At 43.0% G+C, this 72,089-nt stretch overlaps 1 protein-coding gene across 4 annotated transcripts; it reads left to right on the forward strand.

Moving 5' to 3' along the window:
* The first annotated feature begins 12,735 nt into the window (after window positions 1-12,735).
* Window positions 12,736-54,975, forward strand: TMEM74 (transmembrane protein 74). 4 transcript variants are annotated; one of them, XM_038393494.2, is made up of 2 exons: window positions 12,736-13,260; window positions 53,570-54,975. In XM_038393494.2, exon 2 carries the CDS (start codon window positions 53,775-53,777, stop codon window positions 54,732-54,734), a length of 960 nt encoding a protein of 319 aa, XP_038249422.1. In that variant the 5' UTR covers window positions 12,736-13,260; window positions 53,570-53,774; the 3' UTR covers window positions 54,735-54,975. The 4 variants fall into 4 exon arrangements, with proteins under 4 accessions (XP_038249422.1, XP_038249421.1, XP_038249424.1 ...); XM_038393493.2 differs by lacking the exon at window positions 12,736-13,260 and adding an exon at window positions 52,450-52,631; XM_038393496.2 differs by lacking the exon at window positions 12,736-13,260 and adding an exon at window positions 52,463-52,738.
* Window positions 54,976-72,089: the final 17,114 nt, after the last annotated feature.

Here is a 72,089-nt window from a genome sequence, read left to right on the forward strand (position 1 = left end):
ACAGCGTTGAAACTTGCATCGCTCAGGGGGGTATTTTTTCACACCCCTGAGCGAGAAAGTTTCAGCTCTGTAAAGTGCCAGTGTAGACAAGGCCGAAGTCATCTCCTCTAACTGATCATTCATTGGACAGAATGTCTGATCTAGAGGACATTAATGCTTAAACCCAAGAATGTAAAATTATTTTTTAATTGAGAGAAACAATTCTATTGCTCCAATACAGTAGCTAGCAAGCACCTCTGTTTTCCTGCATTGTAATTATGTATTCAAAGAAACTAAGATCAAGAATCAAAATGAAGGGTAAAATATTCAAAAGAAAATAAATCTTTATTTAGAATTATGACTGTGTATATTTAAGGTTCTTTCTACAGTTCTGCGAAAGTTCTGTCTCCTGCACAGATGAGCTGTACCCTTATGGGAGAAAGTTCTCTCGTGCTTGAGGAGCACGGTTTTTGACCACAGTTGCTTTCCTAGAGCTTTAATCAATCTTTTAGATACCCTGGACCCAGGCCATTGTGTGCTTTGAGGGTAAGGACTGAGACCTTGAACTTGATTTGAAATTCTATGGGAAGCCAGTGTAGAATGTGGAGGACAGGTGTGATGTGCTCCTGGTAGCCTGTGGTGGAAAAGTTCTACACTAGTTGGAGTTTTCAAGAGCTCATGGCTTCATGCCCAGTATGTAATAATGAGGTGACTAGTTTAACATAAGAAAAATTAACCCTACTGCAGTCTTAGCTCTCTGTGAAATATCACTTGGTATTAAAGAAGCTGAAGGTGCACTTCCTAGCATGAAAAAGCATCTTTCTTCTGCTTGGAATGAAATGAAAGTTTTTAATCCCATGCCCTGGCCTTTGTCGTGAAGCATATATCATACATACACTGTGGATTGGGTCATAACTCTAGCCCAAATGTACTATTCATGTCCTACACACACACACACACACACACACACACACAATGTCTACAGTACAAAATTAGGTCGAATTTACAGAAGTCGGTTTTGTAGAAAGCATTTTTATGCAGTCGAGTGTGTGTGTCCCCACATAAATGCTCTAAGTGCATGTAGTCGGCAGACTGTGTCCACAGTACCGAGGCAACCGTCAACTTCCAGAACTTTGCACTGTGGGTAGTTATCCCACAGCTCCTGCAGTCTCCACTGCCCATTTGAATTCTGGGTAGAAATCCCAGTGTCTGATGGGGCTAAAACATTGTCGCGGGTGGTTCTGGGTGCATATCGTCAAGCTCCCGTTCCCTCCCTCCCTCCATAAAATGAAGGGCAGACAATCGTTTTGTGCCTTTTTTCTTGAGTTACCTGTGCAGACGCCATACCACGGCAAGCATGGAGCCCGCTCAGCTAACCGTCACCATATGTCTCCTGGGTGCTGGTAGACATGGTACTGCATTGCTACACAGCAGCAGTTTATTGCCTTTTGGCAGCAGACTGTGCAGTATGACTGGTAGCTGTCGTCGACATAGCCCTGGGTGCTCTTTTAACCGGGCACCTGGGCAAACATGGGAGTGACTCAGCCAGGTCATTTCCCTTGTTTTGTCTCATGGTGATTGAGTCCTACCAGCAGTGCACGGTCTTTTAATCTGCAGCCAGCGGAAGATGATGGCCAGCAGTCATACTGCACCGTCTTCTGCTGAGCACCTAGGAGGTGACGATGGCTAGTGATCGTACTGCACAGTCTGCTGCCAGCAAGATGTATAAAGATAGATGAAGTGGCTCAAAACAAGAAATAGACCAGATTTGTTTTGTATTCATTTTCTCCTCCCTCCCTCTGTGAAATCAACAGCCTGCTAAACCCAGTTTTGAGTTCTATCCTTGAGGTTTTGAGTTCTATCCTTGAGGCAGGCCATTCAGTTTCTCGCAAAGCCACCCCCTTTGTTGATTTTAATTCCCTGTAAGCCATGTCGTCAGTCGCCCCTCCCTCTGTCAGGGCAACAGCAGACAATCGTTCCGCGCCTTTTTTCTGTGCAGATGCCATACCATGGCAAGCATGGAGCCCGCTCAGATCACTTTGGCAATTAGGAGCACATTAAACACCACACGCATTATCCAGCAGCATATGCAGCACCAGAACATGGCAAAGCGAAAGCGGGCGAGTAGGCAACGTCAGTACGGTTAAAAGAGTGAAGAGGACATGGACACAGACTTCTCTCAAAGCACGTGCCCTGGCAATGTGGGCATCATGGTGCTAATGGGGCAGGCTCATGTGGTGGAACGCTGATTCTGGGCCCGGGAAACAAGCACAGACTGGTGGGACTGCATAGTGTTGCAAGTCTGGGATGATTCCCAGTGGCTACCAAACTTTCGCATGCGTAAGGGCACTTTCATGGAACTTTGTGACTTGCTTTCCCCTGCCCTGAGGCACAAGAATACCAAGATGAGAGCAGCCCTCACAGTTGAGAAGCTAGTGGCAATAGCCCTGTGGAAGCTTGCAATGCCAGACAGCTACTGGTCAGTCGGGAATCAATTTGGAGTGGGCAAATCTACTGTGGGGGCTGCTGTGATGCAAGTAGCCAATGCAATCAAAGATCTGCTGATATCAAGGGTAGTGATCCTGGGAAATGTGCAGGTCATAGTGGATGGCTTTGCTGCAATGGGATTCCCTAACTGTGATGGGGCCATAGACGGAACCCATATCCCTATCTTGGCACCGGAGCACCAAGCCCACGAGTACATAAACCTCAAGTGGTACTTTTCAATAATGCTGCAAGCACTGGTGGATCACAAGGGACATTTCACCAACATCATCGTGGGATGGTCAGGAAAGGTACATGATGCTAGCATCTTCAGGAACTCTGGTCTGTTTCAAAAGCTGCAGGAAGGGACTTTCTTCCCAGACCAGAAAATAACCGTTGGGGATGTTGAAATGCCTATAGTTATCCTTGGGGACCCAGCCTACCCCTTAATGCCATGGCTCATGAAGCCATACATAGGCAGCCTGGAGAATAGTCAGGAGCTGTTCAGCTACTGGCTGAGCAAGTGCAGAATGATGGTAGAATGTGCATTGGATGTTTAAAAGCATGCTGGTGCAGTTTACTGACTCGGTTAGACTTCGGTGAAACCAATATTCCCACTGTTATTACTGCTTGCTGTGCGCTCCACAATATCTTTGAGAATAAGGGGTAGATGTTTATGGTGGGGTGGGAGGTTGAGGCAAATCGCCTGGCTGCTGGTTACACACAGCCAGACACCAGGGTGGTTAGAAGAGCACAGGAGGGTGCGGTGTGCATCAGAGAAGCTTTGAAAACCAGTTTCATGACTGGCCAGGCTACGGTGTGAAAGTTGTTTGTTTCTCCTTGATGAAACCCCCCACCCCTTGGTTCACTCTACTTCCCTGTAAGCTAACCACCCTCCCCTCCTCCCTTCAATCACTGCTTGCAGAGGCAATAAAGTCATTGTTGCTTCACATTCATGCATTCTTTATTAATTCATCACACAAATAGAGGGATAATTACCAAGGTAGCCCAGGAGGGATGGTGGAGGAGGCAAGAACAAGGCCACACAACACTTTAAAACTTATTGAATGCCAGCCTTCTGTTACTTGGGCAATCCTCTGGGGTGGCATGGCTGGGTGGCCGGAGGCCCCTGCACCGCGTTCTTGGGCGTCTGGGTGAGGAGGCTATGGAACTTGGGGAGGAGGGCGGTTGGTTACACAGGGGCTGTAGCGGCGGTCTGTGCTCCTGCTGCCTTTCCTGCAGCTCAACCATACGCTGGAGCACATTAGTTTGATCCACCAGCAGCCTCAGCATTGAATCCTGCCTCCTCTCATCATGCTGCTGCCACCTTTCAGCTTCAGCCCTCTCTTCAGCCTGCCACCTCTCCTCCCAGTCATTTTGTGCTTTCCTGCACTCTGACATTGTCTGCCTCCACGCATTCGTCTGTGCTCTGTCAGTGTGGGAGGACAGCATGAGCTCGGAGAACATTTCATCGTGAGTGCATTTTTTTTCGCCTTCTAATCTTCACTAGCCTCTGGGAAGGAGAAAATCCTGTGATCCTTGAAACACATGCAGCTGGTGGAGAGGAAAAAAAAAAAGGACAGTGGTATTTAAAAAGACACATTTTATAGAACAATGGGTACACTCTTTCACAGTAAACCTTGCTGTTAACATTACATACATAGTACATGTGCTTTGGTTACAAGGTCGCATTTTGCCTCCCTCCACCGCATGGCTAACAACGGGGAACATTTCTGTTCAGCCACAGGCAAACAGCCCTGCAGGAACGGGCACCTCTGAATGTCCCCTTAAGAAAAGCACCCTATTTCAACTAAAAAGAAAAGGAGTACTTGTGGCACCTTAGAGACTAACAAATTTATTAGAGCGTAAGCTTTCGTGAGCTACAGCTCACTTCGAGCATAAGCTTTCGTGAGCTACAGCTCACTTCGAAAGCTTATGCTCTAATAAATTTGTTAGTCTCTAAGGTGCCACAAGTACTCCTTTTCTTTTTGCGAATACAGACTAACACGGCTGCTACTCTGAAACCTATTTCAACTAGGTGACCATGAATGATATCTCTCTCCTGAGGATAACACAGAGAGATAAAGAAGGGATGTTGTTTGAACGCCAGCAAACATACACTGCAATGCTTCGCTCTACAATGATTCCCGAGTACGTGCTACTGGCCTGGAATGGTAAAGTGTCCTACGATGGTGGATGGAATAAGGCTGCCCTCCCCAGAAATCTTTTGCAAAGGCTTTGGGAGTATATCCAGGAGAGCCATGAATGCCAGGGCAAATTAATCATTAAACATGCTGGCTTTTAAACCTTTTACAGTATTTTAAAAGGTACACTCACCAGAGGTTCCGTCTCCCCCTGGCGGGTCCGGGAGGCAGCCTTGGGTGGGTTCGGGGGGTACTGGCTCCAGGTCCAGGGTGAGAAACAGTTCCTGGCTGTTGGGAAAACCGGTTTCTCCGCTTGTTTGCTGTGAGCTATCTACAACCTCATCATCATAGTCTTCCTTGTCCCCAAAACCTGCTTCCATATTGCCTCCATCTCCATTGAAGGAGTCAAACAACACGGCTGGGGTAGTGGTGGCTGAACCCCCTAAAATGGCTTGCAGCTCATCATAGAAGCGGCATGTTTGGGGCTCTGACCCAGAGTGGCCGTTCACCTCTCTGGTTTTCTGGTAGGCTTGCCTCAGCTCCTTAAGTTTCATGCGGCACTGCTTCGGGTCCCTGTTATGGCCTCTGTCCTTCATGCCCTGGGAGATTTTCACAAATGTTTTGGCATTTTGAAAACTGGAACGTAGTTCTGATAGCACAGATTCCTCTCCCCACACAGCGATCAGATCCTATACCTCCTGTTCAGTCCATGCTGGAGCTCTTTTGCGATTCTGGGACTCCATCATGGTCACCTCTGCTGATGAGCTCTGCATGGTCACCTGCAGCTTGCCACACTGGCCAAACAGGAAATTGAAATTCAAAAGTTCACGGACGTTTTCCTGTCTACCTAGTCAGTGCATCTGAGTTGAGAGTGCTGTCCAGAGTGGTCACAATGGAGCACTCTGGGATAGCTCCCAGAGGCCAATACCGTCTAATTGCATCCACAGTACCCCAAATTCAACCCAGCAAACCAATTTCAGCACTAATTCCCTTGTCGGAGGTGGAGTAAGGAAATCGATTTTAAGAGTTGGAAAAAAAGGGCTTCATGTGGATGGGAGCAGGGTTAAATCAATTTAATGCTGCTAAATTCGACCTCAACGCCGAGTGTAAACCAGGGCTGTGTCTCTCTGTGTGTGTGTGGGTGGGGTGTACACACACACACACACACACACACACACACACAAAAAAGCTCCTTTAGTGCTTTAAGCACCGAGTGCAGGAGAGTCAAAGCCCATGTATCCTTTTAAAGTGTTTGCTGAAAGTGGAAACATTTGCTCTTGCAGCCTGTTGCTCCTCCCCTTCTTTGAGTGAAAACAATTTGCATGAGGGCAGTGGTGGCGTGATTGTGTGAGACAGAACAAACATGGAGGAATACAACAGAATAAATTCTGGAAAGAGGAAGTGAGCTGAGCTCTCTGCAGCTCATTGTCCCATCCTCCTTGGCCAGCACTTGTTCCCAGGGGTCGGGAGAACAAAGCAGGCATAAAGTATGAATAGCTCTACAGCCCAGAGGGCATGCTGTGCTGTGTTTCTCCTACTCTGGCTTGGTCTACACTACAAAGTTAAATTGATGCAAGTTGCCTTGCGCCAACCAATTTGTGTATACATCTATACACAAATCTGTCTCTTGCTGACATGAGCGCTCCATTGCAGTGACGTAGTAAAACCACCTTCCCAAGCAATGTGGAGCCCTGGTCAAACTACTGAGGTTGACACAGTGCAAGTGTAGACACTGTAACCTATGTCAAATTTTACAGTCCTCCAGTTGCTGTCCACAACACCCCCTGTGCCTGGGGGTCACAGAGACATGCAGCCATCTCACTGCCCTTTAAAGTCCCCAACGTGTTTCTGAAATGCCTTTTCCTGATTGCCCACCTTAGCAAGCATGCCTAGCAGTTCACTCTTGTTGTGTGCAACTGTCCAACACTGTGCCAGCTCCACATACTAGATGTGCTGCTCTCTGGAGTAGACATGGAGGTATGGGATCTCCTGGGCTTGTGGGGAGAAGAGGCTGTGCACACAGAGCTACGGAGCAGCCATGGATATCTATGAACAGATTGCAGAAGGGTATGACCGGTAGCAGCGGGAGTGCTGTATGAAAGCAAATGAACATCACCAGGGATACCACAAGGCCAGGGAGGCCAACAGTAGAACTGGTGGTGCCCTAAAGAAATGCCATTTTTAACAAGCTAGATACACATGGGGATGTCCCTTTTATCCTCCTGAGAGGTCTTGATCAAAGGTTTCTAATGATGGCTACCTTATTTCTTCCTCTGTGGTAGGAAATTTTCCCACACCACTTCCCAGTGAGTTTGATTGGCACCATTGCAGTAAAGAGGCTAGCAGCATGCAGGCCCAGGTGACTTTGGGACACTGTAGCAGTTGTGTTTTCTCTGCCTTTGTAATCCTCAGAAGTGAGATATCTGCTAAAATCACCACTGCCTGTGGAAGATAGTGACAATATTCAGTGCCATTGACTTATACCCCTACCCACGGAACAGAGACCAAAATGTTATTACTTCATGCAACAGAAAATCTTTACCCCAGTGGGTCATACTCACCATGCCTGGTGCTGGAGAGTGGTGCTGTGCCACGGCATTCTGCACTGAAGTGTTAGGTGTTTATGGACGTAAGGGAAGGGAGCTTTGAAACTTATCATTCCCTTTCCCTTGTGACTGTAAATGAACCTGTACATCTGTCTTTTTATCAACAGCTTCTGGAGTGGCAGCGATGAGAGGTGCCCCCTCAACACATTCAGAACACCTGACCCTGATGAGGAGGAGAAGGAAGAGGACTATATGGAGGACATGTACTGCAAGATCCAGCAAATCAGTGCTGCATTGGGCCATGAACAAAGGGCTTGGAGGGCCAATATGATTGCCATCATGGAGAAGGAAAGAGAACACAGGAGAGAGACCCAGGCATCCCCCCTCACTCTTCTCTTCTGCAGACTAAATAAGCCCAGTTCCCTCAGCCTCTCCTCATAAGTCATGTGCCCCAGCCTCCTAATCATTTTCATTGCCCTCTGCTGGACTCTCTCCAATTTGTATACATCCTTTCTGTATTGGGGGGCCCCAAACTGAATGCAGTACCCCAGACACCGCCTCACTAGTGCCAAATAGAGGGGAATAATCACATCCCTCAATCTGCTGGCAATGCTCCTACTAATGCAGCCCAATATGCCGCTTAGTCTTCTTGGCAACAAACGCACAATGTTGACTCATATCCAGGTTCTCGTCCACTGTAATCCCCAGGTCCTTTTCTGCAGAATTGTCGCTTAGCCACTCGGTCCCCAGCCTGTAGCAGTGCATGGGATTCTTCCATCCTAAGTGCAGGACTCTGCACTTGTCCTTGTTGAACCTCATCAGATTTCTTTTGGCCCAATTCTCTAATTTGTCTAGGTCACTCTGGATTCTATCTCAACCCTCCAGCATATCTATCTTTCCCTCCTGTTTAGTGTCATCCACAAACTTGCTGAGGGTGCAATCTATCTCCTCATCCAGATAATTAATTAAGATGTTGAACAAAACCAGCCCCAGGACCGACCCCTGGGGCATTCCACTTGATACCGTCTGCCAACTGGACATGAAGACATTGATCACTATCCGTTGAGCCCAACGATCTAGCCAGCTTTCTATCCACCTTATAGTCCATTCATCCAATCCATACTTTTTTAATTTGCTGGCAAAAATACTGTGGGAAACCATATCAAAAGCTTTGCTAAAGTCAAGGTATATCCTGTCCACTGCTTTTCCCCACAGAGCCAGTTATTGCATCATAGAAGGCAATCAGGTTTGTCAGGCATGACTTGCTCTCGGTGAATTCATGTTGACTGTTCCTGATTACCTTCCTCTCCTCCTTCCCCTATTACAGCTTCATTTAGCCATAGGGTCACCAAAAGCTGTTGAGAGGTGTTAATAGAAATAAAACCTGGAGAAGAAGCCAAGTAGTTAAGATGTGCTTATTAAGGCTCCAGTAGACAGGCACCTTAGAAGTCATCAGACAGTTGGGATCAAGAACCTACATGAATCAAACAGGACTTGTAGGGAGGGAGAGAACACAATTAAAATCCCCACCAGAATACAATTATTTTTTCCAGACCAAAACTATGAAACTAACTTTTATTATAATTTGGCCTCAGGACAACTATTTCCTACATGGAGGAAAGCCATGAAAAACAGTTGGGAGCAGCCTCAACAACACAGTTGTATGCAGAGCGGGGATCCCTGCATTATGGAATTCTAGGATCTTCCAAGGTAGCGTGGAGTACTATAGCAACAGAGTGTCCAGTGAAGTAAAGTCAATGGGTAGTCAGAAGAATTTGTGTAAAGCATTTTCTCCACATGCTGGTTTTAAATATGTATGTAAACAATGCTGTGGCCCCTAGCTTCCATGAAATTTATGGCAGCTGTTTTCACTGGAAGGTTTCTTTTCATTTGAGAGAAAACCAATTCTTGCCAATAGACTGGCCTTATGACATCAGGTGACACAAATGGATGCATTGTCTGGTGTTCAGAGCAGCAAAGGGATAATTCTGAAGGCAGCACTGAAAAAAATTAAATAGAACTTCACTCTCAACAGATATTTTGATTCATTGACCATCTGCTTCTCCACTGTAGCTGTGATGTTTCTTATGCAATTCTGCCCTTAACATAAGTCATTGAAGAAATCATGTGGTGTTTAGCTACAAGAGTTGTTTCTATTAAACCATCAAAAATAAACATTACATATATATTTTATGAGATTAAGTGTGTAAATTCTGTCTGTGCATCTTAAAGCTGAACCCCTCACAATTAATTGTTAGTATCCATTAGTAACTTAAACTGAAGTAAATGCTCTTCTGGGCTAGAATGTATTAAATATTTGTTTGTTTAGGTGGGCAATGTTTATCAAAAGAGACGCAAAACATATATAATGGAAAATGTTAGCAGAAAATGAGTTGCATAGACATTATAGAACATTGTACACTTGCTCTGCTTTCTTCCAAAAACAGAACTGAGAGAATCCATTAAGACCTTTATTACAATCCACTAAGGGTCTCATTTCTATAGGGCATTACAATTCCATTAGTCTTATTATCTGACAATCTAACCAAGTCCGGATATGAAGGGCAAGCACCAAATTAGATGCTCTCACTAGAAAAAAAAAATTTGATTTCAGCACTGGAGAAGCTGTGTATCTGCAGGACCAACAAAAGTAACTCTTTGGTGAGGCTCAAAGAGAACTCAGAATGGGCTTAATGCATGTTTCAGGCTAATTTGAAACACACTGTATAGGATGTTTCAAACTAATAGCTCATCTGAAGATGGATGCATCATTGTTTAAAGGTAATTTATCTACATAGCTTACAGCTTCATAGTTAGCATAAGGAAGCGGTGAATATCTAAAATATAAGGGAGAGAAATGAATGTTATTTTCTTATATGAAGAATTAAAATGATTCTATCCCGGTCTCTGAGATAAATAAAAACAATAATAATTGGTCCAGTGACTACTTTATCAAAATAAAAGACCAGCACAACTGGCAGAGAGGCAAAAGTTTGAGGTCTCTCTCCAAAAGAGCACATAACTACATGCTTAAACTTAAGTGTGTGAGTAGTCCCATTTAAGTTTTTCTCATTGTATAATTAGACTGTAGAAACTCACTGCCACAGGATGTCATTGAAGCCAAGTACTTAGTGGGATTCAAAAAGGGATTTGAAATATATATATGCATAACATGAATATAAGGAGTTGTAATAGTTAATGCTAAATTTTTTTTGGAACAGCTATAAAATATCATGCTTCAGGACTGAGCCAATCCCTAAGTATTAGGGTAAGGATGAGATCTTCAGTGGGAATTGGGGGGAGGCAGATTACCCAGCATCTGCTACTATGAGGTCTAGCACCTGGTACTGGCACTGTCAGACAGGATACTAGATTAAATGGTCCACAGTGTGATCCCGTTGGACAATTCCTATGTTCCTAAGCATGTGCTTAAGTGTTGTGCTGGATGGGGCTCTGAATGGGCATGGACACCGAATGATGCTCGCTCTTTATAGATAGTGGAAAGCTATCTGGGGAAGTGTGAAGCAGAGTAGGTGGAAAGGACAGGTCAGCCTGCTATGTATCACTGGGAGGTGAAATGAGCTCCATGTATGTAATATTAAAGAGGATAATGCAGGCAGATCACTGACAAATTCCATACACTGATTAATGCTTTTGGAGAAAACCAATATTTTTTTTCAGCACCAGGAATAAAAAGGTTTTGCAATTACAAGGCTTTAAAAACATCAATAAAACCATTTAAAATCCTATATTAATGCAATGAGGTAGCTATAACCAACTGGTTACATGTTTTTATTTTTACCCTATGGGTCTAAAATATAAATATTACTTTGCTGCCTGCAGTGACATTTCAGAGTTGTGGTAAAACTTAAGTGCTGACCCCATCTGAGATATTATGTTATAACTATATCTAATAGCACACCAGGTATTGGAAGAAACTTTAAAAAAAAAACAACCAGACACACACAAGCAGGAGTGCTATATTCATTTCAAGATGTTTCAAATGCTTTAGAAACACAACATGTACCTCTTGACATCTTGTGGTTTTTTTATGTAACTGCAGGGCTGATTTTTAAAAATGTGCATGGAATTATATATATATTTAACACCGATTTTAAAGAACAGAAGTTTTACTAGAAACTGTAAAATGGCAAGAATAAAATGTGAAAAAGAACTATACATACAGGTGGATTTCATTATGGCACAGAGGTCTTTATGCAAGTCTTTCTACATCACTTAAGGGTTGCTGTAAAATATACATCATATTTACTACCTTGTCATAAGTTATCACACTTAGTTTTCAGATTTCCTAAGTCTGTAACCAAGAGTTTGATAACAGAGACTCCAACCTATACCTGGGATTCAATATAATCTTTTCTTATATCATGTTCAGGGTGGTTAAAGAGCACTGTATTTTATTCATCCATATTTCCTGAATGCAAACATGTTTCATTCTGATCGCATGGCTTTACTGAACCTTTCCTGTCTTTGTCCATAGTTACCAAGTCTGTGATTCAGGACAGCACATAGGCATGTGCTCAACTTCAAGCCTGTGGTTAAGTACTATCCTGAATTGGGACAGATAGAATAGAATAGTCTGCTGATACTGAAAATCATCATTAATGGAACCATAAGTGGCTATTACTCTTAGCACCTTCTACACATATTTGTTCACGATGCCTTTAATTTCTAAGAGTTTTCAGCTTTTATCGATCTTTTCATCTTTATTAGGAATCCATAATTCAGTTCATTATCACTGTTACTTTATGAAATCAACACATTGTTTCCTCTGTGTTAGTTACCGCTCCTCAGAAATTCAAGCCTTTGATAAGTTTGATTTGCTCTTATTTTCCCCCAATTATTCTTCTTTCAAAGTCATTTTTTCTATAGATGTTTGTGGATATTTTTGTAAGAACCATAATTTTAATTTATTACATTTCTGGTTCCAAATAGATTAACTGTTCATAAAAATGCATTAGCATAAGGTAGTTTTTTCATTATTTTTACACTGCACTTTTTATCAGTGATGGATTTACCCTCTCAATTGCTTTGAGCAGAGATTAAGAACATTTGTCCTCTGGTCTGCCCTAAGGAAGGGCAAGATGTATTTTTAAAAAATACATGTCCATACTCCTCTTGATTTCCTAGCTTAATGAAGTCAAATTTGGAAAACAGGCAAAACTTCAAGTATACATGAGAATGCATTGGACACTGTGTCCAAGTGATCAAGGACTCCATTGGGTCAAATCAGGGAGAACCCCCCACCCCCCATTTTCTTAATGCTAGAATGTTGCCCTTCACTTCCCCAGACTTTGTTGCATCCAGTCCATAGGTAGTTTTTGGTGACCAGTTATCTCCCCACTAATTACAGCCTGTAATATTTTAACATTTCTCCTTGTGATAGGGTGTTCTCCCCACACTTGCCCTGAAAGGGTTAAGGGTGACCAGAAGGGCCAGTTAGCCTATTAGGTGGCAGGCTGGGGGTAATTAAAATGGCTAGGGAAGCCTTAGTTAGAGAAAGCTCACCTTTGCAGAAACAGGTGGGGCTTATATAAGCCAGGAAGCTGGCACCAGAAAGGGCTGTTGGAAAAACTGCAGTCACAACCTGGGAAGAGGGAGGAGTGTTTGGAGGCTGCAAAGATGTGGAGGCTGCAGCTGCTCCCTGGGAGGAGGAAGTGGTGAAGCTGGTAGATCCAGAGAAGGAAAGGATAGCTGGAAGGTTAGGAAAGGGTTCAGGAAAATGCAGCAAGGTATGGGGTGGAACAGACTGAGTACTGACTAGAGAGTTCCCTAAATTGGAACCTAGAGTAAAGGGTGGGTCTGGTTTCCACCACCCAGTCACTGGGGAAGTGGCATCAGTGGAGCAGTGTGTAGGAAGACTGCCTGAGCCTGTTTGGCAGAAAAAATCCCTCCCATCCCGAGAAGGGGAAACCATGGCATTGGCCTAGCCAGAGGACTGAGTCATAAAGAGGCCTCAGGAGCTCCTGGAGTAAGGGAGGGGCTGCAGACAAAGACTGAGGGTGGAGGGACAGCTTGCACCTGTGGGGAGAGCCGTTGACCTGATGAGCTATTCCCCACAATCTCCAGGAGGAGGCACCATACCTGTGGTGAGTAGAGCGTGCAGTCATGCTCCTGCTTTATGCCCAACAAATATTCGGGCTAACACGTCCATACTGATGCATCACTGCATACCACTGATCTCTACTAACAGTATTGCCTTGCATGTTGATAGTTCCATAACTTGAAATTAATTTACCTAATACATCAGTTTCTGACCATACCACTGTACTGGGGATGGAATTGGCTTTTATTGGCTGTAAAATCTGGAAACATTGCAGTTCTCTTGACTGGAAGTCTATTGCTGTAAAGAGCTGCTGACACCATAAAGTTTTTTTTTTTTTTTTTTACACAAGCATAACTTTCCATTTCTTCTCTAAGGGAAGTGGGATCTATCTTTGGGGGTTTAAGTATGTGACTCACCAGCTAGTGCACTCCCTAGTGACTGGGCATGGCATGGCAGCCCATACTCCTGTAGCTCCCCCTACTAACAACTGGTCCAACCCTGTCGTGGTTGGGTGTGACTTGGTCCTCCCATTGGGTCACACATAGTCCAACAATTAATAGTCCTTCATCTTTATTTTGGACACCCAGTCCCAGTGTGGACCCACTAGCCCATACCCCTGCTATCAGGGAGGAGGGCGGGTTTCAGCAGTGCTGATCCCTGGTTGTGGGGAGTCAGGAGGAGGTTTGCACCACATTGTCAGTGGGCTGATAGAGGAGCTTAGACCCTCCCCCTCCATTTGGTTCCACTCCAGGAACCCCTGCATAGGTCCTCAGGACCTGACTATACAGAACCATTCCTGCCTCCCTGGACAGTGTATCAACTCTCCTCTTTAAGCCTGTTCCCCAACCTCATTGCAGAGCTTCTTAGCTATGCAGCAAGTTCTGCTGCAGGAGACTTTTTTCTTCCACTCCTCAGTGGCAAGGCAGTCCCTGGTTCAGCTGGCCATTTCCTGCTCGCTGCAGGCTCCTCAACTGTTCAGACTCCTGAGCAGACTCACTTCCTGCTACATTTTTCCTACCTGTCTTGGGCTCCCTGTTGCAGGCAGGCAGGCTTTGTCTGCCAGCAATCCCAGTTGGCTCCCTGACTCCTCTGGCTCTCACTCTGTGAGAGAAGCCTAGCTGATCTGCTCTCTTTCCTAGTCAGGCCCTCACTGAGGCAGGTTCTGCCCTTTTAACTCCTTCCTCCAGGTTTGACATTTACTGCAGGTGTAGCAGGGTGAGGCTAATTGCATCCATAGGTTCTCATTAACGCCTCCAGGCCCAGCATGGGGTTGGTGCACCCCATCACAGTGACACATAGTGGCTGGCAGTTTTAGAATGATAACAAAATAGAGAGGACATGATTGAAGAGCCTTCCCCACATGTGCCTCATTCCCACTCTCATAAAGAAGCTAGGCACAGTTGCAGTCCCTGCACTTTCTTGGATGTAGGATTGCTCCTTCCTACTGTCCCTTGGGGTGCAGTAAGTAATTGAAAGAGGTTGAAGAAGGGAAAAGAAGATGAAGAGGCAGGACCCTGCCCAGCCCTGACCCTCACTCCCTTGCTGAGCTGGCCAGCCATGGAAATGACCACACACAACTCCCTACTAAGGGGTGCTGCAGTGGACACACTGCCCCTACACACAGAAGAGTCCCAGGAGGAAAGATGCTCCCCAGATTATCCCTGGCGTGGGGCATGTTTACATTGTCTCCAATATATGTTTAGGTCTTACTAGCACAATGTGGGTTTAAAGACTTCTCCTGCCCATTTTGTTTATTATCCCTCACCACTGAAGTTGCAACCCTCTACTTGTGAACCATCATTCCCAGTGCAACCAGTTAGGGGTTCCCAAGCTTTTTTTTCCCCTGAGGCCCACTCATGCAGCTGCAATAGGGACTGTGGCCCACTATTAACATGTGTCGATCAGGGAGAGGGGTCCCACAGGGCGTGCAAGCCCCTTGCCTCCCCAGGGACGAGGGCCAGTGAGAGGGCTAGGGTCCAGGCAAGTGCCACAGCCAGCCCCCGCCGAGACCTACAGCAGCCCGCTGAGTACCTTGAGCTGGTCACATGGCAGTCCTGTTCCAGTCATCCACCCAGCACCCTGGTGTGCCTCACAGGCACCCGTTGCCCAGTAATGAGGGAAGGACTTGGGGCAATCGGTGCTGGGCTGAGGCAAATGCTTGGGTTGGGTTGGGCCAGGCCCGGCCAATAACTGGATGGTCCCAATCACCCACCCACTGAGCTCCAATCCCTGGGGTGATCACAAGGCTGATACTCTAGGGGGCCTGACAGCCATGGATCGTGGGGTGTGGCAGCTTGGAGCAGGATTGGCTGTGAACTCTCCAGCCTCCTCCATCCATCCTTGGAGTCGACGCCTCTTGAGGCCAACCCCTTCTCCTCACCCACCTCCCAGCGGCTCTTCTTTGCCCTCTGCTGCCTGCCAGGGATGCTGGGCTCTTCTGGCAGTCATTGCTGGCCACAACTCCTCCAATATATACCATTTTGGGGAGAAACTGTGCCCTATGCCACCCATGGTGAACCACCCCAGACTGTGTTGTGGCCCACCTTTGGGCCGTGACCCACAGTTTGGGAACCTCTGAGTTAGGAGACTAATGTAGGCATCAAAACAAAATTAGGTCAGTGCATGGGACTTCCACCACAAGCCAGGGCCCAATGCAGAAATACAGGCCAGCTTTCAGGAAGAGTTCACTTTATTGGTACGGACAAAGAAATGCTGTAGACAATGATATGGGAGAATTCCTGATGATGATGGAAACGTAATTTGTGGGGGACTTTTTTATATATGTAAGTAACAGATAAACTGACAAGGTGAGCAAAATTTCTAAAGCTGTGATCAAACTCAGCTATACATAGTGGTTTTTAATTGTCCAGATACTATGGAAGTAAAAACAATTACAAATATGGACTCTTGCAGAATTTTAAGGAAAAAAAAGTTATACTAGAGTATCATTAGAAGGAGAGACTTGTATGTGACAGATGAAATGGAGTGAGTCTGATGTTGGAACATGTTTGTGTGTCCATACTTTGCTGCTGTAAAGATACAGACATTTTAGGTTTCATATAAATTCCATCTGTGAACGTGAGTTTAAAAAACAGCCCCTGTCCTGAAGATTTACAGTCTGAAGTGTAGGAGACAAAGATTCAGAATGTAAGCAGAGTATTTGGAGCTGAGCCACAGAGATGCCCAAGATCCACAAAAGAGGTCTGGGGCTTTCTGGACTTCATTACACAGGGTGTTGGGGGAATTAAGAACTTTAGGGCTGTCTAACTTACTGCAGGGCTCACAACTGCCCCTGGAGCAGCTCAGAAATGGGAGGGTGCAAGAGTGGCTAAAAACCAATTAGCCCCCGTCCCTTGGATTGTGAGCATATCTCACCCAGTAAGCATTGTAGAATGACAAAAGCAGCAGTACCCCTGTTAGTGTAACCCATGGGCACTGGTGACATTATCCTACGCTGCTCGCATTATCTTGAAAACAGTAGCAGACTTGTGCTTTTAGCTTCAGAGGTGGCAGGTTCAATCCCTCCGATGACCTGATCAAGACAATTGCCACTTTTTTGATGTTGAAAATGTTACCTTTGTGTTTAAATACACTACCCCTTATTAGTGTGTCTGGGCATGACACATCCTCTCAGTGATCCCTGGTACTCTGAAATTAGCAAATTGCATTATGTGAAGTAGTGCACTTGTCTGTCTAAGCTCTTCCCGTCATCCTCCTAATGGAGAGCTGGAATTCACAGCTGCAACAGAAAAAACATTTTATCTCTACTAACTCATTTAGAAATTATACCATTCATGTCACTTATGTCCTTTCCTCTGATTTTTCCATGAAGCAGTCTCAGTAATTTTAAAAAGTCATTTGCTCATTCATATGTAAATACAGGTAAATACAAACTACTTCAGCTGGCTATGGTCATAACTAACCAGGAGGTTACCATCTGCCACACAGATTTTTTTTCACACTCAGTATGGTAAATCAGTGAGCTAATGTAACCCTCATCTCTCTTTTGGTTCTTATTAGTGCATTGTACTTAAAGAGTCATTTTTTATTTAGGGGGATTTCAAAGCATGCAATAATTTTAATTTTGCCCTCATTACACAATGGTGTCTGCACACAAGTGCTAGCAGATGGAGAAGACAGAGATGTATTTTTGAGATGGCCCTAATTATTAGGAAAAATTAAGAAGATAATGACACTTTATTTGTAACCTTTTCACTCTTAATTATAAATTTGAATGCTCCTCCCTCCCTTAAACAATGTAAAATATCAAATGCCAGATTCTTATAGACTTTAAGGTCAGAAGGGACAATCATGATCATTTAGTCTGATCTCCTGCACATTGCAGACCACAGATGTTCCCTTCCCCCCTGCATCTCCCCCCCCCCCCCAAAAAATGTGTAAGAACAGGAAACTGCAAGTTGTGTCAGTAGAGGTATTTGTCCACCTTCTTCTTTGCCCTCCCATTCCTGCCGCCAGGTTGTTCTGCCCTCTAAGACCACGTTCATCCCAAGAGCTGCAGAGAACTTGAGACTTGTGGGAAAACAAGTCCCCAGGTCATCCCATGGCATCATTCCTCTGGAGCTGTGCTTCCCAGTTGTCACTACTGGTCACAGCCCCAACCCCTTCCCTGAATGGAGGGACAACCAGCGTAAGCAGGTGGAATGGGTCAGAATTATTTTATGCTTTATGGTCCTTGTGAAGCTAAGAGGAGACAATACTCTGGAGAGAAGTCCCAATCTCTCCTAATCTCAGTGCACCCTTAAGGGTGTGATCTGTAGGTCAGGAGAAGTAGGGATCTTGCCACATAGGTACTATAGCTCCCCTATTCACATCAGATCCACCCAGTCTGGGTCTCTTTCATAAGCAACAATGTAGAGGATGACCTGGCCCTTAAAGTTCTAAAGACATTTTTTTCATCAGATTGTCATGATTCTAAAAGAGGATAAACTTTGGGGCTTAAACAAGTCATTCTTCATCAAAGCTTTTAAACTATTTGAATGTCTCCTATCTCAATAGAACATTTTAGTATTCAGTTAACAAATATATTTTGCCATATACTAAGATTGTACTGCAGAGACTTAATTCTCTGATAAAGGTGAACATCAAACATCGGCTTAAAGAGAAGTCTTTCATCTCTTTAGATTGTAAATCTTCAGAGCAGAGATTGTCTCTTAGGGTGTGTCAACACAGCAGCTGGGAGCTTGTCTCCCAGCCCAGATGGACAGACATGTGCTAGCTCTGCTTGAGCTAGCACACTAAAAATAGCAATGTGATATTGCGGTACAGGCTATCCTCCCGAGTATAAGCCCATCCAACCCTCTCCGTCCATACTCGGGTGGCTAGCACATGTTGCCATCAATTTTGCAACATTCATGATGGGTGTAGCAGAGCTAGCATGTCCGTCTACCTGGGCTGGGAAGATCAGCTGCAGTGTAGACATATCCTAAAACTCACTTTAACAGCTGGAATTTATATGAAGACTATTCACTCTCCTTCCTTTCAATACATTGTCTCCTATTTACAAGCCTTCTGATTCGTCTAACTTTCTCTAAGTGTTTGTCTTCACTCAAACAGTTAGCTCAAGTTACTCTACTCAAGCAAGCCTAGCTCAAAGGAAAGCAGCCATATAAAGTGATTTGGTTAGTGGCACAGCATGACTGGATTACAGCTGGGGGAGCTGTGCTAACTCACTGTAACTTGTGGCTACATCCCCAATGCAATAGTACCTTGTCAGCAGCACTCAAGCTTCAACCCACGCTCCCTATAGGGCACCTAGTTTAAAGTACCATTTAACACAAGCTGGAGATTTTTGTGTGTGGGTGGAAGTCAGGTTAGGGACAACACTTGAGTTATTCTTTGAGCGAACACTGCAGTGAAAACGAGCCCTAGGTAGTCAACTGGCACTTAGAAATAATGGGTGCCTTAAGCAGGCTCAAAGCTCTGCCATATGTATAAAAGGATGACGTCTTTAAAATAAAAAAAATCACCTGTATTAGTTGGCAATAAGGACCTATGATCACCACAGACCCTAGCAAGAGGGAAAGTTTGATATGTCAAAGCATCCTCCAGTTTGTGCCTACCTTGTACCATTTCCTGTGAAGCAATTGTACTTTGGTCATTGTGCCAACAATGTCCCAAACTGAGGCAGATGTTGTGTGAGATGGATGGGTGTCCATGCCTGTGGTACACCTCATGATTCCGAGAATATCTTTGAATATTTGGACTAGCAGAAAAATAGGACAATCGTACTCCCCTTTCCATGATAGACAAATTCTCCCATAGTTGCAGCCTTCTTGAAATATACTGTTCAGTCAATATATGTTGATGCTGCTGGTCATGGAGTTCTGCAAAGGGCCTTTCAGAAAGTTAAACTGTACTTTTAGACAATGGGTGAAATTCTGACCCTGCTGAAGTCAATAACAACGTTCAAATGGACTTCAATGGAACCAGGATTTCACTGGATATTTGCAATGCAGTAAATACCCCAGAAAACTTCTCTTATTTTTTTTTCTTCCTTGTTAGCACAATCCTACTTGGTTCTCTCAGATGCATTGGTTAAAAATTATTTTAGTCTTATTTTTTGTGTCCTTTTCAGGTTAATCTTTTACGCTGAAGTGTGTTTGTGGATGTCCAATATGAGTTCAGTTATTTATTATTTCTGACTGGGCTTACCACATCAACTTGAAGGCCCAAATGAGATCAGACCCCATTGTGCTATGGGCTGTACAAACATGTCCTATGAGACAATCCCTGCTTTGAAGATATAAAGTGAAACCCTGACCCTATTGAAGTTCATGGGAGTTTTGCCATTGACTTCAATAGGGCAAAGATTCCACCCATGCAGTCTCAACACATGAACATGCAAGCAAGGTTTGAGCTGAGGCACAAAGCAATTGAATGACTTGCCAAAGAATAACAGGAAGTCTGGGGTGGTGCTGTTAATTTTATCTCTAGCTCCTGTGTCCTAATCTAGAGCCTTAAATACAGGGCCGTTGTTTCTCCCTGGACTTTTGCATTTCCCCTTGGTCAGTGATGCAACCTAGACTCTAGGATATAGCAGTTTGGGTCTCCCAATCCCTTCCTGATGTATTCCCATGACTTACTGTCAGTCATGTGCTTTTTCACCTATATGGAATTGGCTGGCAGAGTTTTCCTTTCCCCTTTTCTAAGGTGTCAGCTCCTGATACAGGCATCATCACTGCTTTAGTTGCAGAGCATGGCTTCACTATTTCTACTATGATAAGAAATGGTATCTCCCAAATAGTTTGTCTTCAGTGTCTTTCAGTTTTTCCCAAATGGCCTTTCATGAACTACTTCAGTGTGGTTTTTCTCCCACAGAAGTAGACTTCATGGTGGGCTGTTACCTGAGCTACTCAAAAGTAAGGATATATTCTTGTCCACCCCTCCCCCCCCAGCAAAAAAAAATATCTCCATTCCATTTGGATTATTTTTAGTGTATTTTACACTCCTCTTCATTGTTTGTGTGAAAGTTCTGTGAGGACTTTGGTTTTTGCACTGGGTAATACACAACTCAAACATTTGTGAAATTGTTAGCAGAAAAAGAAGGCAGGGAGTTCCCCATGTGTGAAACATATTTTATTGGGAAGAGGAGAGAGTGCAAGAAAGAGGGAAGAAAATTGTACTATTAATATACATTCTTTTTGTGATGGAGAATTAGGAGAGGCAGAAGTGGGAGGTAACCCGCTGATGGTGAAGGACAGAGAAGGCAGTGTCCAAAGTTCAGGCATATTTTATTTTGTATTAAGAATGGCATAGAGAATGTGGACATGCTTGCATACAGAGGATTTGGCTTGTGTCAAAAATAGCATGAAAATCGAAAAAGAAACACCTATTATCTGGAAAAATCATCTTATAGCTGGATCACCTTGCATGATTCTTTTAGTTTTGCATGGCAAAGGAATGAGATATTGTGAAGTTATTGTTTTCAGTTCTCTGAAAGCATGAATATATAGATGCCAGCGTTCCACATTAAGCATGTGTATATGAAGCATCTGCCAGGTTACATGCAAAATTTCAGTCATTGAACTGTCTTAGCCAATACACTAAAGAGTGAAGGCATTCATTATTGATTTGATGCCAAGGGCTTACAGAACTGGTCCTTTCCAAGAACCATGTGGCCAAAATTTGGAATTGCTTGTCAACAGGAGGGTCTTCTTGCAGCAGAGATGCCATGTGCCTTTTATAAACTCCCCTGCCGAACATATATTGAGCTGAACTTGGCACTCATTCACAATTTGCACATCAATTTATGATGTGAACAGGCACAATGCCACTCTAACAGATGGGCATGAGTATAGGCATGCTAGAAAACCAGCATGTGCATTGAGTTTGGAAAATGTGTGTAATTTAAAGGAATTTGCCATCCCCACTCTGACTCTGTGCTGGATTAATTTTAAACACCAACCGTCTGCAATGATGGTCCTTAAAACATACCATTTCCTTAGATATATCTAATGTAGTTAGATAATTTCAGTATTTACAAGATTTCCTGTGGTACTAGAGAATTTTATAGCTAGACTCTGATTCTTGCACCATTATAGTCAATGGAAACTTTGCCATTGATGTCAATGATCATTGGATCAAGCCTGTAGTCAGGTAACATCTATGTGTCTTAGGTAAAATTGGCAAGTTTTTAAGAGTTGACACTTTGGGTGCTGCATTCTTCCAAAAATCTGGCCCCAAGTGTTACAGCAAGTACTGCTGGGTACTGAATGCTCTTGGAAATTTGGATTTTATTTAGGTGCCTAAAAGGCAGCTGAACTTTTTGAAGAGCCTAGCCCCAACTGTGGGGGTTCAACACATGAAAATCTGGCCCCCTGTGGTGTATGTATCTTCCACAACCATAGAACATTATGTTCACTCTTGGTAAATTGGGCTTGATGTTCTGTAAGAGGAAAAAGGAAAGTGCTTTGAACAGTTTTCTACAACAGAAATCCACGCATCTTCACCGAAATGAATTGTCTGCTGAAAAGAAGCCAGCTGTAGTAACCGGAGCTAACAGTTGTGCATAATTTCTGCTAAATACACTAGATCAGGTGGAACAGGAATTTTAAATGAATCTGCATATTAATTCCTTTAGCTGTGAAATTTATTACTGCTGATACAAGTACTTTATAACTTTCTCAGAGCCAATACATTTTCACTTTTGGGAATAGCCCCCCACTCCCGACTGTAACTGCCACAAAATCCATTTTGTAATCAAAAAATAAAGCCTGAGCTTGGACACAATATCACCAGCTCCAAGGTTTGCAGGAAGATGTTAAATATATACGATTGACACTAATGACAATTCATGTAAACCAATTACATTTGACTTTGCTAGAGGAATTTCAGTACCAATGAATTTTTGGTCAGTGCATCACCTGTTATTAACTTGAAGTCATGACCTCTATTGGAATATGTATTTATAAATGTACATAAAGCAAGCGTATTGGAACATAATGAAATACATGAGTTACTTAGATAAATGAAAGATACTTGTTTCATAGATTAAAAATAAAACGGGTGAATCATGTCCTCCTATATCTTTTCCAAACAGTTGCATATGGTATCCCTGGTATTCAGCAGCATTGAAACTGAGTCGCCCTTTGTCAAAAAGTAATATTTCACTCCAGCACAGGCAATGGGAGCACATTACAGTGAATACAGTCATACTACTGGGACAAAGTATTGCCTACAGCCTGGGTCTTCAAACTAGTTACCATATTAAAAAAATCCAATGAGTAAGGTACTGATTCTGCAAAAAAAACTCAATGCAGGAAGAAACTATCAGTTTCATAGAGCTCTGAAGTCCATCGAGCCCCAAGTATGTATTCTCACAGAGCTCACTGCGCAGAGGTGGATTATGGTTTTGTGGGACCCTGGGCCAGAGCAAGCGGGAACCCTCCCCACCCCTTCTGCCTGCAGTCCCCCCTTTCTCTCCCTCCCAGTGTTCCTGCCAGGGAAATGTGGTCAGGGAGCAAGGGCTCCCCCATTCGGGACACCGCTCGGAACACCGAGCGGGCAGAAGGGGTGGGTGTGCAGGGGTTCCCATTTTTCTGAGGGGGCCCCCCCATTGGCTGGGGCCCCTGGGCCCGGGCCATGGTGGTCCAGTGGCTAATCAGCCACTGGCTGCAAAATCTGAGTCTGAAATTTCAAAAACCAACCCATACTGAGATTTCCTTCTAGTTAGCCCCCTCGTGTGGGGTCTAGCTACAAGAAGGAGTGATTGGGCCCCATGTTTAACATTTTAAATTGTAAGTTCCTTAGGACTGGAACTTTGTCTTCATGGTGTCTTGTATGGTGCTGAGCATTCTGTCCCTAGTTGCTTAACTGCTTTGTTGGGTCAGGGTTGCCATTAATAATAGAAAAATCTGCTGATGAACCTAACTAACTTACCATTCACTCCAGTATTCTGAACAATTAAAAATATACACATTGAAATAAACAGGCTTGTTTAATGACTAAGGCCAATGTTTTTAAACCAGTGTGCCTACAGTTAGACTCTTCAATCCATTTTTAGGCCCTTGAACAAGTGGCCTGACATTCCAAAGTGCTGGACACCAATAGCATCCTCCGACTTCGGATCCAAATTTGGCAACATTCTCTTAAATGCTGTGTAACCTTTTAGAGGGGGAACCTTCCCATACTGACATTGACACTGTAGATAAAGCAACTTGTTCTATAACTGTGAATGCAGTGGCAGCACGTTCTGTGCCTATGGACTGAAGTCTTAGATTGAACTGGCTGTGATGTGCTCCAACTGTAATGCCACGCCATTGCAAAGTATTTGTTTGTGCTGCAAGTACAGGGTCACTATGTAGTATCTAAAATGTGACATGATCATAATGTCACTTGACTGTGCTGTAAGTGCAATTTCAATACAGTTCAATGTCTGCGCTATCTATCTATGAAAGATTCAGATAATTGTAGCATATACTTGACATTGCACTGTCACCTTGAATATTAATCATAGAATCGTAGGGCTGGAAGGGACCTCAAGAGGTCATCTAGTCCAGTCCCCTGTACCTATGGCAGGACTCGGTATTATCTAGACCAGTGGTTCTCAAAGCTGATCTGCCGCTAGTTCAGGGAAAGCCCCTGGAGGGCTGGGCCAGTTTGTTTACCTGCAGGTTCGGCCCACCGTGGCTCCCACTGGCCATGGTTTGCCGCTCCAGGCCAATGGGGGCTGCGGGAAGTGGTGCGGGCTGACAGATGTGCTGGCCACCACTTCCTGCAGCCCCCATTGGCCTAAAGCTGCAAACCGCAGCCAGTGGGAGCCGCGATGGGACAAACCTGCGGACTCAGCAGGTAAACAAACTGGCCCGGCCCACCAGGGGCTTTCCCTGAACAAGTGGCAGGCCGGCTTTGAGAACCACTGATCTAGACCATCCCTGACAGGTATTTGTCTAACCTGCTCTTAAAATTCTCCAATGACAGAGATTCCATAACCTCCCTAGGCAACTTTATTTCAGTGTTTAACCACCCTGACAGTTAGGAATTTTTTCCTAATGTCCAATCTAAACTGCCTTTGCTGCAATTTAAGCCCATTGCTTCTTGTCCTATCCTCATATGGAGGAGGGAGAAAAATTGTTCTCCTTAACCTCTAACAACCTACTATGTATTTTAAAATTTATGTCCCCTCTCAGTCTTCTTTTCCAAATTAAACAAACACAATTTTTTCAATCTTGTCTCATAGATCATGTTTTCTAGACCTTTAATCATTTTTGTTGCTCTTCTCTGGACTTTTTCCAATTTGTCCTCATCTTTCCTGAAATGTGGCCCCCAGAATTGGACACAATACTCCAGCTGAGGCCTAATTAGCACAGAGTAGATCAGAAAAATGACTTCACATGTCTTGCTTATAACACTCCTGCTAATACATCCCAGAATGATGCTTGCTTTTTTTTTTTTTTTTTTTTTTTTTGCAATAGTGCTATACTGTTGACACATATTTAGCTTGTGATCCACTATGACACCAGATCCCTTTCTGCAGTAATCCTTCCTAGACAGTCGTTTCCCATTTTGTATGTGTGCAATTGATTGTTCTTTCCTAAGTGGAGTACTTTGCATTTGTCCTTATTGGAAAAATGGTCTGAAATAAATAGAAAATTCAATTTGTCCAGATCATTTTGAATCTTAATCCTATTCTCCAAAGCACTTGGAATCCTCCCAGCTTCATATCATCTGCCAACTTTTAGAGTACTCACTATGCCATTATCTAAATCATTGGTGAAGATATTGAACAAACTGGACCCATAACTGATCCCTGTGGGACGCCACTTGATATACCTTTCCAGCTTGATTGTGAATCACTGATAACTACTCTGTGGGAAGGGTTTTCCAACCAGTTATGCACCCATCTTACAGTAGCTGCATTTAGGTTGTATTTTCCTAGTTTGTTTGAGAAGGGCACACAAAACAGTATCAAAAGTCTTACTAAATTCAAGATATACCACATCTACTACTCCCCCCCCTCCTCCCATCTACAAGGCTTTTTACCCTGTCAACGGAAGCTATCAGGTTGGTTTGACATGATTTTTGTTCTTGACAAATCCATACTGACTGTTACTTATCACCTTAATATCTTCTAGGTGTTTGCAAATTGATTGCTAATTATTTGCTCCCTTATCTTTCTGGGTACTGAAGTTAAACTAACTGGTCTCTAATTCAGTGAGTTGTCCTTATTCCCCTTTTTATAGATTGGCACTACATTTGCCCTTTTCTAATCCTTTGGAATCTCTCCCGTCATCCATGACTTTGTGAAGACAATCGCTAATGGCTCAGATATCTCAGTCATTTTCTTGAGTATTCTAGGATGCATTTCATCAGGCCCTGGTGACTTGAAGACATCAAACTTGTCTAAGTAATTTGAACTTGTTTTTTCCCTATTTTAGCCTCTGCTTCTAACCCAGTTTCACTGGCATTTACTATGTTAGATGCCCAATCACTACTAACTTTTTTGGTGAAAACTGAAACAAAAGTCATTTAGCACTTCTGCCATTTCTATATTGTCTTGTTTGTTCCTCCCCCCATTGAGTAACAGGCCTACCCTGTCCTTGGTCTTTCTCTTGCTTCTAATGTTTTTGAAGAATAAATTGTTTCTAGTTAGTTTAATCTCATCTTGTGCCTTGGCCTTTCTAATTTTGTCCCTACACACTTGTGTTTGTTTATATTCATCCTTTGTAATTTGACCTAGTTTCCTTTTTTTTTTTTTTTTTTGAGTTTCAGATAATTGAAAATCTCCTGGTTAAGCAGGGTGGTCTCTTGCCAAACTACGTATCTTTCCTACACAATGGAATAGTTTGCTCTTGTGCCTTTAATAATGTCTCTTTGAAACGCTAACTCTTTTGAACTGTTTTTCCCCTTAGATTTGCTTCCCATGGGCTCTTACGTACCAACTCCCTGAGATTGCTAAAATCTACTTTCTTGAAATCCATTATCTTTATTGTGCTGTTTTCACTCCTAACATTCTTTAGAATCATGAACTCTACCATTTCATGACCACTTTCACCCAAGCTGCCTCTCACTTTCAAATTCTACCAGTTCCTCCCTATTTGTCAAAATCAAATCTAGAACAGCCTCTCCCCTAGCAGCTTTCTCCACCTTCTGAGATTTAAAAAAAACGTCTCCAGTACATTCCAAGAACTTGTTGGATAATCTGTCCTGCTGTGTTTTCTCCAACAGGTGTCTGGGTAGCTGAAGTTCCCTGTCACCACCAAGTCCTGTGCTTTGGATGATTTTGTTGTTTTTAAAAAAAAGCCTTATCCTCTTCCTGGTTACATGGTCTGTAGGAGTCCCCTATCATGACATGACTTGTGTCACCAATTCTATCCTTACCCAGAAACTTTCAACAAGTCTGTCTCCTATTTCTATCTCCACCTCAATCCAAATGTATACATCTTGCATATATAATGCAACACCTCCTTTTTCCCCCTGCCTGTCCTTCCTGAGCAAGCTGTACCCTTTTATACCAATATTCCAGTCATGTGTATTGTCCCACCAACTCTCTGTGATGCCAGTGATGTTCTAGTTGTTTATTCACTAGCATTTCTAGTTTTTCCTGCTTTATTCACCATACTTCTCACATTAGTATACCAACATCTAAGATACTAATTTGGTTTCCCCACTATGTTCTCTTTTTCTCTCTCCCTTATCCCGGCTATAATGATACGTGCTCTCCCCAGATTCCTATCTTTCTCCCAAATCTCCATGTTTTTGACTTACCTGTGAGCTTTTGTACCCTGCCCCCATTGATTATATATTGTGCATCTGTTTCATTATTACGTGCTCTATATAAACTTAGGCTGAACATTCCTGTTTCCTTCCAACTTGTCAAATTTTATTTAATTATTCCATTAAATACCCCAAATTTATATTCAGATAGTGCTGTGGTCCTTTAACCCCAAATGCTTTTACATATCCTAGGAATAGCCTCATATATGGCTAGATTCTACTTAGCCCTTACGTATGTGTGTAGCAGGAGATAGGAAGCATAGAGACTTCCTGCTCTTGCACAGCCTAGAGGCAGATGACAAAATGTCTCCTCCTCCTCACAGAGATGAGTAGACGGAGCCAGGGCTCTTTCCAGTGTGCTGATGGAAGCATGCTGCACCCCTGTAAAGGAGTATAGATTTTTGTGCAGTCCAGAGAGCAGTCTCATTCTCAGAGGTTGAATGACTACAGTGCTCCTCTTGGAGTGATATGGCCGAGATTCACCCCAATTCCTACAAGGCACAATCTAATCTTGAGCAGTATAGCAGCAACTACACATACTCAGAGTTCTTAACTGAGGTTAAGATTTTTGTCGTGGTTATTTTTCATAAGTCACAGGCAATAAACAAAAATTCACAGAATCTCGTAACCTGACCCTGACTTTTACTAAAAATAACTGTAACAAAATGGGGCAGGGGAATCCAGCACTGCTGTGCCTGTGATGGTTCGGAGATCCAGGGTCCCCCTTGCTACCTGTGTTGGCTGAGGGTGCTGGAGTCTACCTACTGCCTGAGGCAGCTTGGAGATGCGGGCCACCCATCTGCCGAAGGTGGCTTGGATTCCAAGGCCTGCTGCTGGGAGCTGCAGGGTCTTGCCACCTGAGAGTGGCAGCCCCACCACCCCAGGCTGAACCTCTGTGACATAATCTTAGCCTTATTCTTAATCCATTAGAGAAATACATAATTTCTCTTGTTGGGGGGGCTCTAAGTTACAGGAACCAAGGAGATTCAAAGCGGAAAGTTTCCAAGTAGTTTCTTGATTCTCAAATACAATATACTAGAAGAATGCATCTGGCTGTTTGGGCCCCATTACCTAAAGTGACTATACATCCTGGTTTTGCCAAGACAGTCACTGTTTTTTGTATGCTCTGCAGCATCTTCTTTCAGAACACTGAACACATTCCAGTTCTTCCCCCCCTCTTTCCTCCCCTAATCAGGGGCTGGGGGATGGTAATATCTACAAAATATCTGTTGCTATAATGAGATTCATTGCCACACTGAGCAGAATTTGCTCTGTTTTTTTCCGGGAGCGAACAGGTCAGTGGAATAAGTGTTAACTCCCAAAATCAATCACATTTTAAGAGAAAAGACTAATAAGTGTAGACTATCTGACCTGTTCTGTTGCTCAGTGGACATTAACACTTTTTTCCAGTATTTCATGCTAAACTCATTCAGAATGCTGTTACTGGGAGGGAATCATCCACTGTGAGAAATAATCACATGTTGCTGTTGAGTCAGAGGCTGATACAGTACATGTTTTCGCACTAAACAGCAGTGCTGACATCCCCTGTGAAATGTAAGAAAACTCTTTTTATGGAGCCATACTCTTTAAATGTCAGCGTTAAGACTTATTTAAGGTAATGACACATCTATCCAAATCGAGGTTCCATAGCTAGTACCTACCAATTACAACAGTGTAACAGCAGAAAATGGAGATAGTTGTCTGTCTTGTCAGTAGGAAATGTGCAGATTTATGTACATAGCTTTATGCTGGTGGAACTCATTGATTTCAGTGGAAATGCTTCCTGACTTACACTAGTGTAAGAGAGGAATTAGGCATAGAAAGTTCTGGAAATTTAAACTATTGTGACTTACATTTGCTTTAAATCCTTTATTTTTTTTTCTGATGTCTTCATTATTTTAACTAAATCCTAAATACAAATCCAAGCCTTTGGCAATTAACCTGCACAAATCACAGCAGTGTAGCTTTCAAAGTATCCTAGTCCAGACTGTCACCTGCAAGGGGAAAAGCCAAGTAGCAGACAGGTGTACACATACATTTAATCTTGTAATCTTCTCTTCTGGGGAGCAAGGGGGATGCAAGGTGATCCTCTGTGGAATGGACAGAGGGCCAAGCCCTTTAATCATTAATCAAATGGCTGGTGGGGTAGGGGAGGTTGCATGCTTGAGAATCCCATTCACCCCAAATCCTTGAGATCAGGACTCTTGTACTAGGGATGGTAAGGTCAGGGACATGTCCCCACTCTCTGCAGCATCTTTGCCCTCTAAATCCAAGAGATTATGCTATCCTAAATCATCTGTGGTCCCATTAGTATTAACGTATACTGCTGCCTGTTCCTTTCCAGAACCCTGGCCCCAGATCTGCCCTCTTTAAATTGTTTTGCTAACAAAAGGAATCGGTTCTCTTTGCATGAATTTCCACTCCCCCCTCTTAAAACCTGAGCAATTGAGCTTTGAGGGTGGAGTGTGGAGGGGTTTGGGAGAGCAGGGCAACTGTTCTGTGCCATTTGTATACCTTAGTGGATCTTCACTAGCATTGAGCCTGTGGCCCCTTCCCTGACCTGCGCCCATCTCAAGGTTCCTTCCCCACTCTGAACTCTAGGGTACAGATGTGGGGACCTGAATGAAAACCTCCTAAGCTTACTTTTACCAGCTTAGGTTGAAACTTCTCCAAGGTACAAACTATTTTACCTTTTGTTCTTGGACTTCCACTGCCACCACCAAATGTCTGGGTTGGTCGATTTATTTATTTATTTATTTTTAGAAAGTTGTTTTGGAAACATCTTTCCCCCCAGAATCCTCACCAAAACCTTGCACCCCCCCCCCCCCGCCTGGGGAAGACTTGATAAAAATCCTCACCAATTTGCATAGGTGACCACAGACCCAAACCCTTGTATCTTAAGAACAATGAAAAAGCATTCAATTTCTTACAAGAAAAATTGTAATTTAAGAAAAGGTAAAAAGCATCACCTCTATAAAATCAGGATGGAAAATACCTTACAGGGTAATTAGATTCAAAACATAGAGAACCCCTCTAGGCAAAACCTTAAGTTACAAAAAGACAAAGACAGGAATATCCATTCTATTCAGCACAGCCTATCTTCTCAGCCATTTAAAGAAATCATAATCTAACACATATCTAGCTAGATTACTTACTAAATTCTAAAACTCCATTCCTGTTCTGTCCCTGGCAAAAGCATCACTCAGACAGACCCAGACCCTTTGTTTCTCCCTCCCTCCAGCTTTGAAAGTATCTTGTCTCCTCATTGGTCATTGTGGTCAGGTGCCCAGGGAGGTTATCCTAGCTTCTTAACGCTTTACAGGTGAAAGGGTTTTTCCTCTGGCCAAGAGGGATTTTAAAAGTGTTTACCCTTCCCTTTATTTTTATGACAGCCCGTCAGAGCTTTCCATAGTGCTCTATATGAGGCTGGAGAAGAGCAGATTTCCATGGTGTGTAGAGGGTGCTTGGGCATTCCAAATAGACACTCCATCTGCAGTTGTGTTGGCCCTCTGGTGTGTGGGTGAATTTCATGCTTTATATGTAAATTTACATCTCTAGCTTTTAAAACTGATATTTCTGTCTGGCATTGATATCACCTGTTGTGCTATACAGCTGTGTATCATTCTATATGAAAACTGTGGTGGCTTTTTTTTCTGTTTTGTCGTTATTTAAGATAAGACATTGATATTTAAGTTTTAACATTTTGTAGAAAATCTTTAACATGAGACTAGTCTGTGAAACAGGCATACTGTTTATTCTGCCAGTTCTCTTCTGCTGAAAAACTAATTTGCTTCACTGAACAAAGCTGTATTTATTTGGAATTTAAAACTCCATTCCAAAGAACACTCATGTAGCACGCCCTAGACATAAAGCATAATGAAGAAAAACTGCACCATAATCATTTTTCCTATATATTTTCCAACTACATAGCTCCCCTCTGAAGGTAAAACTGCTTAAGACGGTTACTAGAGCAAACTAGGCAGGTATGTAAACATCAGTCATTTTCAGGTGGGTTCCATGAACTAGACCTTCTCCCTATCTGATAGAGGAAATAATTCAGGTCTCCTCAAAGAAACAAGGAAGATCTTTGCTTTGTGATGAGGATATGAATTCATCTGTGCACCCATTCATAATGGCAGAGAATGCTTTCTAGGCCTCGGGCAATGCTCACTCTCATGCATCACTGGTTAAAAGGACTTGTTGGTTTTACTGCTTCCAAATCCCCCCTCTCCTCCCCCCCCCCCCCCAGCCATTCAGAGCAGGATAACTATTTTAATACCTTATTACAAGAATTTGTTTTGGGAGCACATAGTCTTTAGGCAAAAGAGATGTCTGACATGGTAAGATCTCTTGGCTACAGAATTCTGTTCTCTGGCCAGCACTAGAATGCTTTTAGCTAATCAAAGTCGACTACCACTGGCCTTTCCCTCAACATTTTTTTTTTTTTTTCAAAGTCATCTGTGGCCCTACACGAGAAATCTAAAATAATTCTAAGTGTGACCACCTACCTTGCTTTTAACTGCTATTGCCACTATTATGCAATAATAGTATCTTTGTTTATTAGGAGACAGAAGCCAGAACCTGTCTTCAAGGGCTGAAAAAGTAGTTTCTCAGACCACTGAGTGCATACTCATTAGAACTGGCTAGGTAGGGATATTTCCAGTTCCTTAGACAATTTATCTTAAGCCATGTCAAGACATAGCTTCCCACTGCATGACCTTCTCAAAAGAAGAAAAAATCCCTTTTTTAAATATCATGGAAGTCTACTTAAAATTACTTTTCAAATATCCAAGAAGCTTAGAAGATTCTAATAAACATATTACCACTTCCGCATGCTGTCGTAGCAAGTTATCCAATTTATAGAAATGGGTAGATTGTTTCACAGGGATAGTAGATTTTTTTTCTTTCTTCACAATATTCTTGTCTTCCCATGTCACTGAAAACACCTCACATGCATGGCCCACAATCAAGAATTTCAGTATAGCGTTTTACCCTCTGATATTTAGTACCTATAGGACTGGGGTAGTCAATAGGTGGACTGCGGGCCAAATCCGGACTGCCAGATGCTTTTGAATGTACCCTGAAATCTTTTTATTTACTTATTATTCTCATTGCTGTTGGTATTTATTATTTTCTCTGGAGTCTGGCCCTTGACTGTACCTTGAAGGGGAAGGAGGGGAGGAAAAAGACTACTCCTGCCCTAGGGTGTTTATCACATGTCTAGTTCTACAAATCCTGCAGCCAATAAGTGATGGATGGCAATAATTACATCTGTTCACACAACCCCTGCCAGGCTTAGTCTTCTGTATTTGGCAGCACTTTCCCACAATGACAAATGAATGTCTCCTCCAAAAAAGAATATGCAGATGCCACACAGTTTATGTAGCTGATCGCTCCCCAGAGCTAACTGATGGCATAACTATTTTTTTTTCAGTTCCATGGAGTTAATTATCTATGTACCAGCTACAACAACATTTGTTGTGAGGACCCCAGCAACAATCGCTGTTTGAAAAGATATTTAGGCTCCTAAGGACATAGATGAGCATCTAGTGTGATTTTTAGAAATATATGGGTGCCTAACACCCATTGATTTCAATTTGAAAACCCCACTAGCTACCTATCTGCTTCCTTATACACCTAAATACTTTTAAAAAATCCTCCATTCCTAGAAATGCTGCATGTCGCTGCAGAAGCTGGCAATAGCAACAACACTGCTTTTTTTTTTTTTTTTTTTTTTAAATTTCACAACCCCAAATATGTTGCCACAAAAGGTTCCAGTTTATTATCTTGAAGACATGATCACTTTAGGCATAACTTAAAAAGAAATCACGCTCTATTTTGAATATTAAAAAAGATGTTCGTGAACAATGCACAATTCCTCTACATGTTGTGCTCCTATAATTCAAGAAGATTCACATCGTTCTGCCAATCCCGGGAGGAGAATCTATTTTAGGAAGAGTCCATAATTGTTGACTACCTCACAGACCCTTGACTGGTTTTCAGTTAACAATAAGAGGAGTCCATCTGGCTACATTCACTTTTTAGGTACTAATAGTTTTTAGTAAAGTTAAAGAAAAATTCTTAACACAAAAGCTATTTTCTTCCATAAGTGATATAAGAAAGGGCCAAGATACAAAAGACAAAGGAATTCAGCTGATTTGCTACAGCTGAGGTTAAAAAAATTAGATTTCAGTAGCTATCTAGCTATACCTGTAGTCACATTTCTAGACATCCATAAATTGCACTTGAAATACACATGTAACTATCATGTCTGTTGAAAGTGAACTGCACTATTTATGTTGTAATATTACCAACTACAAAGTGGGCTCATAATTCCCAAGAATAGCTTTCACCGTTTTATTACATCCTCTTGTCAGACCAGCCTGGGTTAATGAGGTTGTCCCATCAACATTCCCAGACCTCCTGGAAGAAAAACAGGCCTGTGATGACACACCTAGGTTGGTGGACAGAGGGGATATATAAGTGGAAGGTGTCCCTGGCACCCTGGACATCCCGGTACCCAAGCAAGAGATGCAGGGGCCTGTGACAATAGAGGGGGTAGCCTCAAGGGAACCTTCACCATCCCTAGCCCTAGAAGAAGTCCCCACTGCCCCTGCCATACCCACTCTCAATAGGGGTGACAGGGTTATAAGGCCAGTAAACAGGCTAACTTACAATGCACCTGGAGTGGTTAGTGAGTAAGTGATACACTTAGCTCATTGGCTTGTGGCAGCCATAGTGGATTTCCTCAGACCCTTTGAGGAGAATTCATGTACTTGGTATAATCTGGAGTGTGATTTGCTGGGACGACAAATTCCCAGTTTGGGGGAGAATGTAAGCAGGGTCTAAATGAATCTCTCCCAGCTAGCTGTCAGGGAAGCAAAGACTATGGGTGTGTTTATGTAAATACAATTTGCTCCTGCTCTGTTTACCTGTTCATCATTTATAGCTGTGTCAAAGGATCAACTTTGGCTGGTGCTGGGTACAAATGACCTTAGGACTGAATGCAGGGGGTAGTGAAATATGGTTAGCAGTGTTCTAATTATTATAGCAATACAGGAAAGAAGGACAGTGCTTAACCTGTCCCAAATGAGGGGTGGCACCCTCAGTTTAAAGAAAGTCATTAAGCAGGGGTTCAAATGTCAGAGCCCTGTGAAAGTAAGAGGGGTGGGGACAGGAGTCCCAGTGTCCTAGTCAGGAGACTACACAACACCTCCCCCCCCCCCACCAGGGTCCTCTCTAGACTAAATTTAACCTGTTCTTCCCCACCGTTTGAAGAATAGAGCTAAGTAGGCTTCATTAGGAACCTCTTTTGTTATATTAATTGCTCAATCAGAACTGAAACCACTTGTGATAGGTTTCAGAGTAGCAGCCATGTTAGTCTGTATCTGCAAAAAGAAAAGGAGTACGTGTGGCATCTTAGAGACTAACAAATTTATTTGAGCATAGGATTGTGTTTCCACCCTGCCTGTTATCAGCTCTCAGTGATTTTAGCTGTGATCACTTGAGATGGGGGTAGTGTTTCTACCCAGCCTGCAAAAGAGCTGAAAATCACTGAAAGACTAATGTGCAGAGGTCATAGCACAGAGGCAGAAGGTGACTGACAGCCAGCAGGGTGGCAGCGGAGAGGTATGATGAGCTACCAGCAGGATGGCTGGTGAGTGGCCAGAGGAGCGAGTAAGATGCTTCTTTACCCTCCTCCCAAGGTGCGGGGTGAACTCTGCAGATGCACCTCTGAACTCCGGGTCTGCACCGACCAAGGACAGCAACTGTGAGTTGGGTGCAGAGAAGGGTTGTGCATATGAAAGGGACTTTTGGGTTGCTGGACTTAAGAACCTGAGGGGAAAAGAGCAATGCCCACCCTATTTGGGGGTGGGTCTTTTACTCATGGTTTATGTTTATGAACCCTGTTTGCAGTGTTTTCTCAAATTAATGCTGAGTTACTTCCCGCCTTTTATTAAAAGTTTCTTTTCTACCCTCAGATGCTGTGCTTGTGAGTGGGGAAGTATTGCCTCTCAGAGGCACCTGGGGTGGTGTGAAAATTTCCCAGGTTACTGGGTGAGGGCTTGAGCTGGTTCTGTGTTGTATCAATGATATTGAATACCCCTAGATATTGAACCCGGCCCTGGTTGCCGCTGGCTCCACCTGGCAGAAGGGTTACACAAGTTATTCATGGTCATTTTTGCATGTGACTTTTTAGATTAAAAAAATATTATTAGTTGACTCTGCTCTTCACTGTACAAAACATGAAGGTCCTTGCACTGAGGAATTTACAGTCTAAGCAAATGAACAACAGACAACAATTGAAGCACATAGCCTTGGATGGCTAAGACAGAATTGTTACAGTGATGAAGCAGGTTTGATATTATTTATGACCTAGATTGTAAGCTCTTTGGGGTAAAGTCCTTCTTTTTAATAAGTGTTTGTACAGTGCCTGGCACAATGGGCACCCCCCCCACCCGTGACTTGGTTCCTGAGGGCTAGATCCACCAAGAGACTTAGGCACTTCACTGCCATTTTAGATGCCTAAGTCTAACATTTAGTACCACTGAGATCCTCCAAGCCCCCAACAGCTGCTGCCTAAGCCTGTAGGCATCAAAATTCCCTAGATACCTGCATTTCTGCCAGTAAAGTCCCATAGGTGCCTACATTCCTGACACTAGTCAAGCTCAAAACTGCTTAAGTCCTGAGACGCAGAGCAGCCCAGAGGCATAGCAGAATTCTCAAGCTAGACATTCCCTGCCTGATCTGGCAGACATGCTCTGAGCATAACTACCAGGGCAGGCCTGACACAAAAGACAGTCAGGGCTTGTCGACACAGCCTTGTCGCTAAAAGTCAGCGTATGTGAATGCTCTCTGTTGGTATTTTGTTGGCACTTTTACCGATAAAATACTTCCAGCCTCATGAGCGGTGTTAGCTTTGTCAGGAGGAGAGTGCTCCTGCCGACAAAGCCACGTTTACACTGCCACTTATGTCAGCAAAACTTTTTTCATGGGGGTGCTTTTTTTAAGTACCTGTGAAAGACAACATTTTGTCAACAACGTCCCAGTGTAGGCAAGTCCTCAGATTAGGAAGTTGGGAGTGTCCCAGAATACCCAATAGTCTAGGAGCAAGGGCACTCACCGGGGAGGGGAAAACCTGTTTTCAAATCCCCACTTGCACTGATGTGAAGCAGGGACTTGAACTTGGGTGTCCAATATCCAAGGCCAGTGTCCACACCAATGGGATTTTGGGCTGCTTTTAATCTCTCCTGTTGAAGCTATTCCACATTTTGAGAAAATAATTAAGTATTCACTGGGTCTGAGAGAGAGTGACTATATAACTTGGCAGTAAAGGCATTTGGCCGAGATGTGGGAGACCCAAGTCCCTGCTCCAAACCAGGCAGAGCAGGGAGTTAAACTTGAGTCTCCCACATGCCTTAACCACTGGGCTATTTGCTGTAAGGGGGGCAGAGAAAAGAGGTCTCTTACACTCTGTGCATGCGCGCGCGCGTGTGCGAGCGAGCTAGCTAGCTAGCCTGTGTTAGGCACCTAAGTCCAGATGAGAGTTCATGTCTGAGAATCCAGAGTGGAGGAGGCACTTCCCTTAGCCCAGAGTTAGGCCTCTAACTACCTTTTGTAGGCCCTCTCCTCTCCTCTCCTCAGCATTTCCTACTGGCCATTTTAGGTGGCTCTTAGCTCAGTTTGCTGGCTTGTGTGACTCCCATTCTTAGGCATCTGACTTTCCCTTGCATTGTATAGGGAGCCTAGGAGCCTAACTCAGGGCTGAGAATTTCAGTGGATGGGGAGCCTAAAAGTTAAGCATTGCAATGCTGCATCTAAGCCCCCTTTGTGGAACTAACCCTTAGACATCACAGTAGTACAAATAATAATTCAGATACTGGATCAACACTGAATTGAATTTAGGTAAGAGGTATGTTTTCAGGTAGGAACCTGAAAGAATTAAGACTACACAAGAATAAGGATGGGATTCAAGGCTTAAGGGCAGGACAGAAGAAGGTAGGTGGAAGTGAGAAAAGAATACAAAGAAAGAAGTTTTGGCATGAGATATGGAGGGAATGAAGAGAAAAAAGTAAGTGATGAGAGAGAGAGGAGCACAGGAAATGGAATAGTATATCAAACCATAGGCCATGTTAGTTCAGATATAGGCTGTTCAGAGCCCTTAATAGCAAGGATAAGGGTTGAAATTTAAAAAGGATTTAGAGGTCCTAATTCTATTGAATTTCATGGGAATCCATGAAGGCCCAAAGAGCAGGGTGCATTAATCAGTGGAATACAGCTGATGGACTTTCATATATGAAACAAAAGCAGAATCATTTAAATTCCAGTAAACTTGAAAAAAAATTAGATTCTCTGCTGAGCACCCATTGTCTAGATACCCTATGTATATCCCTAAATTTAGACTTCTTCATAGATATGCTGTTTAGCTAATGAGGCTTCTAGGCAGGGTGAACTATAGAAGCAGTTTCAAAATAACCTGAATATTAAGGCTGTTTTTTGGTGTCTGCTTTCAGCCATTTTCTGAATGATTTGCTATAGGCACAGATGTTGACTCGTGTAGTAATGATAGCATCTTTTACTCACGCTGTATTATTCAGCACCTGTTGGTACCAGAAGCATATGTTCCATAAATCTTACTTTTGTTTAATGCTCATTCAACTACAGTTTCTCTTTTATCCTCCAGAATAACATATGCACAGCTGCTGTTGAACAACGACTTATAGCATTTTTCATTCAAAGATCTCACAGTGCTTGACAAACCATAATAAATTAAGATCTCACAACATCAATATAAGGCAGAGAAAGGACGAGACAAACATTTAACAGTACACAGAAACAATACAGAGATGATTTATCTCAGGAAATAAAGAAGCATACTGTATCAAATTGAAGCAAATGGTGCAACTGACAGGAGGTAGGCAGAATATACTGACATTTGGCCAGGATACTACCATAAACAAAATATGCCATAGGATCTCTCCTGGTCACAGGTTGCCCTTGGTCTTACACATCCAAAATATGGATGTTGAAATTCTACTGATGTTAAGCATTATAAGAAGAACACATGAAGAGACCAAGACTGTATGTCCATGACAATAATTTCTCAAAGATTCCAAAATAATATGTGTAGAATAAACCATCTACACTTCTCAGAACAGCTTTAAGCAAGAGGAAAAATTCATTCTTTGGCGTAATCATATGTTGTTATATTGGTGGTACTCGGAGACTAAAGGGCTGATTATGTTATAAATACGTGGACAGATAAATCCCTTACATTAAGGATTAAACATGTCAAAATTGAAGAGAACTCAGCTAGTTATTCCTTCATCAAACACAATCTTAAATATTTGACTAGATAAAAAAGTCCATCATTGAAAATACATACAATATTTTTCTTCATTTGTGCCACTGATAGCCCAGTCCCGCTGACCCCTACTTAGACAAAATAATCCTATCTGAATTAATAAAATGTTGAGTCCCTAGAATATTCCTTTCCCATTGATTGTTTATAAATCTATGGCACACACAATGTGTTAAGCCTGTAGTTTTGGACTTATATGCATGTTTTGTCCTTTTTAGAATTATGCCTTTGTGTATGCTAAATTGGGGGCATTGCCCCATTCTTGCCTTTTTAATTTTCTATGCAAATTGAAAATTTGTTCAGATGGCACTGTACAAATGTCTTTCAGAGGAATATTGGTTTTTTTTTTAAATACTTCTGCCCAACTCAAACTCCAGCATTTGCATCCCCTGGAGACAATATCCTTATTTGGTCTACTGTGTGTATGGTAGTTGTGGGGGGGGCGCGATCTGCCAGCTACTCCTTGTCCCTTTTGAAAATCGCCCCCAGGGAGGTTATATATTTTATATCGTGAACATAAATGTACACATATATATGCTTCAAAAGTAAGATTTAATGCTTATTAGTTTAATGTTTCATCTCTATGTAACCCTTTTGCCAGGGGGTTAACAGCAGCAAAAAGGGCTAGGTACAATAAATCTAGGGTCCCCCTTGACAAATAATTAAACTAGCTTAAGCCCTAACCCAGAAGCCTGGGGAAACTAATCACTCTCCCTGTGCCCTTAATAGGCAGAACTTGCCCAAGCACTGTGAGCGCTCTGAGACTGTGTACATCAAGGAAATCTGTATTAGGGGAAAGGGAACAAAGTCATAAATCTTGGAAAACATAGCAAGAGAATGTATATGCAAATGAAGAGTTAAATATCCCCCCATGCTTCAGGTAACGTTGACAGTAGCTCATCTAACTCCCTTCTCACCCACTGGTGAAAATGTCCCACTGGTAATAGTCCCTTGATTGTACCACTTCACCCATCTATCAAACCCTACTCATGGTTGGGATCAGCAAGTAGCAGTAGTGCAAGTGCTCCTGCAGGTGTGTCTCCAGCCCCAAGAAGCTGCTTGCCTGATCCCATCAGCAGGTACCACCTAACCTAGCTTTGTGATTCAGCATTATTAAGGTGCTGGGTAGGTGGGGCCTTATTGATCCTACTTGGCTCTACTGCTGCTGTACTTTGCCCAGGCTCTTACAACAAATTCTCCATGGAAGAAGAGCCAAGAGAATTTAAAACCCTTGAGCAGAATCCTAGCTGCTTAGAAATGAACTCTTTGTCACAAAATAAAAACTTTCCACCCTCTCTAGAATCCAAGCTCCCCTTTTCCCCTATCCCCCAGATTCATATAGAATTATGACGACTCCCCAAGTGTCACTGTAAGTATTGTGGGGAGGTAGCCTATGCAAAGGAAGCTGCCTACAGTGAAGCAATTTTCCCTGTTCACCAACAGAGGTAATAGAGAGCTCTTCTCTCTGCAGTCTCAGGCCATGGGACTTGCATATATAATATAAACAACTATACAAACAAGTATCCATTTTAATAAATAATGTACTGTGAACTTTTCAGCTGCCTGAGTAATCAATTGCTCTTTTCATATAATTCCTCCTGATCCATATACATACAGTAGGTTTTATTGCAATTGCAGTTTTGCTGCACACTCAACACAGCAACCAGCTAAAAGCAACATCGATGTATTGGAAAATAATTTTTTGTACAATGTTTTTCTTTAGCAACATGTGAATCTGCAAGACTCTAGCTGAATAAAAAAGCAGGTGGTGGAGAAAATGTACAGTGCTGAATAGGTCTATTTTTTTAAGTACATTGATTCAAAAGAAAACAACCTCTCCTCTCTCAACCGCCCTCTCCCCACCATCATAAAGAGCTCTGTTTTAAAAGTTTAAAGAACTATAGCATATTTCCTCTCATTTTCATCCACATTCTACACAACCCCTATATGCCTCCCTACAAACCCCCATAAGTTCATTCTGACATTTTCCTCTACATTCTGATTTCAGGCATCCTCTCATGAAATCCAGTGTTGTTAAGAGGGGATGCTTTCATCTACCCTCATCAGAATGCCAGAGGGAAAGAGCAAAAAGTTGCCTGCAGTAAAGACACTCAGAACATGAAATGCAGTTATTTCTTTAAAAGATAGCTGAGTGAATAGAAACATGACTGATAAGAAGAGAGAACACTGACACTAATTTATAAACCTTAACAGTGGAAGTATTAAATGCTCAGAAGCTCTGTGGGGCTCTGGTCTGCATGACTGCCACTGATTTTAATGGGAGTTGTATTTAAAAACCTCATGTTCCAATTTCAAAATATAGTGGATGAGTGGGACTTTTAAAGGTTTGAAAGCTCAGAAATATGGAAATAACAGATTCATTCTGATCAAACCTCATTTGAGAAACAGGCAAGCAGAGTGAAGTCATAAACATAAACATCAGAGACAGAAAAATCCCAATGGATAATCTAGCTCATCCGCCTTGGCCAGTTCAGCATTGTACCTTATAGTATACTTTCTACTAATTGGCTCAGTCTAGTTTTAAATATTTTAAGAAGTATGGATTTATCCAGCTCCTTTGAAAGACTCTTAACAGAGCTCACTGTTAGGACCTGTTTTCCTGAGAAACTTTCCTTTCCTTTCCTTTCCTTTTCTTTAGTTATGGGCTCTTTTGCTAAAGAATTCCTTTCCCTTGCTGGTTACAGCCTTCAAATGTTTGTAGGGATAACCTACTGTGGTGGACTTATGCTGCTATCAAGATTTAATGGATAGGGCAATTGAGTGGCAATGAAGAGCCTTGGGGTGAAATTCTGGTCCCATTGAAGTCAATAGCAAAACTCTCATTGACTTCATTAAGGCCAGGATTTCATCCATGGAAAGAGATTTTGTGCTGCATCTTTAAGGCACAGCAGAGAACTCTCCATTCAAGGGGGTGGGGGAGCCGTGCTTTGTGCCCTCCTGTTTCTAGACTGCTCTGGGAGCTAGAGAGGGCCCTGGCATAACAGCCCTCAAACCCTGAATAAGTTACAGCAGCTGCTCTCCCCTGACCTGTGGACTACAATGCTACTTGGAATCTCCCCAGTCCATGCTGCAACCCTACGCCAGGACTTACAAAGAGGTCTCAGAAGTCAACCTTATGGCTGTCCATTACTGTGCCAGTCCAGGAAAGCCTCCCTTTGAGGTAGACAAGGCTTTTAGGTCTCAGTGTGGTGCTGACTTGCTGTTTGACCTTGGACAAATCACATGAACTCTCCCTCTCTGTATCTGTTTCCCCATCTTTAGAATGGGAATAATGATGCTTTCCCCACTTTTTAAAATGCTTTGAAAGCTATTGAAAAATATTACATAAAGAAAAAATTATGATGATTATTTAATTTTAATACAGACACATTAGAATATATTTTTCAGCATTATTTTCTATAATGTGAACTCAGCTTCAATAGTTAACAGTATTCCTCAAGCACTTTGCTGCATGTATACAAATCTTTGTCTAATATCCATGATAACTCCTATAAAACCTCATTCTGTCACCAGCAATATATATTCTACTAAAAGCTGTGTGTCCTTGGCTTGTCAGAACTGCTGCCTTTATTTTCTTCTTTCACCCATAGTTTTATGTGTAGTAAGCATAAGAAGTATTACAGCAGCCATATATAATTATTTTTTTTCCAGATTTAATGTATAGAAAAATCACTGCAATCAGCTATTATTTCATAATATGTCTGGTTGTTTTGTTTACTAAGCTGTCTTCCTCCTTTAAATTCCTTACAGCATACTTTAATGTTGCTTGTTAGTTGGTTTATTACTATCCTTTTCCTTTTCTTTTGATGCCACTCATTTTCAGGTGTGTTTCCCTGTCATGTAGCCTACATAAGAATGGCCCTACTGGATCAGACCAAAGGTCCATCCAGCCCAGTATCCTGTCTATTTACAGTGGTCAATGCCAGGTGCCCCAGAAGGAGTGAACCTAACAGGTAATGATCAAGTGATCTCTCTCCTGCCATCCATCTCCACCTTCTGACACACAGAGGCTAAGGACACCATTCCTTACCCATCCTGGCTAATAGTCATTAATGGACTTGAATTTATCCAGTTCTTTTTTGAACCCAGTTATAGTTTTGGCCTTCACAACCTCCTCAGGCAAGGAGTTCCACAGGCTGACTGTGCGCTGAGCGAAGAAGAACTTCCTTTTATTTGTTTTAAACCAGCTGCCCATTAATTTCATTTGGTGGCCCCTAGTTCTTATATTATGGGAACAAGTAAATAACTTTTCCGTGTTCACATTCTCCACACTGCTCATGATTTTATATATCTCTATCATATCCCCCCTTAGTCTCTTCTTTTCCAATCTGAAAAGTCCTAGCCTCTTTAATCTCTCCTCATATGGTACCTGTTCCAAACCCCTAATCATTTTAGTTGCCCTTTTCTGAACCTTTTCTAATGCCAATATATCTTTTTCGAGATGAGGGGACCACATCTGTATGCAGTATTCAAGATGTGGGGATACCATGGATTTATATAAGGGCAATAAGATATTCTCCATCTTATTCTCTATCCCTTTTTTAATGATTCCTAACATCCCATTTGAGTTTTTGACTGCCGCTGCACACTGCGTGGATGTCCTCAGAGAACTATCCACGATGACTCCAAGATCTTTCTCCTGATTCGTTGTAGCTAAATTAGCCCCCCCATCATATTGTATGTATAGTTGGGGTTATTTTTTCCAATGTGCATTACTTTACATATATCCACATTAAATTTAATTTGCTATTTTGTTGCCTAATCACTTAGTTTTGTGAGATCTTTTTGAAGTTCTTCACAGTCTACTTTGGTCTTAACTATCTTGAGCAGTTTAGTATCATCTGCAAATTTTGTCACTGCACTGTTTACCCCTTTCTCCAGATCATTTATGAATAAATTGAATAGGATTGGTCCTAGGATTGACCCTTGGGGAACACCACTAGTTACCCCTCTCCATTCTGAAAATGTACCATTTATTCCTACTCTTTGTTCCCTGTCTTTTAACCAGTTCTCAGTCCATGAAAGGATCTTCCCTCTTATCCCATGACAACTTAATTTACCTAAGAGCCTTTGGTGAGGGACCTTGTCAAAGGCTTTCTGGAAGTCTAAGTACACTATGTCCACGGGATCCCCCTTGTCCACATGTTTGTTGACTCCCTCAAAGAACTCTAATAGATAAGACATGATCTCCCTTTACAGAAACCATGTTGACTTTTGCGCAACAATTTATGTTCCTCTGTGTCTGACAGTTTTATTCTTTACTATTGTTTCAACTACTTTGCCAGGTACTGACGTTAGACTTAAGGGTCTGTAATTGCCAGGATCACCTCTAGAGCCCTTCTTAAATATTGGCGTTACATTAGCTCTCTTCCAGTCATTGGGTACAATAGCTGATTTAAAGGACAGGTTACAAACCATAGTTAATAGTTCCGCAATTTCACATTTGAGTTCTTTCAGAACTCTTGGGTGAATGCTATTTGGTCCCGATGACTTGTTGCTGTTGAGTTTCTCAATTAATTCCAAAACCTCCTCTAGTGATACTTCAATCTGTGACAATTCCTCAGATTTGTCACCTACAAAAGACAGCTCAGGTTTGGGAATCTCCCTAACATCCTCAGCCGTGAAGACTGAAGCAAAGCCTAACATCTCCTTTTCTTTGTTCACCACCCTCATATTGCTCTAGTCTGTACTATGCATTCTGCATCCTCTGCTGGACATGCAGTTGACTGCACAGTCTGAAGACTTAAAAAGCAATTATTGGAGGTGCATCCATAGTATAAGTGAATGTGTGATGCGAACCACCACTTTTTGTGCAAGTGATGAGAATATCCATCCTTGAATGTAGTTACTCATGTTGTGTTATGTCATGTACTACTTATGTCATGTAGTGAATCATGACACTTATGATGTGTAGCAACCAAAGCTGGATTGATGCAGTCCAGGTCCCTTGACAAAACCCCTTCATTCACGCCCATGTCAGGGACCTCTTTTCCATGCAGTGGCTGTGACAATGAGCCCCTCTTCCCTTCCTAGCAAGGCAGGAATAGACTCTTATCCTCCAGGAGCAGCAGCTGGGTCTCCTCTCCCCTTGGATGGAAGAGGGGTCTTTTCTCCTAGCAGGCATTGGTGACCCCAGGACAGCCTCTCAGTATTTACTCCAGCAGCTGGAGTAAATATCTGCTTTGGTGGGTTGACCAAAGCTCTGCTGGAATGGTGTTCTTAAGGTTTCCCAGAGTATGTTTACGCTGCAGCTGGGAGTGAGTCTCCAAGCCAGCCTAAACAGGTTTGTGCTAGCTGGGCTCAAGCTAGCATGCTAAAAATAGCAGTGTGGAGGTCGCAGCTCCAGTGAAGACTTGGGCTAGCCACCAGAGCTCAGACCCCCAGAGGCAGTCGATGAGCTTGAGAGCCCAAGCTGCGGCCAAGCCGTAATGTCCTCTATGCAGCTATCTTTAGCTCTCCAGCTCAAGCTCCAGCTCTAGCAAGAGTCTGTCCAGAGCTGGGAGGCTTGCTTCCAGCTGAAGTGTAGACATATCCCACAAGCCAAGTGGATCTTGCAGTTAACACCCCAGTGAGCTGCTTGGGGCAGTTCATAGCTCTCAGAGCCAGTGCAACTGGGCTTAGTTCTGTTACTAGTACTGTGTCATCAGCTGCTCCCTGAACAGGCCTTTGCACACTCAGTTATTTTAGGCCTGGCCTACTCTACAAAGTTAGGTCTAGCTACTACATCACTCACGGTTCATGCCATGTCCAGTGTAGTTGAGCCGACCTAAGCCCCAATGTAGACACCTCTAGGTCGACAGGAGAATTCTTCAGTTGAGCTAGCTGCCATCTCCTGGACTTACTACCGTGATGGAAGGATCTTTTCCATCACTGTAGTATGTATCTACACTTGCATCATTGCAGCTGCACCCCTGTAGCATTTCTAGTGTAGACATATCCTGGCTTAAATACACACACTGTGAATTCTATTGTGCACTTGTAGCCCAAGGTCCAGTGTACTTCAACAGCAGCCATGGGACTTAAAAGTTGTGGACTATAAGCTGCAGCATGTTGGGAGAACTTCTTGGTTCCTGCCAGGATGTACCTTCTGCCCCTCCCAGCAGGAAGTTTCAGCATTGACTGAAGCTGGGAGCATGAGCTGGCAAGCAGAGAGGAGGCTGCTGGACTGTAATCCTGTTCTGTGCTTCCTTATGGAATAAAACCTTGTTCCTGGTGGTTTGTCTGAGTGGGTCTAGTCTGAGGTGAATACACACTGACACACAACGCAGAGCACACAGAGGAGCCTCAGGCCCAGTTTTCCAAAGTTGTGTAAAAAGTTACAAGGCAGACTTTCCCTATCTTGAACAACCTCATACTGGGCCCGTGAATAGGAGCGGGGCGACACACTCAGAGGTGGATGTTTGCAACTTTGGGAAAACCATCGCATAGGGAGTTGAAATGACTAGACCTAAACGGGGTGTACATTTCCATGTTCTCTTGTGTGGGTCCAAAATGCAGTGGCTCTTGGCAGTACCAAATGCCGTAGTGCCATTCAAAGGATGTAGACAGGACTAACTGTTGCAGCTGCAAAAAGCAACAAGAAAAACAACTAAACTAGGGGTGAGAATTCACAGGACAGGTGATGAAAGCAGAAAGAAGGGTGTGAATGAAAGAAAAGCATGGACAAAGAGCACCCTAGAAGGACAGAGCAGAAAGGCATGGGCTGTGTAAAATGGGTATCTCTTCCCTAATGTAAAGGGCTGTATTCAAAGAGATACTTTGCTATAAAGCTAGATAGAGCTCCTTATCCAGGGCCCCCCGCTTCCCATAGTGCCCTCATCATACAGGAAGTGCTCCGCACTTTACAGGATTAAGCCCCAATTAATCAGAGAACAAATCCTGAATTTTGTTGGGGGGTTGTTTTCTCAGAATCCTTTTGTTGGCACATCTAACCTTCTTGGCAGCAAAAATGCCTTATCTTGCAAATTTCAGGACAAATCCTTCTCCTGTCAATAGTAATTCTCTCATTGCCTATGGGGAGTTAGATCAGAGTCTGCTTCCACAAATCTGGCCTCTCTCCAGCTCTTCTTGTTTAGCTCTTCTTGATAACTAGTAGCTCTCTGGGCCAGATTTTTAGAGGTATTTAGGTGCCAAAAGATGCAGATAGACATCTAGTGGGATTTTCAAAAGCACCTATTGCCTAAGGTCCACTAGACGCCCACCTGCATTTCTCAGGTACCTAAATACCTTTCAAAATCTGGCCCTTCGCTCACACTGAAGTTAATGAGAGTTAGGCACCTAACATGCATAGGCCCTTTTAAAAATCCCACTAGGTGCCCATCTGCATCTTTATGTGCTTAAATACCGTTAAAAATCTGGCTCTTTATCTCAATAGTGCTTCCTGATTTTAAGCCTTTATTCCATTCTGATCTATTTCCCTCTGTCAGGAGTGCTAATTATCCACTTTCTCAGGCATGGGAAGCAGAAGCATTTAACAAGGATTGAACTCCCTGTTTGACAGTTCTGGTGCAGCATTTTCCCCCCAGAAATATTTGCTCGTTGTGGGTTTTATTAATGCATGATGGATATACATTAGAGAGTGCAACCAAGGAAGAACTAAATAGCTTTTTTATGAATCAATAGCTGTAGCACAGTACTGTGTTTTAAACACCTAGCAATGCCTGACACTTCTTTGAGTAGGGAGATCTCCAAATATTTGCTTGGTATCGTAAATACTGACGTCCTCTAAGCACAAAAATTGCATCACTTTATTCTCTCTGTGTATACAATAGTCTTATTTTCCATCTTCAGAATTTTTTGCAGTCTTCAAAAAATCCTACACATAAATCTTGACATTTCTTTTCTAGTTGTTAAATTTTTCTCACTAAGCCTTGTTATTGCCTCCCTGGCCAATTTAACATAGCTAATAATATGAGGAGTTCGATGCAAAAGGAACAAACAAAAAGCCATGGGCTGGTTTCTGTATTATGCTCCAGTCTCTTTATGATGTACCAATCTGTGGGAACTCCCTATGGGGGAAATACCTCTGGCATGTTTTCTGGTGATGCAGAGCAGGTGGAATACTCCTACACCAGCTGTTCTCAAAGTCATGGCACAGGTAGCATTCTGGGGCAGGAGGTGCATGTGATCAGACTGTGCTTCTCTCTGGCTATACTTAGCTGTGCACTGGCTCTTCAGGAGCTGCTACAGCTTGTTATGTTCATGGTATACACCAGTGGTTTCCAAACTTGTTCTGCCACTTGTGCAGGGAAAGCCCCTGGTGGGCCGGGCTGGTTTGTTTACTTGCCGCATCCGCAGGTTCGGCCAATCGCGGCTCCCAGTGGCTGCAGTTCACCCCTTTTCTGAGGCCCTGCCCCCACTTGCTCCATCCCCCTTCTCCATAGCTCGCTCTTCCCCACCCTCACTCACTTTCACCGGGCAGGGGTTGAGGTGTGGGAGAAGCGTGAGGACTGCAGCTGGGGGTGGGGGCTCTGGTTTTGGGGAGCAAGAGAAGGCTCCGGGCTGGGGCAGGGGATTGGGGTGCAGGAAGGGAGTATGGGCTCTTGGCTGGGGGTGTAGGCTCCGGGTTGGAGAAGGGGGTTGGAGTGCAGGGTGGGGTGAGGACTCTGGCTGGGAGGGCAAGCTCTGGGGTTGGGCCTGGGATGAGGGGTTTGGGATGCAGAGGGGGGCTCTGGGCTGGGGGAGGGTGTTGGCGGGGTTGGGGTCCCAGCAGCACTTACTCTGACTCCCAGGAAGCTGCTGCCAGGTCCCTGCAGCCCCTAGACACATGGGTGTCCAAGGAGGCTCCGCACGTTGCCCTCATGCCCACGGGCACCACCCCTGCAGCTCCCCTTGGTTCCCGGCCAATGGGAGCTGCAGAGCCGGCACTGGGGTGGGGTCAGCGCATGGAGCCTCCCTGGCTGCCCATGCATCTGGGGCTGCTGGGACCTCGCAGCCGCTTCTGGGAGCTGCATTGAGCTACAGTAAGCAGGGAGCCTGTCTTAGCCCTGGGCCCCTGCTGCACCACCAACCAGATTTTTAATGACCCAGTCAGCGTCCCTGTTCAACCAGGCGTTCCGGCAACTCTATGAATAGTACTGGTCCCAGTACAGACTCTTTGGGGACACTACTATTTAACAAGCAACACCTGTCCCCATGTTTCTGACTTCACAACCAAGGCTGCAGTAATTCCTGAACAGCAGCCCCATGGTATTAACTCATTAACCAGAAATGAAGCAAAGGGTAACTCTAAATGTGGTACCTATCCTGCCAGTCTGAGCTGTTCCCATTTTAAGTCATCTAAGGAAGTATCTTATGAAACAAACACAAGAGGTCACAAATATTGCATTTTTTAAAAAGTGTAATGCATTTTTAAAGTGACATTTCAGTAGTACATGCTTGCACTGTTGTAGCTGTGTTGGTCTCAAGATATGAAAGAGACAAGGTGGGTGAGGTAGTATCTTTTACTGGACCAACTTCTGTTGATGGGGGAGACAAGTTTTCTAGCTACCCAGAGCTCATCTTCAGTTCTGGGGAAGGAAGCAGAGTGTCTGAGCTAAATACAAATTGGGACAGATTGTTAAACGGAAGGGGTAACACGTGGGACACGGGCACTTGAAATGAAATGGGCAGTTGAGGGTTAGATTGTTATGCATAAATGGTTTGAATTGGGAAATTAAGAGTAGCAGGCAGTGATTTTATATTTACATACATATGGACAAAACTTCCAACACTGCAGGGACCCAGTGGTGGGACCATGTGCTGTGGGAAGAGATTTTAGGATTTTCCCCTCTCTGCTCTACATCCAGACCTGCTCCCCTCCCCACAGGGTCCCTAGGAGGGAGTTGCCATTGCAGGCAGGAGCACAGGGACCAGGCACCACTGCCCAGCATCGTCAGCAGCACAGGTTCCCTCTTCCCCCCGCCCCTCCCCTGTGCTGCTGGGCTGCTAGGGGTTCATTTCAGTACTACCAGCCCTTGGATGCTACTGCATCAGAGACCAGCCTCTCCACAGCTGGCTCCCTGCACTCCAGGATAGAATGGGACCATGAACAGCCTTCTTCAGACAAGTACAGCCCAGCTTGAGTTGGTGAACTGCAGCATAGGGAAGGCAACTGCCTTCCTCCCTCTGCTTCTTACCCCTCGCTGCTGGCTATGGCTTCCCATGGCATTAAGAGGAGCTGCTGCAGATTCCAGCACAAGGGCCAAGCAGGCAAAGTGGGACCAGATGCTGGCTGAGCTCCCTCCAGAGCTCCTGCCTCTCCCACCCCTACTCTTACCCCTTCACATCACAAGAAATTTGCTAGAAGTTACAGAGCTGGGCCATGGTGAGTCACTTCAACAATCATCAGGATCACTGGTCTCATCTCATACAAGGTCCAACTGACAAGTTTGGCATTGTCATGTCAACCAGCTGAGAAGATGCTCATCTCTGAGCAATATTACTCCAGAGGAGCCTTCAGATATGCATCCTCTAGAGCCAACCATCGTTACCACCTCCAGTCTCTGACACTACAAGCTCATCGAAGCTGCTACTAAAAGGGGACAACACTCCTGTCCAGGGGTTCATGCTGAATCAAAGTCACCAAAAACACCTGCCCTGCCAAGCATGCTAGAGATACCACAGTGCAGGTGAGAATAGCCATGATGGCTGGACGAGTATTTTGCCGAAGGTGTTATGTGTGCATAGGGGGTGCTGTAGTTTTATGTAGGGGAATGCACTCACCAGGGGCGCTGCTGTTAGTAACCGCGAGTTGCTGTCTAGAGAGGAAGGGAATTGCTCAGGATTCAGTTCAGCTTCCTCCTAGCTAGGGGGCAGTTCATCTGTGGTCTTTCTGTTCGTGACAAAAACAAAGTAAGAGAGTTCATTATTACCGCTGACTTTGAGTGATTCACATGTGTTCCTCACCACATAAATACAACAGTAGCACTACTTTATCTTTCATAATTCAGAATGAGAACACAGGATGACACAGCTGACTGCTCCCTAAAGGAGAGAGACAAACTCATCCCACCTTACTCTAGGTTGGTTCTCTGCAGCCTGGCTGCTGAAAGACTCAGATTACAGAGCTCCCTAGCCTGCAAGCAGGACCAGAAAACCCCTTACAAATTAACACTTTCAATACAACACACAGCAGAGCATAGGTTGCTCTGATTTGCACCAGGGATAGTCAGGCAACGACCATTGCTGAGACTATGAGAGCCATACAGGAGGCTTTAAATCACGCATACATTCCACCACTACTTAGCACAGTTTTGCCAGAACAAAGAATCCAGCCCTTTGTGTTGTTAGTCTATTGCATTCAGATGCAGTAGTAGATTCCTACAGCCAGGCCTAGTTATCTCTTTAAAGCAGATTTTTTTTTTAATCTAGGCTATTATTGTGCTACCATCATAAGTCTCATTATATGTCCATTGGTCCCATCTCTTACTCCATGTTGTCTTTTGTGTGACAAATGTTGCTTACTTCTCACACTCGTTTGATTGATCTTTTAACCAGCTCTTATTTGTGTGTGCAGAGTATGTGTTATGCATTCTGCTTTCCATCTACACACCTCAGATCTTTTGCAACAATAATTTATATGCTTTTAAAAAAATGCTGTTAACCCTTTACTAGCCACAGCCACCAAAGTGGGAACAAGAAACAACATCAAGGGCTGGACTGCAGCTTTGCCATTTTACCTGTGCAGAGGGTGGCGGTGATGCATTCACAGAAGGAATTGTGCCTCGGAAAGGCATGATTCCCTCCCTGTTTCCCCCTTGCTCTAGGGAATAATAGTATATTATTTGTCCACGCCAGCAACATAGGTTGGCACATGATGGGGCAGTCATGATGGGTGGGACTGTCCTTACTCTGATACAGAAAGTGTGTAACCAAGAGGTGATCATGTCTGTCAGAGCATCACTAACTCTTGTGATTTTATCATGAGTCCTATGATATTTGCTGTTTTTCTTAACGTCTCAACTCCCGGAGCCCTCTTGGTTGTGGAGAAAAGTTTGAAACATGAACCCCAAAGGCTCAAAATACAAAAGGAAGCCAACATTTACTTTTATTATTTTAAATCTCATGACTTTTAAATCTCATACGTTTTGGGGGCCTGACTCATGGGTGCTGACTGCTTGGGTTTGATAATACTGCTCCCCACAGGGATATTATTGGATGAGTGGGAGACCCCTTAGCCCTCACTGAAACCTAGAGGAACATTTTGGAGAGGAAAAGTGGCTCGTTGCTGCTGTTACTTAAACAGGGAGGACTGGGTAAATGGCTAGCGTGTGGTGGTTTAAACTGAATAAAGCCCCTTCCCTCGCCCTCTCTCTTGCCTCACTGCAGGAGCCAGAACAGTCCCCTTGTATAAAAAGGTCTCAGAGTAGCAGCCGTGTTAGTCTGTATTCGCAAAAAGAAAAGGAGTACTTGTGGCACCTTAGAGACTAACAAATTCATTTGAGCATAAGCTTTCGTGAGCTACAGCTCACTTCATCGGAGACTAAGAAATTTATTTGAGCATAAGCATGCATCCGATGAAGTGAGCTGTAGCTCACGAAAGCTTATGCTCAAATGAATTTGTTAGTCTCTAAGGTGCCACAAGTCCTCCTTTTCTTTTTTCTTGTATAAAAACTACATCTCCCAGAAGGCAGCCTGGTTGCCCCGCCCAGCCGGCACGCTTTCGCCTCTCCTCCCACGCCCCCTCCCCAGCCTCCGGCAGAGGCTGCAGGACGGCGGAACGTGGAAGGCTACAAGTGCTTCTCTATTAGACTTTCACAGAGCAGCCTAGGAAATGCAACAATCATCTGCCACATGGAAGCAAACATAAGAGAGAGGTATGTGCGCCGGGAAGATGAGCATGCTGCAGGGAAGAGGAGCTGCTGCCTGTGCAATAGGGCTGGGTTATCATGTCTGCACTGGGCAGTTAACACCCTAAAGGACAGTACGTTACAAAAATGCTTTTATCAGTTGTGTCACCCAAATATACTTGAATCCAAATACTCTTTGATTATGTAGCTTGCGTTTTATAACTCAGCAGATTCCTACTTGGACAGTGCAAAGCCCCATGACTGAGCACTGTCCAGTAGAGATTTTTTTTTTAAACCTATATATATTTAGTCTGTAGCAGAAATTTCTTTAACAAACGGTGCATTTGGCTTCAAGGTTTTTTTGCTTTTTTGTTTTCTTGTTATAATTAATTACTTGTAGATGGAGAAGTAACATCCGTCTTTGAGTCATCAGTCTTTGAGGCATAATTTCATTCCAAATGCTCTTAATCAAACTGGAGATCTGCTATAGGAAAGCACTGCTTTCCCCTGGGATTATCAGATTTCCACCAGAGAATATAGATCGTGGATTACTGAGCTACATGGGATTTGCCTGTATCTTTCTAATTACTCTGTGAATCTGAATTTAGGCTTCCTTTTAAAAAAAAAAAAAAGAAGAAAAGAAAAGTTGTGTACTTTTTATAAATAAAATGATAACTCTGTACTCTGACATTTTTATAGGTGATAACTATGATTCTCTTTTTTATTTTAGATGGCTTATTGCCTTAATTGGATATTGGTGTCAAAGGTTGATTAGAGTCCCTAATAGATTTTGGATCTGCAAGAGGATTGCAGTTTTAAACACTTGATTAAAACAATCGCATTTGCTATTTTCCCCTTGAACAGTTGTGAGAGGAAGAATAATGTATGATGTTTGTGTTAGTTTCCTATTGGTTTCTTAATGCATCATGAGGTGTTTATTTTACCCCTTGCTGTTTCATTTGCAGACTGAAAAGAAATACATGTCAGAGGGAATTTGTTTAATCATTTAGCAACTGAAACAAGCCATATCCCTAGCAAAATATTGGTTAGCGGATAGAAAATTGCTCTGAGGCAACAGCTCGTGTACCACGTTATCGCTTGATTGTATTATTGACAGAGTTTCCTGAAGCATGGCTTAGATTAAAAGCCGCGGCTTGCTAGAGAGTTCTGATGGCTTGTATGGAGCTTCTGTACGTCACCAAGAAGAGTAGGCGATCGGATCTGTGCAACAATGTGGACAGGAGTTTGCAAGCCCCTCCCTGCGAACAGCAGAGAGATGTGGACGATATGGGGGCTAGAACAGCAGCTGCGGTGGCAGCTCTCTGCTGCGATAGGCACTGCAAGTCTACACAAAGGGCAGCCACAGCAGGTCCCACCCAAGCACCCCTTTCCTCCACTCCTACTCTCTCCTTCTCCTGGCAGCATGCAGCAGCATCAAGCAGCATCCAGCCCTGCTGCCAGCCAGCTCACTTGGATGGAGAAGAGGAAGCAGAAAAGAAGAGAGCCTGCTGCTGTGCCCAGGAACTGGAGACATCGTTTACTTATATGGATGAAAATGTCAATCTGGAGCATACGAGAAATGCCCCTTCTTCTGTGAAGAGTTGCTGCCAGGTTCCCCCTGCCCAGCATAGCTCCTGTACAGAGATCCCACCCGAATGGGCTCATGATCCTCCCTCCCTTATCGCTGAGGAAGAAGATGATACTGGATCAGAAGCTGCTTCAGGGAACTCTGTAGACTATGGGTTCATTAGTGCCATCTTGTTCCTGGTTAGTGGGATTTTGCTAGTTATTATTTCCTATGTGGTGCCCAGAGATGTGACTGTGGATCCTAACACTGTAGCAGCCAGGGAGATGGAGCGACTGGAGAATGAGAGCGCTAGAATCGGGGCTCACTTGGATAGGTGTGTGATCGCTGGGCTATGTCTCTTAACTCTGGGTGGTGTGGTGCTGTCCAGTTTATTAATGATGTCTATGTGGAAAGGGGAGCTGTACAGGAGGAACAGATTTGCATCCTCCCAGGAATCTGCAAAGCTGTATGGTTCTTTCAATTTTAGAATGAAATCCAGCACAAATGATAATACACTAGAGTTATCATTAGTAGAAGAAGATGCATTTGCCATAGATAATTAGCACGGTCATGATTTTTAAGGCAGTATATCTACAGGAAAATACGTTCTATTAAAGAAAACAAATACAGCTAAAGATAGGTAGTAATGCAGTTTAATTGCCTGGCAATACATGTCTTTCCTGAAACTGAATGTTTGCATTATATGGACATTTGTTTTTTAAGGAAAACCTGCTAGGGATAATGTAATCAATATCAATGACACTTTCTTATTTAAACCACTGAATACAAATAAATTGGTGATAATCAGGTTCCCCAGATCTCCTTTATACTGTTTTTAAAATATTTCCCCCTATTTAATTTCTTAGTACCCAATACAAAACACTACCATCCTGCCATGTTTGAAAGCTGTTAATTATTACAGCCTACATGAGGATTATTAACAGTCTGCTTGGTAATATAGTAAGGGAGAGACTAAGTCTGTCATAAACTGACCCCTTTTTTTTTTCCTGACATGAAAGCCCAGAAAATACCAGTAGTTTATCATGTATTCATTGAAAACACAGATGTCTAATTTAGAATTCTCCACCTTCCAATTCACAAACCTTCAGTTATCTCCAAGTAATTGTATAACCAGTGATGATTATTAAAAATGCAAAGTATGGGTGTGGGGCAGGGGAGTGAATAGCTCAGGCCATGGGTACTAGGATAAAAAGGGCCTTTCACCTCTACATCAGCAGTTCAATTTCACTTCAGATCGGCAGTGACTGAAAATAGTTAACTTGTGATGGCTTTTTTGTGGCCTTTGTGAAATAAGTCTAGTTCCACATGGACAGATGCCAGGGTAGAAAAACTGCCATAAATTGTCACCAATTGACCTCCTTGTTGGGAGTCTCAAAAAAGCCAAAGATTGAAAGAGGATGAAGACGGAAACCTCACTTCCAACAGAGGTTTGAAGCAAATTGATATTTAAAAATATAGACTTCTATAAATAATTGTCAGAAAATAAAGATTAGAAACTTAGCAATGAGACTGCCTGGGGACTGAATTCATAGAGTGTAGTAGCTGCTCAAATAAAGGTGATGTTATCAGTGAAGTCTGTGTAGCACAATGGCCAACGATTAAATGCTGAGGGAGTTTACTTGGATGTCTGATATCTTCAATGGAACGCTAAAATAGATGTTATTTTTGTCCGTTTTGTTTCAAGGGGAAAAACGTTATTGGTCAGTAGTATGATTTTTTAATATACACTGGTTAGGTATAAGCTGATCCACTGGCAAGACCAAAGAGCAGCTAAGGGATCTATCATCTATTCACTCTGTCCCTGATGTTTTGGCCATGGAGTTTTAATAGACATTCATAGCTTGACTGCCACAGTATTGCCTGCCTCATGCATTAAAAAATCATGAATCAGCCCCCTCCCAGCCCCCCAAAAAATCATGCCATTGGTTTAAAAATGGAGGATTTCATTTTAAATATTTGAGGGATTTTATTTGCTTTCTAAGATTTGAGCCTTTAGGGTGCCTTCAGGTCACATTTTCAAGCTTCTCTCCTCAGCCATGAGGGACAGAAACTTACTTTCTTTTTTGAGTGAAAGTGGAGATTCTCATGAAAACACTTGACTCCAGGAGCTAGGGCTGGAAGAAACACACCAAATAGCATGAGGCTCCTGACAAAATAATCAGAGAGCTGGCAACACTCTGAGTACTATAGTTCTTGGGCCTGATTCTCCACTGCTTTGCACTTTGTGATTTTGCACTGGTGTAAATGACTGTAATAATACCTAGCTCTTATGGAGCTCTTCCTCCCTAGATTTTAGTGTGCTTTACAAAGGAGGGCAATATCATTATCCCTATTTTACAGATGAGGAAACTGAGGCACAGGGCATTGACGTGATTTGCTCAAGGTCACCCAGAAAACCAGGGACAGAGCTAGAAATTTAATGCTGGTCTCCTAAGTCCTATTCCAGTATGCTGTTCACTAAACCACTCGGTCTGTCCTCCACAGGTTCAGGATAACAGAGAATCAGCCCCTCCTTGTCTGATTCAGGAGTCTAAGATTTTACATTGTCGCCTTGGAGACTGGCCAACGGGCTGTCAATTCTCAATCTTGTGTGACTAGTGAAGATCATGAATGCAACCCTTTGCTCTCACATGAAGAGTAACCCACACTGATAGCTGCATTGTCTTTGCAGAGCATGTTCATAGTAAATATCTGCTTTGAAACACAAGGTGCTCTTATAAACAGATTGACAAAAGTTTATGACTCAAAGCAGGAAAGGGGGGAAATGAACTTGAACTGTGCTCTGCTAATGGGCCTTCCCAGGCTCTGATTAAGTATGTCTGGTGATCAGCTTGTCTTCTATGGTCTTTCTTTTAATGCTGCCCCATGTGACTGGAGGGAGGATTTAATTCAATATGAAAAGTATGGAAATCCCTTCCTTCGCAACTCTATTTTGCTGGGCATCAGGAGAGCATAATGAGGGAAAACACTGAATAACCTATTGTTAGCTGGCCTATCATGTCTTTCCCTCTAGCTGATCATAAGACAAATGCAGGACTTGTGTTTGGCATTCACTCCTTTGTGGTTCAGATAGTCCTATGTGCTTGCTCTGGGATTCCTCTCGTACAAATTTATGCAGCTAATAGATTTGGACAGCCTAAGAAATCTATTTGAATTTCCAAGGTGCCCACTGATGTAGCACCCTGAAGGATTGGAACACGTTCCTGTCTTCCACCGTTTGCATACTGTGTATCTGTAAGGAATGCCATGTTGTGCCGGTGCTTTAACGTTGGCCCTGCAGAGAGATGGCACTTCAAGTCTTAAGCCATGCAGACTGCCCTTCTAGGTGTGTCTATACTGCACACTAAGCCCAGGCTCTGACTCAGGGTTGAGCCCAAGTCTGTCCACCCAAATCTGTCTGGCTTGGGTCAGCAAGTACTCAAGACAACAGTCCTAGGACCCTGCTAGGCGGGTAGGTGAGCGCCTGAGTTCCCCTGTGACTCGGTTCCAAGTCCTGTCATTTTGAAGTCAAGCCGCAGACCTGAGTCAGAAAATCTGCGTAGTGCTGTCTGGATGCGCTAGCATGGCTATGAGACCCAGTCCAACAACTGTAAATCCAGGTTTACAATGCAGCTTGGATGCTCAAATATAGGCTTGGAAACACTGAGTCAACAAGCCTATGTCCCACAGACACTGACTTAGTGTGCAGTGTAGACTTACCTCAAGTTCATTGCTTGGCACTTACGGGAGCAGATGTAATGCAATTGTAATGAATGCAAAAGGGAGGAGTGTGTGTGTGTGTTTGGGGAGCTCGCATTCCTACAGCCATGTGGATGTGCTATCATTAATCCAGTTCTTATCAGGATTAACTTTCTAAATTCAAAAATAACTCTCCTTACATGGAGGTAGAAGCTGTTTTGGCCCATTGGAATCAGGCAGAATGGTAAGTGGAGTCACTGAGAATTATAAGACATACAAGGAGGCTTCTTCCCCTGCTCACCTCTTGCTCCAATCCGCTACTGACTCATACTAGTAGCAGATAACTACCCAAACAGTGCTGACTCACCGTGATGGTTGGAGGTGTGGCATTTTGTCCGTCCCTGCACTGCTTTCTAGGGATGGCCGTGGGAGTAGTGTGGGCCTACTTACCCCTATGTGTCCAGACCTGAGGGCCAGTGAAGCCTCAGAGGGAAGATGGGTGGAGGATTACAACTTCCCCTTACGCTGCTGAGTGAGCTTCTGAGGACATGTTGTGGCCCTTATTGAGAAGCCTGAGCAGGCAGAGCCTAACCAGATTTCTTCTACTGTTATTTGTCCGTAGATGTTGATAGGGTGAAGAAACCTGTTTTTCCCACTGATGCTAGCCACTGTAGTGTGTCACACTGAGTGTGATGAGAGCCCTTAGACTGGAGAGGAGTCCAAGTGGAAGTGCTGCACTCTGACTTTTCAGTCTTACAACTGAAAAGTCTAAAAGAGAATCTGTCAATTTTGAGCTTGGATGGATATATTTATTTATTTTTTTAACTATACATGTGTAAAATTGGAATGCATATTATAATGGCAGGAGGATCTGAAAAAAGATCACCAATTTTTGAGGCTGTAAAGATCACACATTTTTGTAAGAACCGTGGCAGGCCTTATTGCAGATTATTAGCACTAGAAAAGAAAACGCTCCCTTTATTGTCAGCATATTATTAAGTGAGACGTTTTCTGACACTTTTTGTAAAAGCATTTCACAGATCATGAGTGAATTATTTTAAAATAAACCCACAGGTTTTCCATGAATGTTTTAGGCAAAGAGAAGCCAACAAAATGGTCTCTATGCACTGCGCAATTGGGAGAAATCTGGAAATTTAAATAATCCATGTGGGTTTTTTTGCTTTGGTGTTACTGTATCAAGGGGAAGGGAGGCTTCCAGAGAAGGAAATGCAAGGGGAAGTAGGAAACAAAACTATCCACACTTTCCATGACCCATATTAAGATAGGCTGGAGAGGGTTGGTGATGATATAAATGAAGCCTGTCACTTCTAAATCTCTAGTTCAAGTACAGTACAGTATGGTAGTGACCCAACAGTTTCCAATGGACAAATGTTCACATCACAAAAATAGCCACCACAATGGGCACCCTTGCAGGCAGACTCAGCAGAGGGTCCAGGGATTGGCTGGGAGAGGAGAATGAATTACTGCCCCATTACAGAGAGAAGTGATTTCTCCTGGTCTGATTTGAAGCACATCGATGAAGCAGCATGAGGGAAGCTTGCTCTCTTGTTCCCCATGCTGTACCTAATGTAAGGATTGATAGAAAACTTCATTCTTCAGGGATGTAAATCTGGCACTTTTCCTGAGGGCCAAATTGGTTAGGGCTGGATCTTAGGTGCAGGCCTGAGCAAAAGGTATTGGTAAATTTGGGACTCGGACAATACCCTCATTGCTGCCTCCTCATTCTAAGGGTACGTCTATCCTGCAGTCAGAGATGTGACTGCAGTGCATGTAGACATACTTGAACTAGCTTTAATTTAGCTAGCTCTGGTACCAACAGAAGTGAAGCCTTGTCAGCACAGACTTCATTGTGGGCTCATCACCTGATTATGTATCCAGGGTCCCGGGTGAGCTTGTACAATATGTCCTGCAATCACCATCCAGCTGTAAATTATTACCCTCTTAGGGTATGCCCTATAATTTATTCCTGGTCTTTACCAGCAAGAAATGGTCCCCCACTCCCTCGTGACACCTCAGCTGTGCTGGCCATCTGTGGAGTGGAGCCAAGACTCTGCCTAGTCCAAGTTACTCCCCACCTACCTGCTTACTCCTGTATGCCCAGACCCAAGTAGCCTGTTTAAGGCATTAAGGAATTCTTTCTTCCCCTTAGTTCCCTGCATGGGTATGTGGTCCAGACCATGATCTAACCCTGAAAGGCTAAAAGGCAATTAACACAGAACTCATTAAAATATTAAATGGCCATTAAAATAGTCCCTTGCTGGTTTTTTAGCCCATCAATTACAGACTTGTACTAATACTAAACATTTGGAAACTGAATAACCCCTCTGCCCTCGACCCCTATAGACGATAACCAAAGAAAGAACTAACACAAAATGATCCTTAATTCCATTATAAATTTTGGTAACCTTCCTGTTTTTCCACAGACAACCAGCTTTACTGTCTCACTGCCATCCTCTACAGACAGAAGAATTAATTTTAAAATCTCTCCTAGGAATCTCTGTTGGGTTGTTGCTGTTTTTAATATGTTTACAGTTTTTTTTTAATCTTGATAATCCTTTTTAAAAACTGTGTGTGTGTAATAACCAGTGTTTACCCAACAGGAAAGTAACTGATTTAATTTTGTTAATCTGCATTTTGAACTGCTAAAGACAGTGTTACAGTTATTGTGAGCTTTTCAATAGTGCATCTGATGCCGCCTTATAACAGTAATAGTGTTCTATACAGGTATAGAATAAAAAAAAATTGCAACATTAATCTTTTGTTGCTATTGTTTCTTACCTTTGCTGAAACTGAATATAACAGTATTGTTTTCTCTCCATGCTGCCAAACACATCTGGTTAAAAGGATTATTTTCAGTAACATTCTTCCTTCACACCTCTATTTAAGGCATGATCCCACACTACTCAAGCCAATGGGAATTATGTCATTGATTTCACTGGAAGCAGGAGTAGACACTTAAGCCCAGAACAAATGGAAGCACATTGACATGTAACATGGGTCGTGCCTTGTAACATTGCTTCCAATAATTTGTATGGCTTGCCCTGGCATGGATGTATGGCCCTATCCTGCAGCTTCTACTCTACCAAAAAAAAACAAATAGGAGTGCCACTTCTTGATTTAGATTCAAATTGGAGCAGGGACTCTTCTTTGTTACTTGTTTGTACTGTTTCCCCGTTTTCACCCAAGTGGTTGGTCAAAGTTTGGAGCCCTGAGGATATTCCAGTTGAGAGTAGAAATTGGTGATAAATAATTCTTTGGTGTAGTTATATTTACTTACAAGGAATGCAAAGTCCTGTTTCTCTGAATGAAGAAGGAATCAAATAGCAGCAAAATGCTTCTTTTGCTCACAGCACCAAGAACACTCTTGACCCAAAAAACCTTTCCCCAGGTTTCTTCCAGACACTGTGCTTTCAGCTGCTCCTTCCAGCTGTCACTCTCCCAGTTTTTGTATGTTCTGCACCTCCATCCACCTCTCAACCCATAACTAGGTTCCACCTAGCTCATAAAATGATGGGGCTCTGGTCCTTGACTGGGGTTCCTGGCTACTACTGCAATAGATACCATAACATTATCCCCTGGTGTAACTCTGACTTCAGGAGAATGGCACTAGGGTTACATTTAGCTCATTTTGTACATCCTATGTCAATTAAGGGTTAAGGAAGTTGGTGTATTTAAAGATATGACAATCCATCAGCTTAAAGACCTAGAAAGCTTTTTAGGGAGAAACAAATACTAAGTTCACTTCTACTGCTCTTAAAGGGCTGTTCATCTAGCTCTGGTCTCCTTTTTACATATGAAGGACTTTTCATAATGTATGCTATTAAATGGAACTCTTTATTTTCTGGGCATAAGTGCTCCAAGGTCGGAAACACTGCAGACTGCAATGATGTGAGCCATCTCTTATTCCTGTCTGAATCAGCGGATGTTATTAATTTGATTCTTTTTAATAAAAAGGCAAGACAGAAATCTTGTCTTTGAAAAGAATCTGCTTAATATTTTTTACAAATATGATACTTTTTTTCTGGACACTTAGTCAAATAATGCACATTTTTATTAATTTTTAATACCATGAATCTGCAGAGATGCGTATAATTTTCTGCTCACTTCTGGGAAGATTCTTCCACCTTTAAAGATGCTACTCAGCATGAGTATTCTGAGCAGTTCCACTGAAACTGGATTGGCTACAAATTTGAGAAACTGCTCACCAAACTGAGTAAGGGAGTTGCAATCTGACCAAAGTATTTTCCAAAGTCTGTGGTCCAGTTTCTGCCACCGTTACAATGAGTTGTACTTTACTCTGAGAGGACTCTCATTGGAATGTAGGGGATTACTCAAGAAATAGCATAAATAGTATCTATAAGAGCTAGGAGAGCACTTTTCACCAGTTGATCTCAAAATGCTGTACAAAGGAAGCAAATATCATTATTCCTATTATATAGATGGGGAAAATGAGGCACAGAAAGGTGAAGTGATTTGCCTATGGTCGCCAAGTAGGCTAGTGGCTGAGTCAGGAATAGAATCCAGGCCTCCCGATTACTACTCCAGTAGCCTATGAAAAGGGGTATCCTAAGATGCCCCTAAAGCACCTGAATTAAAGAAGAACTGCAAGGATTTGCAATTTTTATTAAAGTCTTCAGTTTTCAAAGCACATGCAGCAGCAAACTCTTCCAAGCAAAATCAGCCCAAATCATTAGAATCCTGCGCAGAATTTGTATCCGCATCCGATCTGCGATCTGCAAACATGGTCCAGGGATATCTACAGATTTGCAGAACTCTACAAATCATGTCTAGCTAAAGCTTGCAGTGAACTTCTGATTAAGTTTTTTGTTTGCATTATGATAAACTTTTAATATTTCAAATAAATCAATCGGCTTTCATTCCAATAGTAAAACCTGCATTTTTACATGAGCACATAACATTTCTCTCTTCTAAGAAGTCTCTACTTTGATGGATATGTACACAGGAACACTCAGCTGTTGTTGAATAAAACATTTCCAGAAGCAAAATTGATTAAGTCCCTTTTGTAGAGAGAAAATCAATTCTTCCCATTAAAGGTATCTAAAATATGTTGTTCAGCTAGAAATGTAAATAAAGTCTCTTACGAGTCCCGTACTGCAGTCTGACTATTATTAACAAAACAAGACTGAGCTGGTCTCTTTATAGTGAAAAAAGATGAGTTCAGTTCAAGTCAAACATAAAGCAACATCTGCCAAACAAAGCAAAGCAACTGCATTGGAATATTAATAATGCCAAGTAGCTTTTCTGGTGTTTTGGTATTGCCTTCTTCAAGGATTAGCTGTCCACTCAGGAAGAATTGGTAAGGTTGGTGTTGTGTCCTAACTGATTAGGAGCTTCTGGAATGAATCACACAGATGCTGTATGTAGTTTTAAAGTAAGATTCCACAGATCACTGGTTGAAGCCTGAAGTTAAGGGAACACAGCATGCATAAATGTCTAAATGACAATGGGAACATCCCCATGCTACAGCAAGAGCTTCTCTTTCTAGTGGAGAGTATTGTTGTTCAGCAAGTGAAAGAATAATGCTGGCATAAGCAATGGTGTAAATTTGACCACATTGGTCAACCTGGGTGAGGACTGCTCCTAATCCAACGGGTCAGGCATCTACTAAAAGTTCAGTTCTTTTTGTGGAATCGAAATGTGAAACGACTATATCACAGGGAAGGAGTTTTGTTAATTCCTCAAATGCATTTTGATGTTCATCTAATCAAACCCATATTTGATCTTTCCTGGTTAACTCTTCACTTGGAATGAATCTGCTACTGTAATTTGCAAGCCCTAGCAGGCTATGAACTTCAGTGGGGTTTCTGGCACTGAGGCTTGAGGAATGTCCTTCACTTTCTTAGGATCCACTGAGATACCATCTTTGGAGATTATATATCCAAAAATTCTAATGTTGGTTTATTGTCCTCACAATTATGTGGGTTTAACATGAGATTCTGCTCCTGCAGTCATTCAAAAACAGCTGCTAATTGAGTTTTGTGCTCTTCAGATGTAGTGCCAAATACTAATGTCATCACTCACATTTAAGAACTCCAGAGATTCCAGCTAGTACCTCACATACGATGTTTTGAAATATTTCTGCAGCTGAAGAAATGCCAAAACTGAGTCATTTATAGCAGTGTAGACCCATGTGTGTCATGAAGGTTGTTATGTACCTTGACTCAGGATGGAGCTCAAGTTGCTCCCTTCCGATATGCAATAATATCACTTTCAGTGTGGGTGATGTCATTCATGCTTGATAGATCAATTGGGTAAACACATATATCCACACAAATTCAGATTTTGCCTGGTCACTTTGGTTTCTGGTCCACTTCTATAGGGGAGAACCCTGTTGTGGGGCCTTCCACTTGCTCATGGAGGTCAAGATCTTCCAGGTATGCTAATTCTTCTTCTATTAGCTTTCTGACATGGAAAATAATGCATCTGTATGGTAGAGCTATGAGCTGAACCATGTCATCAATGTGTAATTTTTATTTCCTTTCCCTTCAAATTTCCTATTTGTTTGAGCATGTCCTTATGAGATTGGTCGGAGTTAATTTAGGCTGTACCATTTGGATCATCTGAATCAGTCCTCGTGCACTTGCTGTGGCATAACTAGTCAGTGTATCTGTGCTATTAGGTCTGTTATCAGTTCAGTGTACCTGGTGACTATCTTAAATACAAAATGAGCTGAAAATACACCACAAATTATCAGTGAATCTGGATTTCCATAGGCACATACTTTTACTGCTGTCAGTTGTAAAAAACGGTTTATGTGATATGGGTTTAGACACACTTTGTCCATCATATTCACAGATGCACCAGCATCAGTTATAATTTCAGTCTTGTATCCTTGTATGATGATGTGGCATCATAGCTGAACAATCATAGAATCATAGAACTGGAAGGAACCTCGAGAGGTCATCTAGTCCAGTCCCCTGCACGTGTGGCAGGACTAATTATCTAGACCATTCCTGACAGGTGTTTATCTAACCTGCTCTTAAAAGTCTCCAATGATGGAGATTCCACAACCTCCCTAGGCAATCTGTTCCACTGCTTAACCACTCTGACAGGGAGTTTTTCCTAATGTCCAGCCTAAACTTCCCTTGCTGCAATTTAAGCCCATTGCTTCTTGACCTATCCTCAGAGGATAAGAAAAAGTTTTTTTCTTCCTCCTCCTTGTAACAACCTTTTACATACTTGAAAACTTGTGGCACTGTAGAGACTAACAAATTTATTTGAGCACAAGTTTTCGTGAGCTACAGTTCACTTCATTGGATGCATTCAGTGGAAAATACAGTAGGGAGATTTATATACATAGAGAACATGAAACAATGGGTGTTACCATACACACTGTAATGAGAGTGATCAGGTAAGGTGAGCTATTACCAGCAGGAGAGCGGGGGGGCGGGGAATTTTGTAGTGATAATCAAGGTGGGCCATTTCCAGCAGTTGACAAGAACATCTGAGGAACGGGGAGAGGGGGAGATTCATAGATTCATAGATACTAAGGTCAGAAGGGACCATTCTGATCATCTAGTCCGACCTCCTGCACAGCGCAGGCCACAGAATCTCACCCACCCACTCCTACGAAAAACCTCACCTATGTCTGAGCTATTGAAGTCCTCAAATCATGGTTTAAAGACTTCAAGGAGCAGAGAAGCCTCCCTCAAGTCACCCATGCCCCATGCTACAGAGGAAGGTGAAAAACCTCCAGGCCTCTCCAATCTGCCCTGGAGGAAAATTCCTTCCCGACCCCAAATATGGCGATCAGCTAAACCCTGAACATATGGGCAAGATTCACCAGCCAGATACTACAGAAAATTCTTTCCTGGGTAACTCAGATCCCATCCATCTAATATCCCATCTCAGGGGATTAGTCCTATTTACCCTGAATATTTAAAGATCAATTACTTACCAAAATCCCATTATCCCATCATACCATCTCCTCCATAAACTTGTCAAGTAGAATCTTAAAACCAGATAGATCTTTTGCCCCCACTGCTTCCCTTGGAAGGCTATTCCAAAACTTCACTCCTCTGATGGTTAGAAACCTTTGTCTAATTTCAAGTCTAAACTTCCTGATGGCCAGTTTATACTCATTTGTTCTTGTGTCCACATTGGTGCTGAGCTTAAATAATTCCTCTCCCTCTCCTGTATTTATCCCTCTGATATATTTATAGAGAGCAATCATATCTCCCCTCAACCTTCTTTTAGTTAGGCTAAACAAGCCAAGCTCCTTTCATAAGACAAGTTTTCCATTCCTTGGATCATCCTAGTAGCCCTTCTCTGTACCTGCTCCAGTTTGAATTCATCCTTTTTAAACCTGGGAGACCAGAACTGCACACAGTATTCTAGGTGAGGTCTCACCAGTGCCTTGTATAATGGTACTAAAACCTTCTTATCCCTACTGGAAACGCCTCTCCTGATGCATCCCAAAACCACATTAGCTTTTTTCACAGCCATATCACATTGGCAGCTCATAGTCATCCTATGATCAACCAATACTCCAAGGTCCTTCTCCTCTTCTGTTACTTCTAATTGATGCGTCCCCAACTTATAACTAAAATTCTTGTTATTAATCCCTAAATGCATAACCTTACACTTCTCACTATTAAATTTCATCCTATTACTATTCCTCCAGTTTACAAGATCTTCCAGATCCTCCTGTATAATATCCCGATCCTTCTCTGAATTGGCAATACCTCCCAGCTTTGTATCATCTGCAAACTTTATTAGCACACTCCCACTTTTTGTGCCAAGGTCAGTAATAAAAAGATTGGTCCCAAAACCAATCCCTGAGGAACTCCACCGGTAACCTCCCTCCAACCTGACAGTTCGCCTTTCAGTAGGACCCGTTGCAGTCTCCCCTTTAACCAATTCCTTATCCACCTTTTGATGTTCATATTGATCCCCATCTTCTCCAATTTAACTAATAATTCCCCATGTGGCACGGTATCAAATGCCTTACTGAAATCTAGGTAAATTAGATCCACTGCATTTCCTTTATCTAAAAAATCTGTGAAAAGGATCCTAAAGGGAGCGGGAAAGAATCCCCTAGTTATCCTTCATGTGGGAACAAATGATACGGCTAGATTCTTGCTGGAAAGTATTAAGGGAGACTATGCTAGGCTGGGGAAGACGCTTAAGGAAATTGAGGCTCAGGTGATCTTTAGTGGGATCCTTCCTGTTCCTAGAGAAGGGCAACAAAGGTGTGACAAGATTATGACTGTCAACAGATGGCTTAGGCAGTGGTGCTATAATGAGGGCTTTGGGATGTATGGCCACTGGGAGGCATTCACAGACAGAGGACAGTTCTCTAGGGATGGACTTCATCTGAGTAGGGAAGGAAATAGACTTCTAGGATCAAGGCTGGCACAACTGATTAAGAGAGCTTTAAACTAGGAATTAGGGGGAGATGGTTGGGAGATGTCCAGGTAATCTCCACACCAGATTTTAGCATTGAGAGGGAAGAAGACGAAGTAAGAAAGGATACAGCTGTGGGCAGGAGAATGTATATAAGGAACGAGGGCGCTGTGGATATTAGTCTAATAGGTTATATTGGCTGTAGAATGACCGTGCCTAATAGGGTACAAAATGTGAGCGAGGCCAAACAGCAAAAATTAAGATATTTGTACACGAATGCGAGGAGCCTAGGTAACAAAATGGAGGAACTAGAGCTACTGGTGCAGGAAGTGAAACCAGATATTATAGGGATAACAGAAACATGGTGGAATAGCAGCCATGACTGGACTACAGGTATTGAAGGGTATGTGCTCTTTAGGAAAGACAGAAACAAAGGTAAAGGTGGTGGAGTAGCATTGTATATCAATGATGAGGTAGAATGTAAAGAAATAAGAAGCGATGCAATGGATAAGACAGAGTCCGTCTGGGCAAAAATTACATTGGGGAAGATAACTAGTAAAGCCTCTCCTACGATGGTGCTTGTGGTGTGCTATAGACCTCCGGGATCTAATTTGGATATGGATAGAGCCCTTTTTAATGTTTTTAATCAAGTAAATACTAATGGAAATTGCGTGATCATGGGAGACTTTAACTTCCCACATATAGACTGGAGGACCAGTGCTAGTAATAATAATAGGGCTCAGATTTTCCTAGATGCAATAGCTGATGGATTCCTTCATCAAGTAGTTCCTGAACCGACTAGAGGGGATGCCATTTTAGATTTAATTTTGGTAAGTAGCGAGGACCTCATAGAAGAAATGGTTGTGGGGACAATCTTGGCTCAAGTGATCATGAGCTAATTCAGTTCAAACTAAATGGAAGGATTAACAAAAATAAATCTGCAACTAGAGTTTTTGATTTCAAAAGGGCTGACTTGCAAAAATTAAGGAAATTAGTTAGGGAAGTGGATTGGACTGAAGAACTTATGGATCTAAAGGTAGAGGAGGCCTGGGATTACTTTAAATCAAAGCTGCAGAAGCTGTCGGAAGCCTGTATCCCAAGAAAGGGGAAAAAATTCATAGGAAGGAGTTGTAGACCAAGCTGGATGAGCAAGCATCTTAGAGAGCTGATGAAGAAGAAGCAGAAAGCATACAGGGAGTGGAAGATGGGAGGGATCAGCAAGGAAAGCTACCTAATTGAGGTCAGAACATGTAGGGATAAAGTGAGACAGGCTAAAAGTCGAGTAGAGTTGGACCTTGCAAAGGGAATTAAAACCAATAGTAAAAGGTTCTATAGCCATATAAATAAGAAGAAAACTAAGAAAGAAGAAGTGGGACCACTTAACACTGAGGGTGGAGTGGAGGTTAAAGATAATCTAGGCATGGCCCAATATCTAAACTAATACTTTGCCTCAGTCTTTAATAAGGTTAAAGTGGATCTTAGGGATAATGGTAGCATGACAAATGGGAATGAGGATATGGAGGCAGATATTACCATATCTGAGGTAGAAGCAAAACTGAAACAGCTTAATGGGACTAAATTGGGGGGCCCAGATAATCTTCATCCAAGAATATTAAAGGAATTGGCACCTGAAATTGCAAGCCCATTAGCAAGAATTTTTAATGAATCTGTAAACTCAGGAGTAGTACTGAATGATTGGAAAATTGCTAATATAGTTCCTATTTTTAAGAAAGGAAAGAAAAGTGATCTGGGTAACTACAGGCCAGTTAGTTTGACATCTGTAGAATGCAAGGTCCTGGAAAAAATTTTGAAGGAGAAATTAGTTAAGGACATTGAAGTCAATGGTAAATGGGACAAAATACAACATGGTTTTACAAAAGGTAGATCGTGCCAAACCAACCTAATCTCCTTTTTTGAAAAAGATAAACATGGGGAAATAGTTTTACTTTGTGTAATGACACATCCACTCCCAGTCTTTATTCAAGCCTAAGCTAATTGAATCCAGTTTGCAAATTAATTCCAATTCAGCAGTCTCTCATTGGAGTCTGTTTTTGAAGTTCTTTTTGTTGAAGAATTGCAATTTTTAGGTCTGTAATCGAGTGACTAAAGAGATTGAAGTGTTCTCCGACTGGTTTTTGAATGTTATAATTCTTGACGTCTGATTTGTGTCCATTTATTCTTTTACATAGAGACTGTCCAGTTTGACCAATGAACATGGCAGAGGGGCATTGCTGGCACATGATGGCATATATCACATTGGTAGATGCGCAGGTGAACGAGCCTCTGATAGTGTGCTTGATGTGATTAGGCCCTATGATGGTGTCCCCTGAATAGATATGTGGGCAGAGTTGGCAACGGGCTTTGTTGCAAGGATAGGTTCCTGGGTTAGTGGTTCTGTTGTGTGGTGTGTGGTTGCTGGTGAATATTTGCTTCAGGTTGGGGGGCTGTCTGTAAGCAAGGACTGGCCTGTTTCCCAAGATCTGTGAGAGTGATGGGTCATCCTTAAGGATAGGTTGTAGATCTTTGATGATCCTGGATTGGAGAGGTTTTATTTGGGGGCTGAAGGTGATGGCTAGTGGCGTTCTGTTATTTACTTTGTTGGGCCTGTCCTGTAGTAGGTGACTTCTGGGTGCTCTTCTGGCTCTGTCAATCTGTTTCTTCACTTCAGCAAGTGGGTATTGTAGTTGTAAGAACGCTTGATAGAGATCTTGTAGGTGTTTGTCTCTGTCTGAGGGGTTGGAGCAAATGCGGTTATATCGTAGAGCTTGGCTGTAGACAATGGATCGTGTGGTGTGATCTGGATGATAGCTAGAGGCATGTAGGTAGGAATAGCAGTCAGTAGGTTTCTGGTATACGGTGGTGTTTATGTGACCATCGCTTATTAGCACTGTAGTGTCCAGGAAGTGGATCTCTTGTCTGGACTGGTCCAGGCTGAGGTTGATGGTGGGATGGAAATTGTTGAAATCCTGGTGGAATTCCTCAAGGGCTTCTTTTCCATGGGTCCAGATGATGAAGATGTCATCAATGTAGCGCAAGTAGAGTAGGGGCATTAGGGGACGAGAGCTGAGAAAGCGTTGTTCTAAGTCAGCCATAAAAATATTGGCATCCTTGGGGCCATGCGGGTACCCATCGCAGTGCCGCTGATTTGAAGGTATAAATTGTCCGCAAATGTGAAATAGTTATGGGTGAGGACAAAGTCACAAAGTTCAGCCACCAGCTTTTCTGTAACATTATCGGGGATACTGTTCCTGACGGCTTGTAGTCCATCTTTGTGTGGCAAGTTGGTGTAGAGGGCTTCTACATCCATAGTGGCTAGGATGGTGTTTTTAGGAAGATCACCAATAGATTGTAGTTTCCTCAGGAAGTCAGTGGTGTCTCGGAGATAGCTGGGAGTGCTGGTAACGTAGGCCTCAAGAGGGAGTCTACATAGCCAGACGATCCTGCTGTCAGGGTGCCAATGCCTGAGATGATGGGGCGTCCAGGATTTCAAAGTTTATGGATCTTGGGTAGCAGATAGAATGCCCCAGGTCGGGGTTCCAGGGGTGTGTCTGTGTGGATTTGTTCTTGTGCTTTTTCAGGGAGTTTCTTGAGCAAATGCTGTAGTTTCTTTTGGTAACCCTCAGTGGGATCAGAGGGTAATGGCTTGTAGAAAGTGGTGTTGGAGAGCTGCCTAGTAGCCTTTTGTTCATATTCCGACCTATTCATGAGGACGTCAGCACCTCCTTTGTCAGCCTTTTTGATTATGATGTCAGAGTTGTTTCTGAGGCTGTGGATGGCATTGTGTTCTGCATGGCTGAGGTTAAGGGGGAAGTGATGCTGCTTTTCCACAATTACAGGTCGTGCAAGTCGGCGGAAGCACTCTATGTAAAAGTCCAGTCTGTTATTTCGACCTTCAGGAGGAGTCCACCCAGAATCCTTCTTTTTGTAGTGTTGGTAGGAAGGTCCCTGTGGGTTAATACGTTGGTTAGAGGTGTGTTGGAAATATTCCTTGAGTCGGAGACATCAAAAATAGGATTCTAGGTCACCACAGAACTGTATCATGTTTGTGGGGGTGGAGGGGCAAAAGGAGAGGCCCCGAGATAGGACAGATTCTTCTGCTGGGCTAAGAGTATAGTTGGACAGATTAACAATATTGCTGGGTGGGTTAAGGGAACCACTGTTGTGGCCCCTTGTGGCATGTACTAGTTTCGAGAGTTTAGTGTCCTTTTTCTTTTGTAGAGACGCAAAGTGTGTGTTGTAGATGGCTTGTCGAGTTTTTGTAAAGTCCAGCCATGAGGAAATTTGTGTGGAAGGTTGGTTCTTTATGAGAGTATCCAGTTTTGAGAGCTCATTCTTAATCTTTCCCTGTTTGCTGTAGAGGATGTTGATCAGGTGGTTCCGCAGTTTCTTTGAGAGTGTGTAGCACAAACTGTCAGCATAGTCTGTGTGGTATGTAGATTGTAATGGATATTTTACCTTTAGTCCTTTTGGTATGATGTCCATCTGTTTGCATTTGGAGAGGAAGATGATATCTATCTGTATCTGTACGAGTTTTTTCATGAAGTTGCTAGATTTCCACTCCATATGGCTAACTGTGTTGTTAACATATGTTTCCAACTCTGCCCACATATCTATTCAGGGGACACCACCATAGGTCCTAATCACATCAGCCACACTACCAGAGGCTCATTCACCTGCACATCTACCAATGTGATATATGCCATCATGTGCCAGGAATGCCCCTCTGCCATGTCCATTGGTCAAACTGGACAGTCTCTACGTAAAAGAATAAATGGACTCAAATCAGACGTCAAGAATTATAACATTCAAAAACCAGTCGGAGAACACTGCAA

This window comes from Dermochelys coriacea, chromosome 2 (genome assembly GCF_009764565.3).
Source record: "Dermochelys coriacea isolate rDerCor1 chromosome 2, rDerCor1.pri.v4, whole genome shotgun sequence".
NCBI classification, from domain to species: Eukaryota; Metazoa; Chordata; order Testudines; family Dermochelyidae; genus Dermochelys; species Dermochelys coriacea.

Excerpts from the sequence above, each read along its gene's own strand:
- TMEM74 (XM_038393494.2), top strand. The coding sequence starts at position 53,775 with ATGGCTTGTATGGAGCTTCTGTACGTCACCAAGAAGAGTAGGCGATCG.